Below are 72,089 nucleotides of genomic sequence, written 5' to 3'. Positions count from 1 at the left end.
GTATTTATGTGTGTAAATGTAAGTGGTATGTTCTATTGATGTTTTAGAAAATCACGAGGAAACACGCATATCCCCGAAGTTCATACGTTTTTGTTGACTTGCAGATTGAATTCCAGCACAAAAATCCCACCAGCCCTCATCCCCTCAAAGTAAAGAATGTGGGAGGTGAATAAGGTAACTGTTCTTCGTTGTTCCTCTCCTCTAGGACGCCTTGAGGATGATCACAGGGTAATGTTTACATGCATAAAAATACCAGATTTGTCAAGCTGAATCCTTGCAGTTTCAAATGCTTTATCTTATTTGATATTTAATAATCTTGTGAAGTGGGTCCTATTTTGCCACTCAAGAAGACACCCAAAAAGGTTATTAAGTTTGTGGCAAAACAAAACTGAGGTTCTAGACTTGATCTCCCGTCCAAAGCTCCTCATATATTACCTTACGCCCCCCGGTAGAGAGGAAAGAGGCCAAGAAGCCTGATAAGTTCTTTTTAGGTTCCTATTCTGAACCCAGTGGCGGGAGTTTCCTTTATTTTAGGGCTTAGGACAACTCCGCACCTAAGGAAAATGTGCTTTGTTTAACCCTTAGTTAGAGATGGTTTCCAGCAAAAGTTACACTGTTGTAATCATAGGGAATTTCACTTCTTCCCGCTTCGAATTTTTCCCCAATGCTGCTTCCTTCCCCAAGGAGGCAGGAAAATGGCAGCTTTCCACAGTTACAGACTTTTTAGGGAAACATTGAGATATTTCTCAGTTTTAAATGTGAGCCGATCCTCTGGGTGTTGAAATCACAGCTGTGTTATCTAACAGAATGTGTGCTGGCTGAGAGCCCGCTCCTTCCTTCTAGACCTTGGGCAGTCCACATGAGGGTGTTACTTGTCCTGGATGCCATCTGCCTGTTGTTTTAATGGTCATCTTCTTGGACGTGGGCCAGCAGAGGGTCATGAGGGTGCCCTGTGTCAGCCCACAATGCTTTGTCTCCCCTACGCTATTTATGGTCAGCCCATAGCTTATGCCTTCACAGCAGGCTGGTGGTCACTTTCCTCCAAATCATAGCCATGTGGGGAAGGAAAGAAGTGCTACTGCTGATTTGTAAACAGGTGACTATTTTCCTTTGAAAACAGCCACGACTTGGAGCAGGTAAGTGAGCTACATCTTGGCTCTGCCCAGTTAGGTTCTTTCAGAGGTTTGGGTATTCAGCTTATGAGACAAGTTGAAATACCAGACGTTCATGGACTTGCATATAACAGATTTTAATGGCAGAGCTAATGAATGGAAGATACCCATCATTCCTAGAAGTTAAAACAAGTTCTCACTGAGAAGATTTACTGCACATTCCACTTACCAATCTGCTGTTATAAAAACCAGAAGCCCAAATTAGCATCCTAAATCTCATTCCAACATGTATAACAAAATTAGAATTTTTAGAATTTTTTCCTCCATGAGGTTGTCATAAACTCATTGAAGAAGAGAATATATTGGTTTGCAAAGAGTCTCACACTGATCTTCCAAATGTGGCATGCGTTGTAGTCAATGAAGAATTATTTTTTAAACCAAATTCAGCCAGTTAAAAATAAAATTATCCCCAGACAGAAAAGATGGTTGATTGCCTACTCAACTGTCACTGCCACTTTCTTTCCTGCCAACAGAACTCGCTTTTGTTCAGATGCTGGGCAGCATTTGCTCAGGAAATGTGGCCCCGCCCATAGGGAAGGAACGAAATTAGCATAAGCCAATTCTGGTCATTCCATTCCCTTTTGTCAGTGATTGGTTATGATGACCACTCTGCAGTACCCAATTCTGAGACCAGAAATAAAACATTTCCAAAACACAGATGCCAGGTCTGAAAGGTGGGTCATTGATAACTACGTTAAGCCTCTGAACCAACCTTGGGTTTCTTGTCAAAAATAAGCTATTATTTTTTAAAGCAACTTCCAGTAGGAAATTCTGTTACTTCACCTACAAGCTTCCTGATATAATTGCAAAGCCCGTTTTCTGATTTTTTTGTTAGTCCATCTCTACGCTCTTTATCCTTTCTTTGAGTCTGGCCTGCTACCTGAGCAAGAGAGCTCTTTGAAACCCATATGCTTAACAATCTTACTTTCTCCAGGTCTGTCATGAAAAGCAATTCTGCTTGGATTGGCACAGGGCACCTGTCTGAAACCTAAATTACACAGGGGAGGATGTGAAGAAAGTACATAATTTCCTAATGCCTATTAATGCCCACCTTGAAAGTCATTCATTATTCTGCCTATTGTGATTTTTCTTAACATCAGGTAATTAAAATAGCTGCAAGTCCAAAAATAAAATGACTTTTGGGGCATCCATAACTTCTATTATAATAATATGGTTTAATTATCTAGGTTTTCTTTATCATTTTGAAGATGAAGAAATTGAGATCCTGAATAAGAAATAGTTTTCTTTGCATCCCACACTTTGTCCTAAAATCTACATTCCAGCTACTCAGAATGGTGCTTTTAAAAAATAGAGCATGTGGCCAATGTGAATAATATTTTCACTTTTTTTTTTTTTTTTTTCTAGAAATGATCATTCACAGCACTGGAAGGAATAGCAAGTTTGAACCACATCAAGAAAATCGGATCTTGAGTTCTACGAGGGTCAAATATCCCTTCATTCAGTCCCAGCCTTAAAGACCAGGGGATTTCACTAGGAAAACCCAGTAGGGAAGCCATGATTAGGGTGCCAGCTGCAGAGAGATATACGTGTGTACGTGTTAATGGAATAGTTATGAGGACAGACGCACAGAGCATGAACACTCAGTGTTTCTGGTGACAGGCTCACAGAAGCGCTCTACTTTCCTCACCAGGCTTTTCCCCCAAGCCAACACCCACACTCGAGCTGCTTCTGTGTGCTCTAGAACTTCTCTCTTAGTAGCTCTCAAACACGGCTGTGGGTACCTTTTACACAATTAGGGCTTTACATTTTAAAAAAAATCCTCAGATAGAACCTGTCAGAATTTTAAGACCTTCTCCTTCTCCCATACTCCTTCTCTTCATATGTACAAACTACAACCTTGTTTGATTCAATTTATGAAAACCAGGACAAAATCAGAGTATGAGTATCATACTTTCCAAATAATTCCCAGGCATTCCCTTTAAATGACAGTGGATGGGAGCCCTACCATATTGCTTTGGGGACAATTAACCTCTTGACAGAAAGACTGAGTTTTAGAGAGAAATTTAATAGTGAGGTTTGTTAGAGGGTCACACCCACCGAAGATCAAGTAGGAGGAATACAGATGAAGAATCTGCAGTGGTCACTGCAAAAGCAAAACATCTTTTAAGTCAATGTAATAGTAAAAGAGAATTTCAAGAATAGAAGGAAATACCGTCTATAAACTCACCCTAACCCAAAAATTATTTTTATCAGAAATAACAGAGATTTTGAGAAGACATTTTTTTCTCATGTAACTTTTCATGACACATCAACAGAGAAGGGTTATTAACCACACTCATCCTAGTTAGATAGCTATCCATTAGGGTTTCCTCTCAAGTCTGTGTTTATTGTTATATATTTTTTAAGTTCAAAAAGATAAACACTTAAAAAGAAGTCTCTTGTTTTCTGGTTTCATACATTAAGTGTTCACTTTAACTGGTTTCTAGTCTCCAAAATAATTTTTTAAATGATTGAGGTAAATGAGCCCTGGGGCTTAAGACTGGTTGGCTTAGATACCATAATCATCTCACAGTAATTGATAATACATTATTGATGGTGACGATCAGGAAATGCTGAGAGATGGACAGTGAGGGAAGAGAAAAAAGATGGGAAGGAGGAACATTGAGCAGCTGGGAAGAGATATGGGTGGGAAAGGAATGAAGGTTGGGGATCAGAACAACCCAGAGAACATTAGATGTTTTACAGTCACAATTCAAGCATTGGAAGTTCGATTGTCTTGTGAGGACTGCTAATTCCAGGTCTGGGCAGACCTTGGAACTCCATCTCACAGCTATTGCCTGCCAATGTCCTTATTTTACAACCACGAACTCATGGAAGCCACTCCAATGCTCTATCTGCTGTTTAAACACCTCCCCCCCCCCCCCCACTATTTTCCAGGCATAGTCAAAAAGCCTCTGCTTATTTAAAGAAGCTTATTTATAGAACTAAAATCAGGTTATTTCAACTCCAACTCTGATTTAACTAATAGTTTTAGCTTCTGCCACCACATTCCTGACAAGCGATGCTATCCTACACTGACTTGGACTGGTTTGTGTTCCTCTACCCTAGTCCTACTTAATCTTTTAAAAGAAGTACCTCTATTACCCTCTATTGCCACCTGCTGGGAGTGAGGTCATGACCTCATTTGGTTAGCAGTTCCATCACAATGCTACATATGCTATATTTTTAACGTATATTCCTATTTCCTCATCTGAATTCCAGGACTCTTTGGGGACAGTAGAATGTCCTATATACATTTTTATACTCCCAGTTCAAGCACAGGGTCCAGCCTGTAAATACTTATTGATGATAAGTAAGTTGCCTTCTCTTGCTTGGATGACAGTTGCCTTCTCTTTTTGCTTGCATGACAGTTGCTTGGATGACAGTTGCCTTCTCTTTTTTATCAGGACATAGAAGGGTGAGAAACTGACAGAAATGTACTGATTTCTCAGCCTTAACCCTGGCTGGTACTGAAAGCCATCTTCTCGCACTTGTTTTTGATAAAACTAGACCAAATCCTTCTTAATAAGTAATCAAATCTTTGCTGACATCTGTTTCAACTGATGGATCGGGTGAGCATCTTACTGAAAGTTCTGATGTGGTTAATCTCTGTCCCAGAATCCACAGAACTATTCCCATTATCTAGGAGAATGGTACACGACACTTTCTTCCCACTAGTTTGTTAACTATTTACCTCCAGTAGAGCTAATTTCAATCTTTTCTTTGAGAGAAATCAAGATGGTATATAGTTCAAGGATCTAATCACAGAAAGGTCAAGAAATTGAAGCCCGGAAGGTTTGTACCTGCTTTATCTTTTTTCTTTTAACGAGATGACCTTATATCACTTTGCAGGTATAGTAGAACCTAATGTATCCATTCCTTATCAATTTGGAATTTGTGAAAATGTCTTATATGCTCTAGATTGCTATTTGTCTGCATTATCTGGGGAGAACAGGCTTTCCAAATGGGTTCAATTTACAATGCTCCCAACACTCATCAGCCTCATTGCCCGCCCTTAGAGAACCAGCACCTGCAAGGCCCTTCCTCCAGGTATTTTTATTTTAATAATTTTCACCTCTTCCCTTTGTTCCTTTGGTCTTAGGAATGGTTACTGCTGATTGCACTTGCAACCTCTGTAAATCCTTTGCATTCTTTGGTTTGCTTTTTCAGTTCTGCAATATCTAGTTAACAATTCTTTGTTAAATTCACTCTGTTTAAATAGCTGGTATCACTTCTACATCTTGGTTGGACCGTGACTGATATAGAGCACACATATTCTCTTGTGTATTTGGAGGTAACAGAAATATTTAAAATTCTTTAATTTTTTTACCTTTTAAAATTTCCACCAAATGTGTCCGAATTAGTAACATGTTCTAGAAATCATATTTTTCCTTCAACAATAATCTGTTTACCAGGCTTGATGCTAATACTTTAAGACAAAAAAAAAAAAAAAATCCACAGATCTCCATTTCCAGCAAGTGAGAGTTGATATTGTTCTGTTTCCCTGTCCCCCCGCACCCCAGAAAGAGGGGATGACTTGGAACAGGAGTATCCAAGTCAGCCCCACTCTTGTGACACCTTCCAAATCACAGGAGGGGGCAACACAGGAGACTATAGTCATCATCTCCCCCAGGAAGCAGTGATCCTGGGTCTTTCTTGCTCTTGGCAGGGGAGGAGAAGCCCCAGTGGGAGCAGCAGAACTGATTTAAATATTCCTTTCAACATTGCTCAGCATGAGCACAAATGGGTTTTAGGGACAGAGAGACTTTGGCTTGAAGTTGGCTATTCTGAGGTCAGAGGAAAGTTTCTCCCTTGAGAACTTCTGTGCTCAGAGCAGTGATCATGTGCCATTACTCATTTGATAGTTACTTTTGCTTCTCTATCAGGTTTTTTTTTTTAGTCATTACGGAATGGTATCTTTTGCAGGGCAGAAGTTTTTAACTTCAGCGAAGTCTCATTTAACAATTTTTTCTTTCATGGGTGTTTTGGTGTTGTGTCTAAAAACTTATCAAATCCAAAGGCACATAGATTTTCTCCTATGCTTTCTTCTAGAAATTTTATAGTGTTATGTTTTACCTTTAAGTCTATGATCATTTTGAGTTAATTTTTGTGAAAGGTAACAGGCGTCTAGCTTTTGGGTTTTTTCCCCATATGAACATCCATTGTTCCAGCACCATTTGTTGAAAAGACTATCTCTTCTATATTGAATTACCTTTGCTCCTTTTTCAAGGATCAGTTGACTGTATTCATGTGGGTCTAATTCTGAGCTTGCTATTCTGATCCAGGTTCATTCAAGTTTCAGATAATGTTTATTAAGCAATTAACAAATAAAATTAAGAGAATTCTGCTTAGGTACAAAGGGAAAAGACAAAGCCACTGCTTCCAGCAGCTCTCAGTCCTGATAAAGTAATCATTCACAGTAGAGTTTAGTAAAGAATACAGTGGAAGTACTAAGAGTTCCCAGAACACAAACATATAAGGCATCCAACCATTTCTTCCCACCTCTGTCATGACTGTTTCCATTTGGGCCCAAGGCACTACTATTTTTCACCTGGATTTTTTAAGTTGCCTTCTAACTAGATTTTCTGATACTGGTCTTGCCTTTCCTTTAAAAGAAAGTGGAATTATGTCATTGCTCTGCTCACAGTCTCCAGTGGACTCCCTTCTACCTTAGAGTAAAAGTCAACGTCCTCTCCATGGCCTTCATGAGCGGGATCCCATCATGTTCCTGCCCTCATCTCCTATTCTCACCCTCCTGTTCTGGCCTCTCTGGCCTCCTTGCTATTCTGTTAAAGTGCCAGGTGCTCTTGTTTTAGGACTGGCATTTGCTATGCTCTCTGCCAGGGAAAATCTTGCCAGATATCCATACGTGCCCCTCCCCCAATTCTTTTAGATCTTGATACAATCTATGCTATCAGTATCTATTACCTGCTCAGTATCTTAGCTCTTCTTTTTCAAAAAAGTTATCCGTCTCTCCCCAGTAAGTTCCATGAGGTTATGGAATTTTATCTCTCCTTCTCTCCCTTCCTTCTCCTCTTCCTCTTTTTTCCCCTGTGGTGCCTAGAATAATGCCTGGAATATAGTATGAACTCATAAAATATTTAATGGAATGGAGGAATAAAAGCGTGAAAAAAAATAGGGACACTGGGGGTAATCCCAGTAAACTATCAGCTTCTCAAGGAAAGAGGAGCTTATAAAAGCCATCATTGATTCTCAGGGCCTAAGCATGAAACAAATGCTGAATAAATGAATGAATGAAGAACAATATACTCAAGTAACCACTTACAGTTGGGAACACTGAGGCACAAAACTTTAGATTTCTTACCCCTGTAGTGGCAGACATGGCCTGTGAGACTACAGGGATATTTTTTCTTTTCATTGCAACATTTTAAGACTATAATCTCTAAATAAGATGAACTAATTGAGTCAAGGGAATTAATTAGATGCCAGGAGAAGGCTTCATGGGTTAGAATGTTTCTCAGTAGGACTTTGAAGGAAGGGAGCCTCAATTAAAAGGTAAGAAAAAAAGAGTTCTTCTCCCTTCCAAATTCCATATCTTGGCTGAGAAGCTTGCCAGTGTAGTAGTGTGCACCAGAAGGTCCTGACAGCAGTCTTGACAAGTGGCCATTGTGACCTTTGCTTGCCAATTAACAGAGGCTAAGAGGGTAGGGGCTGAATGGATTTAACATCCCAGCAAGCCCTTCTTCTATTTGCATAAAAAAGCAAATACTGGTAGATTAGGAACCTGAGGTACCTAAGACGTGGAAGCAATTTTCTCAGACGTGGGCACTTCTCAGGGAGCACCAGAGATTACCTGGAGAAAGTTACCCTTCTCAGGGTCCTTTTCAGAGGATCTCTCTTGGCCCAAGCTGGAGATGCCCAGCCCAGCCCAGCTCTTCCAGGAAAAAGTGGAAAAAGGGTGAGATGTAGCTGACTCTGCTCTCAGAGCTCTCCAGTGTGTACGGTGGGTGGGAAATGTCGGCCTCGGTACCTCACTCAGTTCAATTCAAAAGCAAGTGGCTGTGGAACTGCTATAATAATATCACTGAAGCTCTCACTGGTGCTTGTGCAGGTAAACGGGCATGGCTGTGTCTGGTCTCTCCGTCAAATGGCATTTATAACTTTTCTTTGTATTAACTTTTTAGCTGAAAACATATGCCATCAGAGAACAAATAATACTGACTTTCAAGATTTATATAACGAATTCCATATGCCTTTGACAATTCTATCACATTTTTAGGCAGTTACAAAAGACACTGTTTTCTTATAGGATGTCAGGATAGTAACTTGGATAGTTGATGGGTGTCTTGTGAAGTATATAAAAGATTAGAAAGCCAAAAACTAACTTCAAATGTTTTTACCAAAACTGGTCAAGGAAAAAATGAGGAGAGATATTCTTTATCATGATACCTCAGAGTAAAAAATGCTGCTCTGTGGTTAACAAAAACCTTTTTAAAAGTTTATTGTCTATTAGTAAACCATTACTGTCTTAAACATGTTCTGAATTTTCTCTTTAAATTTGCCATGCTTATCATTATTCAGTATACTTGATTAAAAGTACATCTTTGGAATTTCAGAAGCTTGATGAAATGGATTCATCACTCAATAAAGTACAACTAAGAAAGAATGGAACATTTTTTAAATTGAATTTTTGTTTTGTAATTTTATACTTTTATACATGTTACAAGAGAAAAAAAGTTTTCTCTTTAGGAGAAGCGTCATGACACCAAATCTCCTCATCCAATATTTCCACTCAAAGGACCACTGAGTAAGTCAACTTCTCTTTAAGACCTAAAGGGATGGAAAGAGTGACTTGATTTTTCACTGTGCGCGGTCTGACTGACAACACTGAATTTTTCTTTGCATATGGATACATTTTCTTGTACTTACAAAGAGGGGGGAAAAAAAAGCTTGGAACTCTTTCTATTCCCTCTGAGGGTTCTTCTCTTTCTTCTCCTCCTCCATTTGGCTGAAGGAGCAAAGATGAATGTGAATGGTTATTAAATAATCACTTGTTACAAGTAACTGATTAGAATTTGGACTATGTCAACAGTGGTTGCTTGCCAGCCTCTTGGCAAAGCGCTAATCACGTTAGGTTTTGGGTAATCAATTTATTCTAATACAAACCATATTGGATGATTGAGATTTTATGCCTTTTTATTTCCTTTAAGCCGCTTTCTGAACCAAATGCTTATTATTTTGAAATGCAGCCAAATTCTGGCCACCACAGGAGTCCAGTGTTAAGATGGAGCTCCTAGTACTTTAGATATTTTCTTGGCTTATGCAGAAACACTTAGAAAATTGGACCGAAAAGTTATGTTTCTGATTTTCTCTCTTAGCTGCTGATTTTTCGAGTTTCATTAGGATAGTGACAGTAACTTTTTAATCTATGGAATATTTTTCTGTAATAAAAGCTTCCTCTTCTTGTTTTATTTTGTCTAAATTTTAGGTAAACAAAGAGTACCCAAACATTTAGTATTCGAATCCAGTAATAAGCAGCAACCATGGGGTGGGTGGAGCCCCAGAGAAAGGAATAAAGGCAGAGTTTTCTGGGAAGATATCATGGAAATTGACAACGAGCAATGCAGAGGATTAGAAGAGTGATCAGGCTGAGAGGCTGAGCATAGAAGTTATTTAGGGCTTTCCATGGGAATGAGGCTATTAAAAAAGTCATGTTCTAAAGGTTACATAAGGATGTCAACAAGCCGAATATATTAAGATATATTTGGCAGCAGAAGAAAGACAGGAACTTCAAATGAGCACCTGTTGATGAGATGGAGAGGTGACTAAGGTTTGAGAGAGGTGGCAAATGAATGTCTGCAGGGGGTAGGCAGGTGACCTACATGTAGGGATGCTATTAATAGCGTTTCCCTGATACGGTACCAACATTTACCAATCAGAACAGACGCTGGCCACAGAGGTGGAGCAGGGTGCAGTAGGTTCCTTGTGACAGCTGGCTTTTCTCCTTTATTTCCTGGGTCTTGGGGAGATCTGAAGGATCCTCAGGGAGTGGGGATGGGACAGCTGCAGAGGCAGGGATATGTTTAGAAGGCACAGGATAGTGCTGATTTACCAGTATATTTAATAGTCTAACAACTCATTGGGCTAAACTGTGCTGGTGGATTATCAGCCCTTCCCACATGGGTAAAGTGGACTCTATGAAGCTACAATAGAGAGTGGTACAGACTGTGCTAAGCCTGAGCAGCGACGCCACTGTTAGCTGCAGTCCAATGGATTCTGTGTTCATTGGAAATCTCCTTTTTAAAAACTATTCTTTAACTCTGTGTGGGTGAAATAAAACACACCTGCAGTGTGATCATATGTCATCCTTTGTCATCATATGAAACTTCATACTCAGGTGTCTATCTTAATAGCTGATGCATTGTAACACCAATGTCTCAGGTAAGAAACCTCAGTTGTTTCTGACCTATTCATTCATTTCTCCATTTTCTTCATTTATTTATTCAATACTACTAGAGATTATCTTTGTTCTTCATGTTTTATCACTTACTTCCTAATATCTTTCTTAAGCTATCCATCTCCATCTCTCAACTAACTTCTCAGAATAGTATCTGAGCCTGTCTTTCCGACACTTTGACATCATACAGTAATTCCAAAATTCATTTGCTTTTTTGTTTATTTAATATTTATTGGACAACTTCCATGTACCAGGGACTCTACTAGGTGTTGATATAAGACTCATAAGATAGTCTCTTCTTACTGCCCTCAAGGAGCTTACTGTCTAACTCAACTCAACTATCCACTGATGAAGTATTATCAAATTCTGGTTGACATCATCTTACTCAGTCCTTGGAGATGCTGATTGAATGGTCTTCTCTCTTTTTTGTTTTTCACCTCCCTCTCCTCATGCTAACATAGTGATTTCCTCAGCATCTCACCTCAGGTCCTTGTTCTTGTTCTGTGTTTCAAAGTCCTTATTGAGCTACCTTGGCAAACCTCATCTCTCCAGTACCTTCATATCTATCTCCCTTCCCTTTGTGGTTTTTGGACTTGCTTGCTCAATGCAAATCCTCCTCCTCCTCCTCCTCAGCCCTCCCAGCATGCACAGGTCTCCAGCTTCACCAGGAACATTTTCCCCAGCCCAGTTCATGAAGGCCTGTGGCTTTCTCTGAGCTGCTGCCTGGATCAAATTTCATCTGGGGGAGATTTGTGCCCTTTGCCCTTGGCTGTACCTAACAAGTTTCCTAAAGGATCAGGTATAAGATGAAACACCACATCCAGTAGTGGAAGGATGCTGCTTAAAAAAAAGAGCAGTAGACACATCAGACTGACTTAGCAGAGGCAATTGAGGAGAAAGGCAAAAGGAGAGAAGGGCAAGTACACTTTATTTTTTAAAGGAAAGGCTTTCCTTATGTAAACTTCCTGGAAGCTGTGAATAGTGGTGAGTTCTGAGAGCAGCACTGTGCAGCCCAGACCACAGAGCTGGTCTGGTTCGAAGGCTGGGGAAATGATGCCTTGGGTTCCATTCAAAGTCACTTTCTCCTCAGTCTACTGCCAAACTTGCACACAGCCAAACAGAGAAGACACCAGGGAAGGTTAAACATGAGCAGATGAGGCTTCTCAATATCTCCTGCTCAGAGTCATGTGGTCAATACTGTTTATGTGGAAATGGGAGGCTGCCAGGACCTCTGACCTGTTCCTGTTGTCCTTTAAGGATTAGAATGAAAGAGGGGGCTTGTTAGCATTCAGGGATCCGCTTACTTCCATACAAGGAAATTATTGCTTTACTGAATGTTTTGTGTTCAACTGTGTCCCCCTGGAAAAGATATGTTGAAGTCCTAACCCCAGAGGCTCAGAATGTGACCATACTTAGAAATAGGGTCTTTACAGAGGTTATCAAGTTAGAATGAGGTCACTAGGGTGGGCTCTATCCCTATGACTAGTATCCTTATAAAAAGGAGAAATTAGGACATAGAGACAGACACAGAAGGAAAACGATGTGAAGATACACAAGGCTAAGTATGCATATACAAGCCAAGGAATATCAAGGATTGCTGGCAAACAACAGAAGCCAGAAGAGGCTAGAAAGGATTATCCCCTAGAGCTGTAAGAGACAGCATGGCCCTGCCAACATCTTGATATTGGACTTCTTGCCTCCAAAACTGTGAGACGATACATTCCCTTTGTGTCAAGCCATCCAGTTTTTGGTGCAATACTCCTTCTTACTTTGTCAGCAGTCCCACATCAGGTCTGCCTATGGCTTACCACAGGCCATATAATAAAAGATAGGTTTCTTCTGCTTAGAGTATGGAAAGAACCACTGTGTTTTGCAGACACATTTGCACACAGAGGCAGTATTTGTCTATAAGCTAGTAATATATAACACCTCCTCTGTTATTCTATAGCAGCACTGTCCAATAATATAGTTACCACTAGTTATATGTGATTCTTTAAAACTCAAATTTAATTTAAAGTAATTAAAATTATTAAATTAAAAATTTAGTTCAAAGAAAGAAAGAAATGAAAAAGGAAAAAGAAGTTAATACAGTTAACTTAACCCTGAAAAGGTACTTTGATAAATCTGAAGGGATGCTATCACCTTGAAATATTTTAGAGGTGGGAGTATGAATTTCAACATTCACTGTACTGACAGTGGACCAGGATGCTGGCAAATTGAGAGCTGGGTTGATTGAACTCTAAATAAATCAGCCTCTGCTGTCTAAACTATAGCCCCAATACAAAATCTAACCAAGTCTGGGGAATAATTTAGGAACATTTAAAGTCATTAGGATCATTAGATCAGACTCGAGCAAAGCAAAATAAACAACTCTCCAAGCCTGATTTGGAACTAGTTCTTCTACTGCCTTCTAAGTCAAAGTGAAATCCTCTGAGTTTAAGTATATTACAAATGTTTTTCTTTGTTGGGCTATGTTTATTCTCACTTCTCTGTTTTTTTCAGTGTTTGTTCCATTGTTTTCTGTACCCTAATTACTCACTGTGTTAGAGCCATAGGACTGTTAAGTACTGAATCGTCTGGTTCCGGCCTGCAGTCCGGAACTCAACTGATCAGACTATCTATACTTCTGTGTTCTAGGTCCATCCTTCATGGGAACATAATCATCCCAGGACTATACCTAGCAGTTTGACATTGCACCATGATTTCTCTTGCCCCCTCATTTTTCATAATAGCATTTTTACATTCTTTCCAAACCTTTGGGTCATGGTGCCATTTAGTCTGCTCCTGTGATCTCTAGTTTGAATTTTCTTTGTCTGGGCTACGGGGAGGGAGACTAAATTTCCCTTTTTATTGTGGTTAGAGGGTTCACCAAGGAACAATGGCAGGAATGTATTCAATAGCTCTGAGTTCTAAAATCATAGATAACTAAATAATACTTTACAGACAGAGGGGACTCCAAAAATATTCTCAACTGACTGGTTGGCTTAAAGAAATTAACACTCTTCTATAAAAAATAATTTTGTCTGTATTTAAGAGATACGTGGTACTCTAAATTTGAAATAAATTGCTGGAGAAGGACTTCACCCCAACTCTTAAGGGAGAAAAGTCACTATATTTGGCTTTATTGATAACAGTGATTTTGACATTTATTTCTTTTCTTCCACCAGAAAAATGTCATGCCAGTTATTTTGCCAAGAGCTACAGAGCGAACTGGGCTCTGATGAAGGCTTATCAGGATGGTATGATCAAGAGGCTCTCCTGGTCAAGCAGGCTGAGTTTCAGCTGGTGCCCTGTGTGCTCCTTGGGAAGAGAATTGGGCCAGTGAGCTGCTTACCTTTCCAGGGCCAGCCATATGATTATGTGATTGACAGATTACTATGTCAACTAAGAGGAAAGATGAATAGATGAAACAAGAGAGGGAAGTTTAACAGGAGAGCATTTTCTATGTTGAGAGTAGAGAGGTTCTATCACATTTTCAAGCCACCCCTGACCCTAGGCAGTGTGCCCGTCTCCTAAGTATGGAAGATACATGGTGTTTCTCATTTTAAGAAATTCAACAAACAAAAATCTAGACAAAGAGACCCAGAACATCTTTAGAAAAATAGCAATTATTGAAAAAGACTTTCCAAATTACCAAATAATATCTATGCAGGATTTCTTTGAATAATGAGATTTGGCAGAAATCTCTGTTCTGGCTTTATGCAAATTCATTATTTTTTTTTCTTTTCTTTTCTACTTGGGTTCTGGACACTTCACTCATGCTGGTTTACAATGGGCTGCCTTTTCTCTTATACTGTGACCCTTATTACAAGTTATAGACAATTCTTGGTCTCTACTCCCAAATTTGGAGCTCCAGCCCACACCTCTTTCTGGGACTTCAGATCTATGTACCCAGTCATCTAGGCAGCTTTTCACTTGATGGTCCCATGGACAGCTCAGACTTAACAGTGCCCAAGACTGTCTTTTAACCCCAAATCTATTCTACCAGTAGTCTTCCCTGTGTCAGGTTTGGGTAATTCCAAAATTCCATCTGCTAAGGCCAAAAACCTTGGAATCAACCAAAACTTTCCTTCTTTCCCACTCCCTCCTTCCCCACATTTCACATCTACCAGTCAGGATTTCTCTCTGGAAATATCTCCAGAATCTGATCACTTCTCACCTCTCCCACTGCTGCTGTTAGCCACCATGATCTCCCACTTTGATTACTGCAGTGGCCTCCTAGCAGCTCTCTCTTCCCATTTATAGTTTCTTGACCCAGTGGCCAAAGTGTAGGAGCCATTGCAGGGTTTTGACCAGAGGAGTGACAAGATCTGACTTTTGCTTTAAGTCTCCTTTCTCAAGTATTGCTCACTCAATAAGACTTAACAATAAACACTCAGTTTAAAATTACAAGCTACCCTTCCCTCAGCATTCTGAATGCCCTTAGCTCAATCAAATTATACATAGCATTAACCACTTCTAACATAATATATAATTTACCTATTTATCACATTTACTGTTGCCTCTCATCATACCTCCCCTCTCCCACCCCAATAGAATGTAGATATTTGCTCTGTTCACTGATATTTCCAAGTACGGAGTCATACATGGCACATTGAAAACATTCCTCATACTTGCTGAATGATTAAAAACAATTTTCTTTGTAATCCAGCCAGAGGTCTTCAACCCTGTGTAGTGAAGTCTACATGTTTTGCCCTCCTCCTAGATAAAGTCTTCACCAGGTCTATAGCTTTTCTAGTTAGAGTTGGATAATGAAAATGCTGTGGGATACTTCCTGTCACAGGGACAGTTTTATTTCAATGCTTTAAATGACCCAGTTCCATGAGACGCTAAGATTCAGACTTTTAGTCATGTTTAAAGTGTTTCCCATCCCCAGTTTCTGAATCCTGCACTGGGGAGGGGAGCATGGATGCTTCTGTTCCGTATCCTCACCTTTTCTGAACGCTGCTCACTAGTCCAGGCTTCTGACTCCTTCTGAATTGGGAAGAAGGCATTAAGAAAACACACAGTATCCAGAGATTGATATTTTTACGATCTGTCCTTGGTGTTCATGAGGCTTGGCAAATGTAAACCTAGATCTTTCCCTGGGGATACATCTTGTGGGTTTCTAGGAAACTCCTCCGGTGGGAATCTTCGATAATGACCAGTCCTGTGATGTGGGATGTGGTTGGCCACTTAACAGCACAAACTCTCAGACCTGGAGCATTGGGCCTTCCAACCCACAGGACTCTCTGTGGTAAACCTCTTGAGAGTAAGGTCTTTTGGAAGATGGCTCCAGTCTGGCTCCCACGAGACCCATATATGTTTGAAGAGAATCTCTCCTACATCTTTGCCTGTGTGAAGTGCAGTTTGTTTCCAGTGCTGTCACTTCCTCTGAATGTTTCTCGTTAGCATGACTTTAGGTATTTCAGCTGAGTCAGAGAGCAGTGCAGTTTGTTTCCAGTGCTGTCACTTCCTCTGAATGTTTCTCGTTAGCATGACTTTAGGTATTTCAGCTGAGTCAGACAGCAGTGCGTTGAGTAGTCTCCTGGTATATCCCCACTAGATCTCAAAGCATGGGGGTAAAAGATCCCTCTTCTTCCCTTTTGTGGAAGAGAGAGGGCAAGGGAGTGGATGCAGAGCAAAATGACAGCTTCTCCAGAGAAATTCTTGCTCTCAACCTTTTCAACTCCAACCCTGTTGGAGCCTCAAGATGGGTGATAGATTAGGGATTGACAAAGGGATGGCTGGGTACCCTCTTTGCAATTCCTGTGGGGATGTCTGGGGTCTATTATTTTGCTGTCAGCCTATGGAGAGAACAAACAGATAGAACAAGCCATAGTTTAGCATGTTCTTACAGTTTTAAAATAATAAATAAATGAGTTGGTGGTGTCCCTCCTTCAGTTTTGCCCCCGCAGGCTGCCTTCTGGGCTTGGAGCATTCATGCGCCTGGCTCCTCTTCCATTTCAGGTCTCGGCTTAGATGTAGCTTCCCACAGAGGCCTGCTTGGCCTGCCCAGCGTAAGACGGGCCCCTGTTATGCTCTCTTAGCTCCTGCTTCATTTCCTTCATATATTTATTACAGTTTGTAATCATACATGTATTGACAGGATTCATTTCCGTCTTTCCACACCAGACTAATTAGGAGGTCAGTCTGCTTGGTTCATAGTAGCCTCCTTGGAGCCCAGGACAGAACTGAGCATACAGCTCCTGCTCAGAAATGTTAGGGGACCCTCAGTGCTGCCTGGTGTGAATGTGGCTCTGCCGCTTACTAGTCGTGTGCTCTCAGGAAAGTTCTTTTCCTTAGCTGTAAAGTTGGGACAACAGTAGTACCAATTATTAGGTGACATTTAAATATTTATAGTGTTTAGAAAAGGGACTGGCAGATACTTTGAAAGTGTTTGCTGTGATTATTAACTCCATAAAGGTGATGCATTATCTAAGTGGTTAAGTTAAATGTTTTTAGGGAACATTCAGTTAAGAAAGGGGAATCGTTCCACTGCAATCCAGAGAGAACCCACCAGTGTAACGTGGTTCAGGGAATGCGAAGGCCCTAATGCCCTGGTGCTGAGAGGTGCTCCCTAGTCCCTGCATCACATAGATCTGGGGAGAGAACATTCAAAATAGTGGTCTAGCTTAGCGGTTCAAGCACAGGCTGTGGAAGCAGACAGATCAGTATCAGATCTTGCTTCTTCCACTTATAAACTCTGTGATATTGAGGAGTTATGCAATTTCTCCAAGGCTTGATTTCTCTTTATTTAAAATGGGTATCATAATACCAACCTCACAGGGCCGTTGTGAGGATTACATGATTTTAGATATGTGATATTATTTGGCTATCATAAATGCCCAAAAAGGCAGCCATTATTAATGTTGTTGCTAGTAACAGTAACTATAGCCATAGAAAAACAGTGGGCAAGGACTCTGCACTTTAGAAGTAAACTTTTAGAAATTGCACATAAGACAGTATTTTTTGCAATCAGTGTTGTGACTAGCACGTAACTGTTGGATGTAATCCCATTATGAGGAAATAAATACCTCCCCCCCAAAAAAATTTCAGTATTAGATTAATAAAAAATATTTCTATTCCCTGCTTATTTCAAGTAGCACTCACTGCAAGTAGTTCCTAGTAGATAACACAAATCAGATTGCAAATGTGAGGAGTGGTTTGAATCTCAATAATCTCTGGATTTACTTGCACGTGAAGCATCTCCCTGTGAAGGGCACTTTGAACTCTTAGTTCTGACAGCACCATCAAAATCAAAGGTGCTGGTGTAATTTCAGCCAAACTCAACTTCTGGAATACTCTCTCCTTACACAAATAAATCTCTCAGTTTTAAATCTGCAAAACATTAACATAAGATTCTCAGCGTTTGGTTTACTGGAAATGATATTTGGATTACTTTAGAAATGCAGATTTCCTGTTAGAAATATCTTGTTCTATGATAACTGGATGAAAAAGCTAGATTTTTATTTAGAATTTCTTCCATTGACACATTTCTTTGTTTAAATTGTGTACCCATTCATTTTAGCAGGGGGCAAATGAAGTTGAATAAAGACATTCTACCTACAAGATTAACTCTCTATTCAGAATAGTCTGGGGACTCTGTGCCCTGGGGAGAGTAGCACTCAGCAACTCCCCATTATAATCAGTCTTCATGATTAAACATTTTGAGGACATTCTCTGGGTCCATTTTTTAAAGACAGTTATTCTCTTTGACTATGTATACTTGATGTGATGTCATTTTTTGTTTTCTCAGGGAAGTTAAATAATTAAGCTAGAATTTAGATTTTTTTGTTAGTGCTTATGGAAATTGAAGTACATAATATATTTAGCAGGACTCCAAATCTGCGGTCACTAGTTTGCTCATGACAATCACATGTTTCTGCTGCTCAGCAGAAGCCTAGGGTTATTGTGCTTTCTTTGATCTCCCCAGGATGCACTTCTGAACTGTGGGCTGTAGAGTGTCAGAGAAACTATCCCAACTGTCAGGGAGTCCCGTGGCTTCAGGCAGGGCAAGCCCTTGGGTTGCCTCTTCATCCTGGGTCCATTTCCTGTGTGACCCTTTCTCTCTTTCCACATTTGTTCACTGGGAGTAGATTCAGGGAGCCAGAACTCGGGAAATGGAGGAATGTGGTAGAGAAAAGGGGCCTTTCTTTCCATATCTCAGTACAGTGAAATGCCTGGTCAAGGTGTTTGAGAAGAAAGCTCAGCTGCTCAGTTACTCTCCTCTCCTGATGAGCCTTTCCTAGTAAACCTTCCCCCCTTCACCAAAAATTTTCTTCTGTTGCAGAGCCGCGGTCTGTAGCACCTGGATGTTGTAAACTGGCAGAAAGCGAATGGACCCAAGGGTGACCAGGCTGAATTATCAATATATATTGCCCTGTGCTATACAGTAGGTCCTCGTTTATCTATTTTATATATAGTAGTGTGTATCTGTTAATCCCAAATTCCCAATTATCTCTCCCCGCTTTCCCCTTTGGTAATCATATGTTTGTTTTCTATGTCTGTGAGTCTATTTCTGTGTTATAAAAAGTTCATTTGTATAATTTTTTAAGGTTCCACATATAAGTGATACCATATGCTATTCATCTTTCTCTGTCTGACTTCACTTAATATGATAATCTCTAGGTCCATCCATGTTGCTGCAAATGACATTATTTCATTCTTTTTTAAGGCTGAGTAATATTCCATTGTACATATATATCTTTATCCATATATCTTTATCTTTATACATGTATATCTTTATCCATTCATCTGTCAATGGACATTTAGGTTGCTTCCATCGGTTGGTTATTGTAAATAGTACTGCAATGATCATTGGGGTGCATGTATCTTTTTTAATTAGATTTTTCATCTCTTCTGGATATATGCCCAGGAGTGGGATTGCTGGATCATATGGTAGTTCTATTTTTAGCTTTTTAAGGAACCTCTATAATGTTCTCCATAGTGGCTGCACCACTTTACATTCCAACAGTGTAGGACGGTTCCTTTTTCTCCACACCCTCTCCAGCATTTATTATTTGTAGACTTTTTGATGATGGCCATTCCGACTGGTGTAAGGTGATACCCCATTGTAGTTTTGATTTGCATTTCTCTAATAATTAGTGATGTGGAGCATCTTTTCATGTGCTTGTTGGCCATTTGTATGTTTTCTTTGGAGAAATGTCTATTTAGGTCTTCTGCCCAGTTTTTGATAGGATTGTTTGTCTTTTTGATATTGAGCTGTATGAGCTGTTTGTATATTTTAGAGATTAATCCCCTGTCGATCATGTCATTTGCAAATATTTTCTCCCATTCTGTAGGTTGTCTTTTCATTTTGTTTATGGTTTCCTTTGCTGTGTCCCTGTAAATTTTAGAATAACTTCTATGTCTACAAAAATATTGTTGGGATTTTGGTAGAAATTGCTTTAAACCTGTAGATCAATTTGAAGGGGAATTGACATCTTTGAGTCTTCTAATCCATGAACACAGTGTGTCTTTCATTTACTTAGTTCTTTGATTTCATTCGTCAGCGTTTTGTAGTTTTCAAAGCCTGTTTTCTTAGATTTACACCTATGTATTTAATTTTATTGGAGTGACAGTAAATGGTATTACATTTTAATTTTAGTGTCTCTGGATTCATTACTGGTGTATAGAAACATAATCAATTTTTGTATGTTTATCTTGTATCCTGTGACCTGGTTAAATTAACTTATTTCTAGTTTTGTTTTGTTTGTTTGTTTGTTTTGTAGATCCCCTGGGGTTTACTATGTAGAAAGCCGTGTCATTTGCAAAAAGGGAGAGTTTTACCTCTTACTTTCTGTTATACACACTTTTAATTTCCTTTTCTTGTCTTATTGTGCTGGCTAGAACTCCCAAGTGCTATGTTGAAAAGAATGGTGACAGCAGACATTCTTGCCTTGTTCCCAATCTTAGGGGAAATATTCAATCTTTTACTGTTAAGTATAATGTTAACAATAGGTTTCTTTAGAGATGCACTTGTCAAGTTAGGGAAGTTTCCCTCTAGTCCTATTTTTGATAATTTTTATCATAAATGAGTGTTGCATTTTGTCAAATGCTTTTTCTGTATCAAATGATATAATTATTGATTTTTCTTCTTAGCCTATTAATATGGTGGATTGCATTGATTGATTTTTGAATATTGAATCTGCCTTGTATCCCTAGAATTAATTTCATTTGGCCATGTTTTATAATTCTTTTTATATATTGCTGAATTTTATTTGATAATGTTTTGTTAAAGATTTTTGTATCTGTATTCATGAGGGATATTGGTCTGTAGTTTTCCTTTCTTTGCACTGTCCTCTGGTTTTGTTATTGGGGTAATACTAGCTTCATAAAATGAATTGAGAAGCATTCTTTCCTCTTCTATCGTCTAGAAGACCTTAGGGAGAATTGGTGTTAACTTTTACTTTATACACTTGATAGGATTCTCCAGTGAAACAATGTGGGCCTAGAGATTTCTTTTTGTGGAGTTTTTAAGTTACAAATTCAATTTCCTTAATAATTACAGGGCTATTAAAATAGTCTGTTTCATACTGAGTGAGTTGTGCTAGCTAGTGAGTTTTGAGGAATTATTTCATTTCATATAAATTGTCAGATTTAGGTGTGGAGAATTGTCCATAGTATTCCCCTATTATCTTTTTGATGTCTGCACAGTCTGCAGTGATATCTCCTGCTTTATTTATGATTAGTAATTTGTGTTTTCTTTCTTTTTCTCTTTGTCTATTTTATTAGAGGACTGTCAATTTTATTGATCTTCTCAAAGAATCAGCTCTTTGGTTAACTGATTTTCTCTATTGTTTTTGTAATTTCAATTTTATTGATTTCTCCTCTTATCTTTATTATGTTCTTTTTTCTCCTTGCTTTGAATTTATTTTGCTCTTTTCCTAGGTTGTTGAGGTCAAGGCTTAGATGATTGATTTGAGGCTTTTCCTTTTTTCTAATTGATGATTTAGTGCTATAAATTTCTCTCTCAGTGCTGCTTTAGCTGTGACCCACCAATTTTATACATTGTATTTTTCTTTTAATTCAGTTCAATGTACTTTTTGATTTCCCTTAGGATTTCCTTTTTGACCTATGGATTATTTATAAGTGTTTAATTTCCAAGTGTTTAGAGATTTTACTCTTATTTTTTATTGATTTCTAGTTTGATTCCACTGTGGTCAGAGAACACACCCTGTATGATTTTAATTCTTTAAGGGTTGAGTCTATCTTGGTTTCATGGGAGGTTGAAAAGAATGTATATTCTATTGTTGGGTGGAGTAAAAATGTCATTAGATCCTGTTCATTGATGGTATTATTGAGTTCTTCTGTATCCTTTCTGATTTTCTGTCTAGTTGTTCTATCAATTGTTGAGAGAGGGGTGTTGAAATCTCCAACAATAATTGTTGGTTTGTCTATTTTCCTTTCAGTTCTATCAGTTTTTGCTTCACATATTTTGCAGTCTTGTAGTTTGTCACATACACATTTAAGACTGCTATGTCTTCTTGGTAACTTGACCCTTTTATCAATATATAACGTCTCTCAGTGTCCCTGGTAATTTTCTTCATTCTAAAGTATATTTTATATGATATTAATATAGCCATTCTTGCCCTTATTTGATTTATGTTTTTCTGTCCTTTTACTTTCAACCAGTCAATATACCTTATATTTGAGGTTTCTTTTAGATGACATTGAGTTGGGTCTTTTTTTTTCTCATCAAAGATTTAGTTTATTGTTACAAAATTTAAAGTTTTGACAGCTTCAATTAAACTTTCCTATAGACCATAATATTTTATTTACTTATTTATTAAAAAATTTTAATTTTATATTGGAGTATCATTGATTAACAATGTTGTGTTAGTTTCGAGTGTACAGCAAAGCAATTTAGTTATACATATATAAGTATCTATTCTTTTTCAAATTCTTTTCCCACTTAGGTTATTACAGAATATTGAGCAGATTTCCCTGTGCTATACAGTAGGTACTTGCTGGTTATCTATTTTAAATATAGCAGTGTGTACCTGTCAAGCCCAAACTCCCAATCTATCCCTCCCTCCACCCATCCTTCCTGGTAACAATAAGTTCGTTCTCTAAGTCTGTGAGTCTGTTAATCTGTTCAGCCAGTCTATTTAAGTATGTTTAGACCATTTATGTTTAATATAATTATTGATATTTTAGGGTTTAAGTCTGCCATTTTTTTCCTGTTTGTTCTTTACATTTTTCATTTCTGTGTTTTCTTTTTCCTGACTTCCTGTGGTTTACTTGAACATTTTCTAGAATTCCATTTTGACTTATCTGTAGCATTTTTGAGTGTATCTTTTCATAGACCTTTTTTAGTGGTTGCTCTAGGTATTGCATTGTATATACATAACTTACTTCATTAACTGGTGTCATCATTTTACTAGTTTGAGTGAAATATGAGAACTTGTTCCCTTTTATGTCCTTTTATCCTCCTCATTTGTCATATAATTGCCTTAAATATTTCTTCTATTACAGTAGGGGTCCCCAATTCCCAGGCCACGGCCTGTTAGGAACCGGGCTGCACAGCAGGAGGTGAGCTGCTGGTGAGCAAGTGAAGCTTCATCTGCCGCTCCCCATCACTCCCCATCGCTCGTGTTACTGCCTGAACCATTCCCCCCCACTCACATTACCACCTGAACCAACCCGTGCCCCTTGGGTCCATGGAAAAACTGTCTTCCATGAAACCAGTCCCTGGTGCCAAAAAGGCTGGGGACTGCCGTATTACAGGTAGTACCACATAAGACAATGTTACAATTTTTGCTTCAATTGTTAACCAAATTTTAAAAATTGAAGAAGAGAAGGAAAGCCTACTGTATTTACTCATATTTTTACTTATTGTGCTCTTTCCTCCTGTATGACCTACCAAGGTTTCTTCTTGTATTGTTTCCTTTTTGCTTAAGGATTTCCTTTAGCCATTCTTTTAGGGTACTTCTGCTGATGACAAATTATCTTAGTGTCCCTTTGTCTGAGAATGTCTTGGTTTTCCCTTCATTCTTGAAGAATATTTCATTGAGTATGGGATTCTTGGTGATAGGGTTTTTTTCAGCACCTGAAAAATATTGTGCAACTTCCTTCTGTTCTTCATAGTTTCTGATAAGAAATCAGATCTCATTCTAATTGTTTTTCTTCTATAGATAGGTATTGTTTTCTTTGGCTGCTCTTGAGATATTTTCTCTGTCTTTTGTTTTAAGAATTTTAATAATGATGTGTTTTGGTGTGAATTTTGGGGGGGATTTATCTTGTTTGAGTTTCATTCAGATTCTTGATTCTGTCAGTTTATGTCTCTTGCCAAATAAGAAGTTTTCAGCTATTATTTTTTTTGCATGCTTTTCAGCCTCATCCTCTTTTTACTCTCCATCTAGGACTACAAGGACATGGATATTGGATATTTTGTTATAGTCTTACAAATCCCTCAAGCACTGTTCATTGTTTAGCCTATTTTCTCTTTTTTTTTTCAGATTGAGTAATTTATATTGTTCTATCTTCCAATTCACTGTATCCTTTCTGTCTTCTCCATTCTGCTGTTGATTTTATTTATTGAATTAAAAAATTTAATGAAGTATAGTTGATTTACAATGTTGTGTTAATTTCTGCTGTACAGCAAAGTGATTCAGTTATACATATATATACATTCTTTTTCATATTCTTTTCCATTATTGTTTAATCTCAGGATAGTGAATATAGTTCCCTGTGCTGTACAGTAGTACCTTGTTGTTTATCCAGCTGAACTTTTTATTTTGGTTATTTGTATTCTTCAGTTCTAAAATTTCCACAGAGTTCTTCTTTATATCATCTTTATATTCCATTGATGAGATGTTCTATTTATTTGCTGAGTTTTTCTTTTTTCATTTGTTTCAAACGTGTTTATAATTGCTTATTGTAGCATTTTTATCATGGCTGTTTTAAATTTTTTTTCAGATACTTTTAACCTCTCTGTCATCTTGGTGATGACATCTGTTGATTTTCTTTTTCTTATTCAGTTTGAGATATTCCTCAAGTGATTTTCAATTGAAACTTAGACATTTTTGTATTATGTTATGAGACTCTGGATCTTATTTAAATGTTCTGTTTTCACTGGTTTTGCCTGATGCCATTCTGGTAGGGAAAGGAGAAGTTTGCCTTGTTACTGCCAGTTGCAAGTGAAAGTCCAGTTTTCCCACTCAGCCTCCATTGACATGTGAGAGAGCTGCCTCCTCATTACTGTTGGGTGAGAATGAAAATTCCTGCTCTCCACATGGTCTCCATTGACACCATGGTGTGGTGGTCTTATTAACACTGGGTGATAGTGAAAGTCCTGGGTCTCTACTGGACCTCCTTTGATGCCACCCCAGTGGAGAAATGTTTGGGTGCCTTGTTACAGCCTTGCTAAGGTGGAATTCTGGGCTCCCCCTTTGCCCTTTGCTGGCATGGGTAGGAGTGGGGTTATAGTGTTTCTGTGTTGTTTGGTAGAGTAGAATGGTTATTATCTAAAATGTTTTTCTATTGCTAGGCTTTCCCCTCTCCTGATTCTTTGACTAGAGAGAGCAGACTTTTGTTGAGACTTCTTTGGTCTGTGCCTATTGTCATTTCTGAGTTGGTAGCTTCTTCAGCTCAAAGTCTGGTATATCTGAGGCAAAAAGAAAACCCACAGAACTCATCAATGGGTTACTCCTTGGGTTCCAAGGTCCTTAGCCAATCTGCCATACTCTCTCCATCTTTCAGAGTTTTCTTATGTTTGTTTTATATATAATATATGTTTAAATATGTTCATATTTATATAGCTTATATAAATATATATTCATATTTATATATGTTTGTTTTATATGTAATGTCCAGGGTTTTTAGTTTTTCTTGGCGAGAGAAATAAGGAAAAGTACATCCATTCCATCTGTCCAGATGTGGAAGCATTCCTCATTGATTTTTAGGATTTCATCTAATATCCAAATATTTACACTTTTTCTCTTACTTGTATTGCAAGTATTTTCTCTCAGATGTAACTTTTCTTTTAATTTTGCTTTTGAAGTCTTTGACCATTTCGTTCATAGGAATTTTTAAGGAGACTCTTTTTTGTTTTTTTTAAATGGGTGAGAGAAAAGTAGACAATTAAAATAGAAAGAAATATGACTGGCTAACAACTGGTATGTGAAATTTGATATCAATGAGTTCAATCTGAAGAAAAATGATGGAATTATAGGGATGCTACAAATGTTAAGGTTCAAAATGTAAAAGCCCCGATGAAAAAAATTTAGTGAAGTATCAGTCAATCCATGGTTTCCTGTGCTAATAAGGAACTTTAAAAATATATGCAATTCTGGAAATTTTTTCATCCTACTGTGACGTCTCTAATTGTTAAAAAAAAATTTATAAATCAAATTTTACAAGGAATATCATGGAGATGTTAGAGATTCTTTTAAAACTAGAGATGTACAAAATCTGTTTTATTATATTTTTGCTATTTTTGTGCAATTCACAAAAGAGACACAAAATTAAAACACCGAAAGTACTTAGATAAGAATTCCTTTTTTAGGTGTAGAATTCTTAGTACTCTAAGTAAGATAAGTAGTCTCTGTGAGAGCTAAATGGTCTTTTTAGGGTATAATAGAACCATACTGTAATTTACTAAATGCATCAAATTACTAGGCCCCATTAAAGAAAGAAATATTATCTAAATATAAGTTTCCTTTTAAGATAATGGCTTACTTTTCCTGTTTCCCAAGATGCCTTCAGCTGCTTATGTGCTTTTAATATGTAGTATTTATTTTGCAACACAATGCTCTTGAGAATTCGTAGCATATCTAGTTTCCCCAGAAAAGTATTTTAGAGGATTACGTTGCTTGGTTTTGTGTTACTGGCCTCACATAATCACATATACTGTATTATTTGACTGGATGAAAATAACCGTGGAAGGTTTGGGAAATTTTATGGATGGTAATGCAGATATCTATTTCACCATTGTATCTGCAGTTGGCATTCAATTTCTCCAAGGAAAGGGGACATAGGCACTGGATTAATCTCTAAACCTAATTTCAGCATTGTTCATAATAAAATGTTACCCAAACTATAAACTATCAGGAAGATTACCTTGATTCATGTTTGCATCTACCTGTCTATTTTCTGAGACAGTTGTTAGTGCAACATGAAAGATGGGTAGGACTAATAAAGACAAGCAGATGACTGGATTAGCCACAGTTGGCTGGAAAGTTTTCATCTCAAGTTATAGAATCTGAAATACCAATCAAATATCTTTATGTCATGATGTAGGTATAAAGTAAAAGGAATGATAATTACTGAATTGTGGAAAAGTGGTGATATAACTGAAAAGGAACATTTCTTAAACAAACAGTATGTCTCACTGTACTGGAATATGGTATTTGAATAGAGAATTTTAGTTTGGAATCATATGGCCATTTTTATTGGTAAAATATTAACAATTTCATATGGCTCAATCAACACAAATTGCCTAATGTGACCATATATATTAGGCAAAACATTTTAGAATAGCAAAATCCTAGATTGTGACGGGTGAGTAGGGGTGAGGTTGGGGAAAGTAGGTGTAGTGTGTTGGATCACATGATACAGGAAACAAAAATTCAACTCTTCTGAACCACAGGAGAGCAAGTTTTAAAATGCTGAACTTTACTTCTAGGCCAACTATCAAACCTTCACCTCCACTCCACCCTCACCAGCAACTCTGTGCAGATGTGTTCAGAGGTGTGAGAGTCAATCAACCCAGAGGAAGAAGAACCAGTCATTCCTAGCATGATAGGGATCTACAAATGGTGCTGAAACAGCATGAAAACATAGCATGGAAAACAGAAAAAGTAATCATGGAAAGATACAGAACTACAATAAAAGGAGTAGTGCATCATATCTATTCCTATTCTGGTGTATGACTGTTTATATTTATTTGGCACTTTAATAATTCCCAGAAAGCTCTGATTTTTTTTTTCATAGACAGATCTGTGTGCTGTACTTACTGTATCACTTGAGAACTGGTTTGGATTTATGAACTAACATAGATCAGTGAGGGACAAAACCACAGTTCTCTATTTGAAATGTAGCTGGGTTTCTAGAATTAGCTGTTCTAGTTGCTGGCACAAGCAGCCCATGTAAGTTTTAAAAATTATACAACCTTCTGTATCTAAATTTCTGTTAGTTGTTTTTTGCCAAATATGATATCTTTGGTGTATTATTAAGAAGAAGTGCATCACGGACTACAAAGTGCTCCTGAATATGGAGCACTGACTATACACAATAGAGAGATAAAAGGAAAAGTAGCACAAAACACAGTCATTTGTTTCTTTTACTGTGTGCAGTTAATTGTCTCTGTGCATGTTCACTCTAGTTAAAGAGGGAATGCATGAAAGACATGAAACCAGATAGAATTTTGGAGTTATCCTCAAGGAGCTTCCCTTGTTCACTAGGGAACATACATGGAGAGCAACTACTGCACATGGTAAATAAAATAAAACTTTAACGTACAGTTATAAATCCCAAAGAAATGTGTCACAATGTCCAGTAGAAAGGGGTTGAATTTATACCTTTGGCTGTCTCTGAGTGACTCTAAAATAATGCCTGGAGCTGACTTTTAAGAGAACACCCAGATAGCAACAACTAGTTGAAAATCAACACTCATATGGAAGAGAAGGTATTAAAAAGGAAAACAATTCTGAAGTGAGTCTGGGGTGGGGGGGAAGCATGGATCATTACAGGCACTCATTTCTTTCTACAAAGTTCCTTTCTGTCAAAAAGATTAACTGATTTAAAAGATTTCAACTTATTTTTCCTTAAGAGACTATTCACTGCCTACCGTATGTCACTCAAATTAAAATTTAAACAACCACTGAAAAGATCAATTCTATACTAATTGAGACCTCGCGAAGAATCCAAGATTATTTTTTGCATTTAGTGCACTTTCAAAGTATGTCGATTGTGATTCCATTTTCATACACTGCACACATTTCACTACCACAAACCTATCATGTAAAATAATGCAAAACCAAACATCAGGATGCCGACATTGTCTATGTATAAAAAGATAATACTAGAAAAAAAGTTATGGCAAATCTTCAAAAAAGTAGTCAGCCTGATTCCACCACAATTTGAATAACTTTAAAACCACATCACATGCATTTCAGAGAGGTCCTCTGCTACTGATTTGGTTATTGGAAAATGGTTAAATGCACATGAATATTATTAGGAAATCTTGAGGAAGCTACCACTACTAAGATTCAAATACATTATTATAATTATTTTAGATAAAATCAAATCGGTTGCAAATACATTTCTTTGAGAGCAGATTTCTGATTTATTTCTTAGAGGTTTCAACCATGTTGTCAAAATAAGTGCAAACATTCATCATCCTACTGAACATATTTTCCTAATCATTCCTCTCCATAGGCAAATGCAAACTCAGTAAAACAAAGAAAGACAGCTTCTTCCCCACTGCCTGACATGGGCATCCAACTCTACTGGCCAGATAGCAGTTATGCAGATTGCAGTACATATGATGCAGATTGAATGAATGAAGTGGTTGTTTGCAAAATCAGCTTGGCAAACTGCAGTGTACTAACCATGGTGTGGGATTTCAGCCTCTCAATATTTTCCCATATATAATATTCATTTTCAAATATCAAGACAGGGCTGATGAAATATTCTCAGTAGCCAGTAAGATTTCAAAAATATTTTCTGCTTTTTTAATGTTTTTAACTAATCTCTGCCCATCTCTTTCTTGACAAATAACCTTGGTTTCAATTTTATAGATAAAATTGAGCTCTGTATCACTTACATGTCTTAGTTTTCCTCCTTGCCACCTCTAAAATCCCTATGTATAGATTCTACTAGACCTTTGTGCACTTCTTTTCTAGGTAAAAACTGTCCATTGTCCTTGCTAAGTCCAAACTGATATCTGAGCTAATGATTCCATTTTGTGTGTCCTCCCACTTGATTACACTGTGTGTAATCCCCAGTCTCTTTCAGGTCTTCACTTTTGCCTTCTCTGCTTGTTCCACCTCCTCTGCCTCTAAACATGTCAAGTTTTCTGTTACAACATATTTTTCCTTGATCCTGCCACCATCTCAAGTTGTAAGTATCTTATGATATTGAGCATCTTTTCATATGCCTGCTGACTATCTGTATGTCTTTGGAAAAATATCTACTCAGGTGTTCTGCCCATTTTTAATTGGGTTGTTTGTTTTTCTGATATTGAGTTGTATGGATATTATCCCCTTACTGATCATATAATTTGCAAATATTTTCTTCCGTTCAGTAGGTTGCTTTTTCATTTTGTCGATGGTTTCCTTTGCTGTACAGAAGCTTTTAAGTTTAGTTAAGCCCCACTTACTTATTTTTGCTTTTGTTTCCTTTGCCTTAGGAGACAGATCCACAATAATATTTTCATTATTTATGTCAAAACGTGTTCTGTCTATGTTTTCTTCTAGGAGTTTAATAGTTTCCGGTCTTACATTTAAGTCTTTAATCCATTTTGAGGTTTTCTTTTATTTTTTTTTGGCTGCGTTGGGTCTTCGTTGCTGCGTGTGGGCTTTCTCTAGTTGCAGGGAGCGGGGGCTACTTTTCGTTGCGGTGCATGGGCTTCGCATTGCGGTGGCTTCTCTTGTTGCGGGGCACAGGCTCTAGGCGTGTGGGCTTCAGTAGTTGCAGCACACGGGCTCAGAGTAGTTGCGGCATGCAGGCTCTAGAGCACAGGCTCAGTAGTTGTGGTGCATGGGCTTAGTTTCTCCGCGGCATGTGGGATCTTCCCGGACCAGGGAGTGAACCTGTGTCCCCTGCATTGGCAGGCGGATTCTCAACCACCACACCCCCAGGGAAGTCCCTGAGTTTATTTTTGTATATGTGTGAGAAAATGTTCTAATTTCATTCTTTTACATGTAGCTGTCCAGTTTTCCCAGCACCACTTATTAAAGAGACTGTCTTTTCTCCAATGTATATTCTTGCCGCCTTTGCTGTAGGTTAATTGACCTTAGGTGTGTGGGTTTATTTCTGCACTCTCTATTCTGTTCCATTGATCTATGTGTCTGTTTTTGTGCCAGTACCATGTTGTTTTCATGACTGTAGCTATGTAGTATAGTCTGAAGTCAGGGACTGTGATAACTCCAGCTTTGTTCTTTTTTTTAAAAATAAATTTATTTATTTATTTATTTTTGGCTGTGTTGGGTCTTCGTTGTTGCGCATGGACTTTCTCTAGTTGCAGTGAGTGGGGGCTACTCTTCGTTGCGGTGCGTGGGCTTCTTATTGCGGTGGCTTCTCTTGTTGCGGAGCATGGGCTCTAGGTGCGCGGGCTTCAGTGGTTGCAGTACACAAGCTCAGTAGTTTTGGCTCGCAGGCTCTAGAGCACAGGCTCAGTAGTTGTGGTGCATGGGCTTAGTTGTTCCACGGCATGTGGGATCTTCCCGGACCAGGGAGCGAACCTGTGTCCCCTGCATTGGCAGGCAGATTCTTAACCACTGTGCCACCAGGGAAGTCCCTCCAGCTTTGTTCTTTTTCTCTAAGGATTGTTTTGGCTATTCAGGGTCTTTTATGGTTCCATATAAATTTTAGGATTTTTTGCTCTAGTTCTGCAAAAAAATGTCATGGGTATTTTGATAGGGATTGCATTAAATCTGTAGATTTCTATGGTTTGTATGGACATTTTAACAATATTAATTCTTCCAATTCATGAACAAAGGATATCTTTCCATTTCTTTGTATCATCTTCAATTTCCTTCATCTATGTTTTATAGTTTTCAGAGTATAGGTCCTACATCTCCTTGGTTAAGTTTATTCCTAAGTATTTTATTCTTTTTGATGCAATTTTAAATGGGATTGTTTTCTGGCTTTTCTTTCTGATTGTTCAATATTAGTGTATAGAAAAGCCATAGATTTCTGTATATTAACCTTGTTTCTGCAACTTTACTGAATTTATTTATTAGTTCTAAGAGTTTTCTGATGGAGATGTTAAGGTCTTCTATATATAGTATCATGTCATCTGCAAACAGTGATAGTTTTACTTCTTCCCTTCCAATTTGGATGCTTTTTATTTCTTTTTCTTGTCTGATTGCTGTGGCTAGGACTCCCAATATTATATTAAATAGAAGTGGTGAGAGTGGGCATCCTTTTCTTGTTCCTGACTTTAGAGGAAAAGCTTTCAGCTTTTCAATATTGAGTATGAGGTTAGCTGTGGTTTTGTCATAAATGGCCTTTATTATGTAAAGGTATGTTCCCTCCATAAAAATTTGATGAGAGATTTTGTCATGAATGGATGTTGAATTTTATCAATTGCTTTTTTCTGCATCTATTGAGATGATCATGTAATTTTCCCCCTTCATTTTGTTAATGTGGTGTATCAGTTGATTGACTTGCTGATATTGAACCATTCTTACATGACTGGAATAAATGCCACTACATCATACTGTACAATCCTTTTTATATATTGTTGAATTCAGTTTGCTAATATTTTGTTAAGGATTTTTACATCTATATTCATCAGAGATGTTGATTTGTAATTTTTTTGTAATGCTTTTGGTTTCAACATCAGGGTAATTGTGGCCTCATAGAATAAATTTGGGAGTGTTCCCTCCTCTTCAGTATTTTGGAATAATTTAAGAAGGATAGGTATTAGCTCTTCTTTATATGTTTGGTAAAATTCCTCTATGAAGCTGTCTGGTTCTGACTTTTGTTTGCTGGGAGTGTTTTGATAAGTTATTAGTGATAAGTTCATTATTAGTGATAAGTCTGTTCAGATTGTCTATTTCTTCCTGATTTGGTCTTGAAAGATTGTATGTTTCTAGAAATTTATGCATTTCTTCTAGGTTGTGCAATTTGTTGGCATATAACTGTTTGTAATATTCTCTTATGATTGTTTGTGTCTCTGGGATACTGGTTGTAATTTCTCTTCCTTCATTTTTAAAAAATTTTATTTCTTTGGATCCTCTCTCTCTCTCTTTTTTTTCTTAACGAGCATGGCTAAATGCTTATCAATTTTGTTTATCTTTCAAAAAACCAGCTCTTGGTTTCACTGATCTTTTCTATTTTTCTTTTTTGTCTCTATTTAATTTATTTCCTCTCTGATTTTATTATTTCCTTCTTTCTGCTTTACACTTTGTTCTTCTTTTTCTAATTTCTTTAGATGGTAGATAGGTTGTTTATTTGATATTTTTCTTATTTCTTAAAGTAGACTTCGAACTGCTTTTGCTTTATCCCATAGATTTTGGAAAGTTGTATTTTTACTTTCATTTGTCTTGAGATTTTTCCTGATTTCCCCTTTGATTTCTTCATTAACCATTGGTTTTTAAGTAGCATGTTGTTTAGTCTCCATGTGTTTTTGTTTTTCCCACTTTTCATCCTGTGGTTGATTTCTAGTTTCATACTGTTGTGTTTAGAAAACATGCTTGATATAATTTTTTATATCAAGGGAATGAGGTGATATCTCATTGTAGTTTTGATTTGCATTTCTGTAAGAATTACTGATGCTGAGAATCTTTTCATGTGCCTTTAGGCCATTTTTATGTCTTCTTTGGAGAAATGTCTATTTAGATCTTCTGCCCATTTTTTTGAGGGGGTTGTTATTTTTTTTTTTTTTTGATATTGAGCTGTATGAGCTGTTTGTATATTTTGGAGATTAATCCCTTTTCATTGCATTGTTTGAAAATTTTATCCCATTCTGTAGGTTGTCTTTTTGTTTTGTTTATAGTTTCCTTTGCTGTGCAAAAGCTTTTAACTTTTATTAGAGCCCATTTGTTTATTTTTGTTTCCGTTTCTACTACTCTAGGAGACAGATCCAAAAAGATATTGCTGTGATTCATGTCAAAGTGTGTTCTATGTTTTCCTGTAGGATTTTTATAGTATCTGGTAGGTCTTTAATCCATTTTGAGTTTACATTTGTATATGGTGTTAGAGAATGTTCTTCATATGATCCAGCAATTCCACTCCTGGAGATAGTTATCTGGAGAAAACTATAATAATTCAAAAAGATACATGCACCCTAGTGTTCACTGCAGCACTATTTACAATAGTTAAGACATGGAAGCAACCTAAATGTCCATTGACAGATGAATGGGCAGAAGAATGGAATATTACTCAGCCATAAAAAAGAATGAAATAATTCCATCTGTAGCAACATGGATAGACCTGAGATCATCATACTAAGTAAGCCAGACAGAGAAAGAAAAATATCATATGATAATCGTTTATATGTGGAATGTAAAAAAATGATGTAAATGAACTTATTTACAAAACAGAAATAGACCCACAGACATAGAAAGCAAACTTATGGTTACCAGAGGGGAAAGGGGGGGAGGGATAAATTAGGAGTTTTGGACTAACATATACACACTATTATATATAAAATAGATAACCAACAAAGGCCTACTGTATAGCACAGGGAACTATAGTCAATATTTTGTAATAACCTATAATGGAAAAGAATCTGAAAAAGAATATATATGTGTGTATATATATAACTGAATCACTTTGTTGTACACTTAAAACTAATGCAACATTGTAAATCAACTATAATTTTAAAAAAAATGGTGGTCCTGTGACACTGTTCTACTAATGAAATGTAAGTTGGAGTCTGTTGTAGGGAGGGTTCCTGTGAAAGATTTTGCTTTCATGAAAAAAGAGGTGGATGCACAGCCTTTCCCCTTTCAGTCTGCCTTAAATGTGGGTACAATGCCTGAAGCCTCAGCAGCCCTCTTGCACCCATGAGGGAAAATACAAGAGTGTTGCAGAGACAGTCTCCCTGATATTATTGCATCCCTGAAACAAATACAAGCATCCATCTACCAACAGATTTGCGAGAAAAATCAACTCCTAATTGTTATAAGTGGGGTTTTTCTGGTATATGTAGCTGAACAAAAGCTAACTGATATGCAGCTTATTTTCCACTGTATTTCTTAATTTGATACTGCTGACATAGGAGAACACAATTTGTATAGATTGATATTGCTGAATTTTTATTAGTTCTATTAAACAATTAGTTGGTGTGTTACATTGATTTGCTTGAGATTTCTTTGTAAAAGATGAAACCATATGCAAATAATGCTAAACCGTGTCATTTCTCCCAGTCCTTATAAGAACTCTTTTTTTCTTGTTTTAGTGTGCTGGCCAAGATTCTGGAGTACCGATGGTCATTCATTCTACAAATATTTATTGAGCTTGTGTTTTATGCCAGATGCTGTACTAGCCACTGTGGCAATCAAAACTCCTCTACTATACTAAGGACGTTCTTGTCTAGTTTCTTATCTTAAAAATTCATCTAAAGTTTCTTTTTAACCATGATATTTACTGAGGTTTTTGGTAAATAGTCTTTATAAGGTCAAGGGAGTTCTATTCTATTACTAATTTCTGATGATTAGAAATTAATTTTTAAAATTGTATCAGAAACATTTCTGGATTGATTGTGATGATCATGTGAATTTTCTTCCATAATTTATTAATGCGGTGAATCACATTGATTTTTCTGAGATTTAACGATCTGTGTTCTTGCACTGAACTTCATTTGATTATGATGTATTACTGTATTTTAAAACAAACCATTGTATTCAGTTATTATTTTATTTAGTATGTATTTGCATCTACATTCTTAAGTGAAATAGCCCTATATTCTTAATTTCTTCTTGTTTTTATATTTCAATTTTGGAATCAAGATTATTTTAATCTCATAAGATAAAGTGGACTACTTTACTTATTGTTTTTTGAAACAGCTTTTTTCCCTGTAGTAGGTCATCTGTTACTTTAATGTTGGGTGGAATTCACTTGTACAATCTTCTGGATCTGTTCAAGTTTTCTATTTCTTCTAATTTGGGCATTTTATGTTTTTTCCAAAATTATGTCTATTTCTTCTAGATTATCAATGTATACTTTTTCATGTTATCTTTTTATTATTTTAAAGTATCTTTTGACATTTTGATATATAGTGTCATTTTCCCCTTTCATTATGTATCTTATTTAACTCCTTTTTTTCCCCATCTAGTTTTCAGAACTTTTCCCATCTTATTAAACCTTTCAAAGAATCTAATTTTTGTGTAGTTTATCATGTCTTAATTCTTTTGTTTTCTAATTCATTGATCCCTTATAGCTGTCAGTTTCTTCCTTCTTGTTCTTTTGGGCTTATTCCGTTGCTCTACCTTCTCAAGTTGGACATGTAGCTTATTTATTTAAAATTTTTCTTATTTAAACTATAAAATTTCTTTGAGTACTACTTTAGTGGTATCCCACAGATACTGACATGCAGTGTTTTCATTGTTACTCAGTTCTTAGCATTTAAAAATTTCCCTTATAATTTCTTCTTTAACCCAGTTATTATTTCTTAGAATATCTTTCTGTTTCCAGACAGGCCAGCTGTCTTACTTTTGTACTGTCACTTCTGGAGCAGTCTGTAAGCTCCTTGAGGGAGACACTGTGTGATTTTCCTCACTGTCTTTCCTTACAATATGCAACACAGATATTTTCTACTCCCATAAGTGTTTAATGCACTTCTATGAAAAAATTGGTAATCTACAGGAGAAAATTACTAATTTGATGTTTATATAGCATTTTGTCACTGCTGGTTATAATGATTGCTTTTCTTTTTGCCAGACTGTAAAGAATTGTCCTCTCAGGAGAGGCATACCCTAAAAATAGCCCAGCTGAAGAGATCTATTGAACAAACAAAAAGCTTAAGAACTGCAAATAGATGACTATATTCTTACTTTCGATGCAGCTATATGTTGACTTTAGTCATTGAGCAACTTTCCTCCTCCTTTCGTTATGGTAGATGCCGGCCATAAAGCTGCGAAGGGTGGAAAACTTAATGATACAGATCTGATTCTAGCTCTGTATTTATTTGTTTGCTTAACCCAATGAAGCTAAATGACTTAGAAGGAACTATAGATGCTACCATTTCTTATTTTTACATCCCATGGCTTCATATGTATGGCTACTTCACTGTCTGCTGAATATATTTGAAACTCCTCTCTCTCCACCTCAAATAGATTGTGGGGTTTATTACTTTGCTAGAAATGATGAACTAAGAGTCATTATTTCTGGATAACTGAAAGGCATAAATATGTATAAGTTCCCATTTTAAATTTTAGTTAATTAAAAAAAACCCAGAGACTAAGATATGAACAAACAAGTACATCTTAAGTCACTTACTGGCTTACTGGCACAGGGCATTCATAAATAGTTCAATATAAGAGTCTCTCCACTTCTGCTTTTATGCTGTTTATAATCCTGATCCTAACTCTTTTTTTTTTTAACATCTTTATTGAAGTATAATTGCTTTACAGTGGTGTGTTAGTTTCTGCTTTAAAACAAAGTGAATCAGTTACACATATACATATGTTCCCATATCTCTTCCCTCTTGCATCTCCCTCCCTCCCACCCTCCCTATCCCACCCCTCTAGGTGGTCACAAAGCACCGAGCTGATCTCCCTGTGCTATGCGGCTGCTTCCCACTAGCTATCTATTTTACATTTGGTAGTGTATATATGTCCATGACACTCTCTCACCCTGTCACATCTCACCCCTCCCCCTCCCCATATCCTCAAGTCCATTCTTTAGTAGGTCTGTGTCTTTATTCCCATCTTGCCACTAGGTTCTTCATGTCCTTTTTTTTTTTTTCCTTAGATTCCATATATATGTGTTAGCATACTGTATTTGTTTTTCTCTTTCTGACTTACTTCACTCTGTGTGACAGACTCTAACTCCATCCACCTCATTACAAATACCTCCATTTCATTTCTTTTTATGGCTGAGTAATATTCCATTGTATATATGTGCCACATCTTCTTTATCCATTCATCCGATGATGGACACTTTGGTTGCTTCCATGTCCTGGCTATTGTAAATAGAGCTGCAATGAACATTTTGGTACATGACTCTTTTTGAATTATGGTTTTCTCAGGGTATATGCCCAGTAGTGGGATTGCTGGGTCGTATGGTAGTTCTAGTTTTAGTTTTTTAAGGAACCTCCATACTGTTCTCCATAGTGGCTGTATCAATTTACATTCCCACCAACAGTGCAAGAGTGTTCCCTTTTCTCCACACCCTCTCCAGCATTTATTGTTTGTAGAGTTTTTGATGATGGCCATTCTGACCGGTGTGAGATGATACCTCATTGTAGTTTTGATTTGCATTTCTCTAATGATTAATGATGTTGAGCATTCTTTCATGTGTCTGTTGGCCATCTGTATATCTTCTTTGGAGAAATGTCTGTTTAGCTCTTCTGCCCATTTTTGGATTGGGTTGTTTGTTTTTTTTGTTATTGAGCTGCATGAGCTGCTTGTAAATCTTGGAGATTAATCCTTTGTCAGTTGCTTCATTTGCAAATATTTTCTCCCATTCTGAGGGTTGTCTTTTGGTCTTGTTTATGGTTTCCTTTGCTGTGCAAAAGCTTTTAAGTTTCATTAGGTCCCATTTGCTTATTTGTGTTTTTATTTCCATTTCTCTAGGAGCTGGGTCAAAAAGGATCTTGCTGCGATTTATGTCATAGAGTGTTCTGCCTATGTTTTCCCCTAAGAGTTTGATAGTGTCTGGCTTAACATTTAGGTCTTTAATCCATTTTGAGTTTATTTTTGTGTATGGTGTCAGGGAGTGTTCTAGTTTCATACTTTTACATGTACCTGTCCAATTTTCCCAGCACCACTTATTGAAGAGACTGTCTTTTCTCCACTGTATATGCTTGCCTCCTTTATCAAAGATAAGGTGACCATATGTGCGTGGGTTTATCTCTGGGCTTTCTATCCTGTTCCATTGATATATATTTCTGTTTTTGTGCCAGTACCAAACTGTCTTGATTACTGTAGCTTTGTAATATAGTCTGAAGTCAGGGAGCCTGATTCCTCCAGCTCCATTTTTCGTTCTCAAGATTGCTTTGGCTATTCGGGGTCTTTTGTGTCTCCATACAAATTGTGAAATTTTTTGTTCTAGTTCTGTGAAAAATGCCTGTGGTAGTTTGATAGGGATTGCATTGAATCTGTAGATTGCTTTGGGTAGTAGAGTCATTTTCAAAATGTTGATTCTTCCAATCCAAGACCATGGTATATCTCTCCAACTATTTGTATCATCTTTAATTTCTTTCATCAGTGTCCTATAATTTTCTGCATACAGGTCTTTTGTCTCCTTAGGTAGGTTTATTCCTAGATATTTTATTCTTTTTGTTGCAATGGTAAACGGGAGTGTTTTCTTAATTTCACTTTCAGATTTTTCATCATTAGTATATAGGAATGCAAGAGATTTCTGTGCATTAATTTTGTATCCTGCTACTTTACCAAATTCATTGATTAGCTCTAGGAGTTTTCTAGTGGCATCCTGATCCTAACTCTTATTTATGGATGACAGCCTAAAGACTGTGACCCAGAATGAACAGCTGTTCTTCTATCTCTATTGGTCACAGTAAAGAAGTCAATATGGAAACTGCCATCTCTTCTCCTCCACTCCCTCACCCTCTTATCATTACTGTTCAAAAGCTTCTGGATGCATTCATGCACATCGCATGGGCAATGATAACTGTAGAAAAGATGACCTTAATTTTGAAAGCAGATCAAAGTTCCTTGGAGGAAAGAAGAATGCCTTTGTTTCATGTAGGGAGATTGATCAGCAAAGAGACACATCCTTGGACACATATTTGAGAAAGCCTCACCTAGTCCAAGTCAGAGAACCCTCCCCCCCACAATACTTATATGTAGCTTTATATTTAGCCGTTTGTAAAAACATGTTTGTGCTTTATATTCATTTCTTTGGGTATGAAATATGTTTCCAGACATGAAAGCTCAGTTTGTATTATTGTACATATGTAGAACAACAGCCCAGTGTACAATATCTTGACTTGTAGCTGTTGTCCAAAGGACCAATGAGGTTGTAGTTTAGGGATCATGTGCATCGGAATATCTGTGTTTATTTCTTTTTTACAGGGGCATGCCTTATCATAAACAATTTGCTTTTTGTCCCATGAACATTTTCAGTTCATTCATTCATTCAACAGAGGATGCCCATGTTCTCCCTTGTATTTCTACCAGAGAAAAGTGCTACTCCTTTCCCACTGGGTGGGGGACTAGCAGAGTGAACGCTTCAGTTTTTTTCTTTTCACCTAATTAGATGGACTAACCAATTTTACTGGTTAGTGCTATTGCCTGACAATGGGGAATCTCTCTCGTGGGAAATGCCTGTGGCCTGTGTTCATGCAGGATGGTCCTACATGACTATTCTCCACAACATAGGACCCTTGTGAGGGGCTTTTTAAGGGATGAAGGACAGAGAAGGGAAAGTCTGACATTTTCCATTTTCTCCGGTTGCAAATGCTTTGCAGTCTCAACTGTTTTCAAGAACTCCCAGTGTGGCCTCAGGTTCCAATTACATTACCCAACCCAGCTTTTCAGTCTTTTTAAAAAGTTATTAGATCACTAACAAAACTGATTTTTAGATCTCTATACATCTCCCAGCATCCATTCTCTACTGGGAAAGACTTGGATGGGAGGAACGGTGTGTGTTTGACACTCCAAATCTCTAATATTATGAGATATAAAACATGTAAGTCTGCAGCCCTCAAGTAGCTTATAATGTAGTTGAGGAGGCCAGGAACGAGCATATAAAGTTCAATTAAAAATTTAAAGTATCAACTTACTGATGCAGACAGGGATTCATAAAAGACAGGAATCACTGAGTGTTGGGGTACTCAGAGTGAGATTTATATAGCAGGAGGTAGAACTCTGGAAGCAAGGTGGTTTCAAATAAATGGAGAAGCATACCAGAAGACAGAACTTGAGCCAACAGAGAAATTACAAAGGGAAGATTTGGGGACAAATATAAGGAAGCTCTTTCCAATATGGAAGACACATATTAATTTAAGATTATTGGTTCTAGGAAAGGACCAGTTAAAGTTTACCACTTTGAACAAAAAACATAGTAAACAGAAAAAAAAGTTTGAGATTTTAAATTGAAGCGAAAATTTTGAAAATAAATTGATTTCATCTTAGAGTTAACAAGATGCTTTAAAATGCTTTTAAATGCACATATGTATTTTAGAGTAAAAATAAATCAAATGATTTTTAATAAAATACTTCTGATTACATTATATGATTGTATGATTTGGTAATCTTCACAACAAATTTGACTTTTGCAACCTGATCAAAAAAATTTAATCCTTTTTTGATTATTTTCTTCTTTTCTTTTTCTTTTCCAAATTAGGATGGTCAGTGTACAGCACTGAGTTAATGATCATCCTTGTTTATTATATAGTTTAATCACTGGCCTTTGGATTCATTTATTTAATAATATAATTGGTACCCTTCAATCCATGATCCAATTCAAGAGCTATGGTGCAACTTTCATATTTATGCTCCTCTCTATTTCCTCCATCTACTTCTTCCCTTCCTGTTGTCACTATCTTGAATTTTGTGCTTATCATTCCTTTGCCTTATTTTTTTAGTTTTAATACCATATATGCTTCAATATTTTTAGTTTAATTTGCTTAAAGGTTTCATATTATATGTAGTCTTTTAGAACTTGCTTACTTCTCTAAATAAAATATTACAAAGATTTAGCCATATTACTGGATGCAGATTTAATTCATTAATTTTCATTGCTGTAAATTATTCCACTGTATGACTATACCATAATTTATCTATCTGCTCTTCAGTCAATGTATGTTTAATTGTTTCCAGTTTGGCTATTATTATCTCATGCTGCTGCAAAAATTCTTTTTGTTCACATGCACAAGATTGTCTATAGTTAAGAGTATATGTCTAAGAATGGAATTGCTAGTTTGAAGGGTATGCATATGTTCAATTTTATGAGATGATGCTGAAATTTTTTCCAAAGTGATTATACCAATTTATACTACCACCACTAATGTATAAGAGAACCTATTAATCCACATGGGCTACAAAACTTGGTGTTGTCAGGCCTCTTCATTTTTAGAAATCTATAGTTATAAAATGGTCTTGATTTGCATTTCCCTGATTTCTCATGAAGCTGAGCTTTTCATATGTTTTGGTCATATGTGATTCCTCTGAAATGACTATTTATGGTTTTCTATTCTCTGAGCCTCAGTATTTTTTTTCCCTTTCATCTGCAAATTCAGATAATAATACAAATCTAGTGGAATTTAACCATATACTCTATGCAAAGCATCTGGTCAGTGTCTGTCACATAGTAGATCTTTAATAGAAATAGGTTTTTTCCCTTCTTTTCTTCTGTTCTGAGATTATCTTCTAGTCTTCTCACACATTTCTGGATCCTTCCTTCTTTCCCTTCCACCTTTACTCCTTTCTTCCTTCCTTCCTTTTTTCATTCCAACCTCAGAGTCCTTCTCTTATATTCCAGCCCAGTGTCTGAGGCTCTGTAACCTACATGGGTCATCCAAGGAACCAAAAGGTGCTTACTGCCTTTTTGGACTTCCAAGAAACCTATCTGAATGGACCACTGCTTCCCCCACCCCTACCACCCCCACTTATTTGGAAGTATGGTCTTCAACCATACTTTGTTGAAGTTTATGCTCAGAGACTTCTGTTTCCTTTTGGATGCTGTGCCTATTCCTCAGGTCGACTCTTCTTTGTCATATCAGCTGTGCGATGCATTTCCCCAAGGCCTCTTATTTCAGTCCCATCCTGTGGGACTTTGGTGTTTTGTGAACACCAAAGTTACCTAAGTCTGGGCTTTGCCAACTTTATTGTGCATGTGAATCACCTGCAGTTTTCTTAAATGCAGGTTCTCATTCAATACATCTGGATGGGCTCTAAGAATCTGCACATCTTAACAAACTCTCAGGTGATGCTGATGCTGCTGGTCTGTGGACCACACTTTGAGGGGCAAAGGTTTAGTTAATTTCTGATTTTAATAATCTGTGAGTAGTAAACATTCACATTCTATTCCTGAGAACACTCTGCTATCTTTTCTCTGTATCCTCTCTGGTTTATTATTAATTCATTCATTTACTTAGTGAATGATTTTTGAGTACTCACAATGTGGCTGGCATTAACCTAGTGAAAGAGACACATCAGTGAACAAAACAGAAAACCCCCTGTCCTTAAGGGACTATCATAGTTTAAGTGTAACTTCTAAATAAAAGCAAATAACATGTATCTTTTATACTACATTTCTTCTGTTCCTCATTTCAGGAAGTGATACTTTAAACTGTTTTTACATGGCAAAGACAAATAGCATTATTCTTTGTTACCCTTGACTCTATATGGTGGTCTCTATTTAATGCTATTTTAAATTTTATTGGATTTAAAAATACTCAAATATTTACAATATTACTTTATTTAGAATGAACAATCTTTTAAAGTTACTAATAGAATAAACCATGAAGAAAAAGTGTGCTAAAACTTTTGCAAAATAAAGTTTTTTTTATAAAGAAAAATTCTATTTCTACATCTCTTCAAGTTTTTTTTCAGATTGATTTCCCCTCATTTATTATCTTGCTTTTTTCTCCACAGGAAGTAATTCTCAATAAACCTTAAAATTCAGGATGTCTTGGTGTGTATTTCTCTCCATAACACACTTCAAGGCAAAGCTTTTGAAGTGGAGCAAACTTCAAAGTTGGACCCGAAGCTTTTGAAGTGGAGCTACCCTCAGAACGGTTTTCAAAACAAGTTATATGCTCATCCTCCCTTGTGCTTCACACATGACAGAGAAGGAATCTGTAGTGACAAATAGCACCTCTACCAAGCCCGAAAGTATTGAAACCAATAAGCACAGTGTCCAAATGGTTTAACTTAAGATTTTGGAGGCAGAAGTAAAAAATAAGTTTAAAAGTATAAAAGGAAGCTTGGAGGGTCTCTTTACTATCTGCAAACACAGTGGATTAAAACAATTGTTTAATTTTCAAGCTTGGTTGGAAGATGTAAGAATGACTGTGAGGTGACTACAAAAATGCAAATTTCAGATCTTTAAATTAACCCATCTCATCAAGCCCAGGCTTATCTATTCTCTTTTTTCTTTATTTTGAAAGTTCAAACTCATAGGGAAGCTTTGGCACCTAAGGATTCAGCTTTCATTTTTTTTAATTAAAAAAAATTTTATTGAAATATAGTTGATTTACAATGTTGTGTTAAAGGTGTACAGCAAAGTGATTCAATTATATATATATATATATATATATATATATATGAACTCAGGTATATATATATATAAAAGAATATACATATTCTTTCTTCACATTCTCTTGCATTATAGGTTATTACAAGATATTGAGTATATGGTAGGTCCTGTTGGTTATCTATTTTATATGTAGTGTGTAAATTTTAATCCCAAACTCCTAATTAATCCCCCTCTCTTCCCCTTTGGTAACCATAAGTTTGTGTTCTATGCCTATGAGTCTATTTCTGTTTTGTAAATAAGCTTATTTGTATCATTTTTTTAGATTCCACATATACGTGATATGATATTTGTCTTTGTCTGACTTACTTCACTCAGTATGACAATCACTAGGTCCATCCATGTTGCTGCAAATGGCATTATTTTGTTCTTTTTTATGGCCGAGTAATATTCCATTGTATATATGTACCACATTTTCTTTATCCATTTATCCATTGATGGACATTTAGGTTACTTCCATGTCCTGGCTATTGTAAGTAGTGCTGCAATGAACATTGGTGTGCACATAACTTTTCAAATTATGGTTTTCTCTGGATATATGCCCAGGAGTAGGATTGCTGGATCATATGGTAGCTCTATTTTTAGTTTTTTAAGGAACCTCCATACTGTTCTCCATAGTGGCTGCACCAGTTTACATTCCCAACAACAGTGTAGAGGGTTCCCTTTTCTCCACACCTTCTCTAGCATTTATTGTTTGTAGACTTTTTGATGATGGCCATTCTGACCATTGTAGTTTTGATTTGCATTTCTCTAATAGTTAGTGATGTTGATCATCTTTTCATGTGCTTTTTGGCCATCTGTATGTCTTCTTTGCAGAAATGTCTATTTAGATCTTCTGTCCATTTTTTGACTGGGTTGTTTGTTTTTTTGATATTGAATTGCATGAGCAGTTTGTATATTTTGGAGATTAATCCCTTGCTGGTCACTTCATTGGCAAATATTTTCTCCCATTCTGTGGGTTGTCTTTTCATTTTATTTATGATTTCCTTTGCTGTGCAAAAGCTTTTAAGTTTAATTAGGTCCCATTTGTTTATTTTTGCTTTTATTTCCTTTAGTCCAGGAGGTGGATCAAAAAAGATCTTGCCGTGATTTATGTCAGAGAGTGTTCTGCCTATATTTTCCTCTAAGAGTTTTATAGTGTCTGGCCTTACATTTAGGTCTTTAATCCATTTTGAGTTTATTTTTGTGTATGGTGTTTGGGAGTGTTCTAATTTCATTCTTTTACATGTAGCTGTCCAGTTTTCACAACACCATTTATTGAAGAGACTGTCTTTTCTCCATTATATATTCTTGCCTCCTTTGTCATAGATTAGGTGACCATAGGGGCATGGGTTTATCTCTGGACTTTCTACCCTGTTCCATTGATTTATGTTTCTGTTTTTGTGCCAGTACCATACTGTCTTGATTACTGTAGCTTTGTAGTATAGTCTGAAGTCAGGGAGCCTGATTCCTTCAGCTCCATTTTTCTTTCTCCAGATTGCTTTGTCTATTTGTGGTCTTTTGTGTTTCCATACAAATTGTAAAATTTTTTGTTCTAGTTCTGTGAAAAATGCCATTGGTAATTTGATAGGGATTGCATTGAATCTGTAGATTGCCTTGGGTAGTATAGTCATATTCACAATATTGATTCTTCCTATCCAAGAACATGGTATATCTTTCCATCTGTTTGTGTCATCTTCGATTTCTTTTGTCATTGTCTTATAGTTTTTGGAGTACAGGTTTTTTGCCTCCTTAGGTAGGTTTATTCCTTGGTGTTTTATTCTTTGTGATGCAATGGTAAATGGGATTGTTTCCTTAATTTCTTCTTCTGATCTTTTGTTGTTAGTGTATACACATGCAGCAGATTTCTGTGCACTAATTTTCTATCCTGCTACTTTACCAAATTCATTGATGAGCTATAGTAGTTTTCTGGCAGCATCTTTAAATACATTTTCTATGCATAGTATCATGTCATCTGCAAAGAGTGACAGTTTTACTTCTTCTTTTCCAAGTTGGGTTCCTTTTATTTCTTTTTCTTCTCTGATTGCTGTGGCTAGCACTTCCAAAACAATGTTGAATAAAAGTGGTGCGAGCAGACATCCTTGTCTTGTTCCTGATCTTAGAGGAAATGCTTTCAGCTTTTCACATCTGAGTATGATGTTAGCTGTGGGTTTGTCATATATGACCTTTATTATGTTGAGGTAGGTTCCTGCTATGCCTACTTTCTGGAGAGTTTTTATCATAAATAGATGTTAAATTTTACCAAAAGCTTTTTCTGCACCTATTGAGATGATCATGTTTTTATTCTTCAATTTGTTAATGTGATGTATCACACTGATTGACTTGCGGACATTGAAAAATCCTTGCATCTCTGGGATAAATCCCACTTGATCATGGTGTATAATCCTTTTAACGTATTGTTGGATTTGGTTTGCTAGTATTTTGTTGAGGATTTTTGCGTTTATGTTCATTAATGATATCGGCCTGTAATTTTTTCTTTCTTTTTTTTCTTTTTGTGGTATCTTTATATTGTTTTGGTATCAGGGTGATGGCAGCCTCATGGAATGAGTTTGGAAGTTCTCCTTCTCCTGCAATTTTTTTGGTAATAGTTTGAGAAGGATGGGTGTTAACTCTTCTCTAAATGTTTGATATAATTCTCCTGTGAAGCCATCTGGTCCTGGACTTTTGTTTGTTGGGAGTTTTTAGAACACAGATCCAATTTCAGTACTCATAGTTGGTCTGTTCATATTTTCTATTTCTTCCTGGTTCAGTCTTGGGAGATTGTATCTTTCTAAGAATATTTCTATTTCTTCTAGGTTGTCCATTTTGTTGGCATATAGTTGCTTGTAGTAGTCTCTTATGGCCCTTTGTATTTCTGTGGTGTCAGTTGTAACTTCTCCTTTTTTATTTCTAATTTTATTGATTTGGGTCCTTCCCCTTTTTTTTTTCCTTGATGAGTCTGGCTAAAGGTTTATCAATTTTGATTATTTTCTCAAAGAACCAGCTTTTAGTTTCATTGATCTTTTCTATTGTTTTCTTCATCTCTAATTCATTTATTTCTGCTCTGATCTTTATGATTTCTTTCCTTCTATTACCTTTGGGTTTTGTTTGTTCTTCATTCTCTAGTTCCTTTAGGTGTAAGGTTAGGTTGTTTATTTGAGATTTTCTTATTTCCTGAGGTAAGATTGCATTGCTATAAACTTCCCTTTTAGAACTGCTTTTGCTGTGTCCCATAGGCTTTGGATCTTCATATTTTTGTTTTCATTTGTTTCTAGTTTTTTTTTTTTCATTTTTTTGATTTCTTCAGTGATCCATTGGTTGTTTAGTTAGCATATTGTTTAGCTTCCATGTGTTTGTGTTTTTTGCAGTTTTCCCTTGTAGTTGATTTCTAATCTCATAATGTTGTAGTTGGAAATGATGCTTGATATGATTTCCATTTTTTAAAATTTATCAAGGCTTGCTTTGTGGTTCAACATTTGATTTATTCTGGAGAATGGTCCATGTACACTTGAGAAGGAATGTGTATTCTGCTGCTTTCAGGTGGAATGCTCTCTAAATGTCAATTAAGTCCTTCTGGTCTAATGTGTCATTTAAGGACTGTGTTTACTTATTGATTTTCTGTTTGGATGATCTGTCCATTGATGTAAGTGGGGTGTTAAAGTCCCCTACTATTACTGTGTTAGTGTTGATTTCTTCTTTTATGTCAGTTAACATTTGCCTTATATATTGAGGTGCTCCTATGTTGGGTGCGTATATATTTAAATTGTTATATCTTCTTCTTGGATGGATCCCTTGGTCATTATGTAGTTCCCTTCTTTGTCTCCTGTAACAGTCTTTGTTTTAAAGTCTATCTGTCTGATATGAGTATTGCTACTCCAACTTTCTTTTGATTTCCGTTTGCATGGAATACCTTTTTCCATCCACTCACTCTCAGTCTTATGTGTCTCTAGATCTGAAGTGGGTCACTTGTAGACAGCATATATATGGTTCTTGTTTTTGTACCCATTCAGCCAGTGTATGTCCTTTGGTTGGAGCATTTAATCCATTTCTACTTAAGGTAATTATTGATATGTATGTTCTTATTGCCATCTTGTTAATTGTTTTGGATTTGTTTTTGTAGGTTTTCCTTTCTTCTTTTGTTCTCTTCTCTTGTGATTTGTGATTTGATGACTTTCTTTAGTGTTGTGTTTGGATTCCTTTTTCTTTTTTGTGTATATATCTATTACAGGTTTTTGGTTTGCAGTTACCATGAGATTTGGATATAGCAGTGTGTGTGTGTACATATATATATGTATACACGCTGTATATATATGTGTGTGTGTGTATATATATATACACACACACACGATTGTTTTAAGTTGCTGATCTCTTAATTTCAAATGCATTTCAAATATCCTGCATTTGTACTCTCCTCCTCTCATGATTACTGGTTTAGATATCATATTTGTGTGTGGATTATTTCTTACCTTTACTGTATGTTTGCTTTACCAGTGAGCTTTCCCATGTTGTAATTCTTTTTTCTAGTTGTGGCTTTTTCTTTCTGCCTAGAGCAGTTCCTTTAGCATTTGTTGTAAAGCCTATTTAGTGATGCTGAATTCTTTTACCTTTTGCTTGTATCTAAAGCTTTTGATTTCTCTGTTGAATCTGAATAAGAGCCTTGCTGGGTAGAGTATTCTTGGTTGTAGGTTTTTCCCTTTCATCACTTGAAATATATCATGCCACTCCCTTCTGGCCTGCAGAGTTTCTGCTGAAAAATCAGCTGATAACCTTATGGGGATTCCCTGGTATGTTATTTGTTACTTTTCCCTCATTGTTTTTAATATTTTTTCTTTATCTTTAATTTTTGTCGGTTTGAGTAGTATGTGCCTCAGCATGTTCCTCCTTGGGTTAATCCTGTATGGGACTCTGAGCTTCCTGGACTTGGGTAACTGTTTTCTTTCCCATGTTATGGAAGTTTTCAGATATTATGTCTTCAAATATTTTCTCAGGCTCTTTCCTTCTCTCTTCTCTTTCTGGGACCCCTATAATGTGAATATTGGTGTGTTTGACTTTGTCCCAGTGGTCTCTAAAACTGTCCTTGTTTCTTTTCATTCCTTTTTCTTTCTTCCGTTCTGCGGCAGTGATTTCCACCACTCTGTCTTCTAGCTCACTTACCTGTTCTTCTGCCTCATTTATTCTGCAGTTGATTCCTTCTAGTGTATTTTTTCATTTCATTTATTGTATTCTTCAACTCTGCTTGGATGTTCTTTATATTTTCTAACTCTTTGTTAAAAACTTCTTGTAACTTCTCACCCCGTGCATCCATTCTTTTCACGAGTTCTTGGGTTATCTTTACGATCATTACTCTGAACTCTTTCTCAGGTCGATTGCCTATCTCCACATCACTTAGTTCTTCTTCTGGGGTTTTATATTGTTCCTTTGTCTGGAACATGTTCCCCTGATGTCTCATTTTGTCTAAATTTCTATTTGTACTTTTATGTATGTGGAAAGTTAATTATGTTTCTTGACATTGGAGAAGTGGCCCTCTGTAGGCGGTGTCCTATGTGTTCCAGCAGTACACTCCTCTTCTGTCACCCAAGGGCCAGGGACCAGCTGGTCACAGAGTAGGTTCTGACCTGTGTTTGTGGACTCGGTTACACAGGCTGTGGGATTTTAGTGTTCTTGCTCTTGGTGTCTGTCCCCTGGTGGGTGAGGCTGGCTTAGAGGCTTATGCAAGCTTCCTAGTGGGAGGGGCTGGTGCCTGCCCATTGGTGGGTGGAGCTGGATCTTGGCCCTCTTGTGGGCAGGGCTGTGTCTAGGGGTATGTCTGGAGGTACTGTGGGCTCAGGAAGTCTTTAGGCAGCCTGTCTGATGATGGGAGGGACTGTGTTCCATCTTGTTTGTTGTTTAGCCTGCTGTGTCCCGGCACTGGGGCCTACAGGCTCTTGGGTGGGCCATGTCTTGGTGCTAATGACCCAGACTTATCTATTCTTAATATGTCTCTGAAATGCAGTCAAATGCCCTTTGAAGTATAATAGAATAATGAAAAGAGATTATCAGAAAAATAAAATAAAAACACCATATCTAGTTCCCTTAAGAAAAAAAGCAAAAATATTGACAGGATAATTGATTGCAATAGTAATAAAAGGTACAAATTGTAACTGTGCACAGTTTCCCTTGTTTTCTAGATAAAGTTGTAACTTTTTAGAGCTTTCTAAACTCTAAATATTTACACTAATCAATGACATGTCAGGCTGTAAAAAGCCTAAAACTCAATGTCTTTTAATTTCTGATTTATTGTCTCCAACTAGGGCTAAAAAATTCAATACAAAGGAAATAGAAAAGCATAAATAATTTAATATTAAATTGTGATAAGAAGATACATTTATGAGACATGAGCATGTATGTTATTTTCATCTGAGCATTACCTGGGAGCAGAATTTTTATATTTTCTCTTATGGTCACATTTTTGGTTTCAATCCTCTCATCTTTCATTTCTAAAAACTACAGTGAAGAAAATATATTTTATTAAAATAATTTGAATTCCTCTAGCTTGTTCATGTTGGTTTCTTAAACAAAAACCTACATATTTATTCATCACCACAATGTGATGTATCAGAAATTTTCACTTTTAGAAGGAAATTATTTCAGACTTTATTTTCCATGGTCAAGTCTTTGTCACAAGTCTCTGTGTTTTATAACTATTGAGTTTTTAATTTCAGGGCTTGTAATTAAAAATTTTCAGTTATCTTGCTAAAGGTGATTGTAGGGCAAATTATTTAATAACCCAAATAATCATAGATAGAGCTTATGCTTAGTTTTAGACTGCATTTGTATTATTCACCTTATTTAAGGCAACATTTTCTTAACTGTTCCACTCGATTTCTTCCTGCAAGTTGGTGGAAGGAAGGAATCTAATGTTAATTAGGTTAACATTAATGTTAATCTAATTCTAATGTTAATATAAGAAGCATACCCTTATGAAATTGACCAACAGGCTGAATCCTGCACATTTTTTCCATTATTCCTTGGAAGTTTATTGAGCTACATGAAGCCAGGGTTGGAGGCTTTACTACTATATAAGCTGTTTAATTTCTCCATCTTCTCCATCCAGAATCTGCATCTTGAACTCTGCCCAGTTGTCTCATAAATGTTTGTGACTGATCACAATCAAAACTAAGTGAAAGAGTGTAAGTAGATCAGCTCATACCAATGTCACACAATGGGAAAAAAAGTGAGTATTTGTGAACTGTCGATGGATCAATGACACCAAATTTCTAAGAGAAGATTATTTTTTTGTATTGCAGTTATCACTGAGTAACAAACAATGCCAAAATTTATTAGCTTAAACAACAATTTTATTTTGTTCAAAATTTTGTAAGTTAGGATTTTGGGAAAGGCTTCACTGGGCAGTTCCTCTCTTCCCTGTGGCATCAACTGGGGTGGCTGTGGCTTGAAGACCTGTTCCCAACATGGCTTTTTCACTCACATAATTGGCTTCTCAGTGCTCCTGGATACCTCTCATTCTCCATATAGCTTCTCACACTCCAGGGCCTCTCCAAGTTACTTGGGCTTATTACATTAGTGGTGCCACAGGAGTGAAACTTCTCAAGTGGTAGCTGGCTTCCCCCAGAGCATTTTAAGAGAGAGCAAAAGCATACCAAGCGGTAAGGCTTCCAATTACTTAGCTTCAAAAGTCCCAGAGCATCATTCCTCTGCATTCTATTGGTCAATCAAGTCTCTTAATCCAGCACAGTTTCAAGGGGAGGAAGGGAATAGATTCTACTTTTCCATGGGGGAATGACATAAAAAATAGATTCCACCGTATGATGGGGGAATGGTATCAGGAGGGAAAAAATTAATGGCAGCTATCTGGAAATAAACTATCACAAAGACTATTCTTTGTATGGTACATGAATTAACTGTTGCAAGACTTTGGGGGCCATAGTCTCTCACTATATATTAAACAGTTTACATGGCTTCAGAATGGGTGAGCTCCTTGGGGGAGGGTTTCTCTGGGGGCTCAATTCCCCTTTATTTTGAAAAACACAAAAATTCCCTTTGCAAGGATGTAAATGGAAGCAAAAATATTTCAAATAAACTTAAATCACCATAGTAACTTCAGCATAATTGGTTTTTGTTCATTACACTTTCATTAATAAAATATGTTCTTGAAATTATATTATCGGGTGGTAATCATTTCATTAACAAAACATAACTACTTCTGAAGTTGACTCCTTAAACTACTTATTAAGACTATTAATGTTTGAACACAAAATTTCATCATTAACACCTGCTAAATGTCTTTGATGTTAAATACTAGGAGTTTCCCAATATTATTCTGCCTGATATCTATGTCACGAATAGTGAAAGTTGTCCTATTTTTAAGAAATCAGCGGAGGGGAAAAAAAGGGAAAAAAATTAAATACAAACAAGTATTTTCCCCTACTTTTTAAACTGTAGCATCAAGAGTTCCTGAAACATAATTACAACTTAATCTACATCTAAAAGTTCTTGACAAATTTAAACAATTTTAATTCCCCAGGAAAAGAGTATTTAATGGCTGGAAAAGATCGGAGGGCGCAGCACTGGAAGAAGTGCTGGAGCCCGGAAACAGGAAGAACTCTGAAGAGGCCAGACTTTTGGTTCAATACTTCCTGTCTTGGGCTACATGTACCATGATGAGCCTGAAGGACAGTCTCCAAATAAGCTTCTGTTGTGAAGCAGAAGGGGAAACAGGGCTCTCCCTTTACTGTTAGAAGCCAGGCCTCTGCAACGCATGTTACACATATTATCACATTTTAAAGCTGCAGTTTCCTAAGTTCGTATTATCCGCATTTCACTGGTAAGAAAACAGGCTTATTGAATTTGAGTCACTTGCCCAAGCTGGCGTGGCTAAATGTGGTCTGAGGTCTGTTGCTCTCCATTTACTCTGCTGTTTACAACATACATGAACAATCACGATTATCTCAACTCACCACCCCCATCTGTGAAGACAAACGGTTACAATGTAATTTTATAAATAGATGGGGAAACTAAGGCTCAGCCAGATTTTTACTTTTCATGCAGGAAAAAAAAAAAAAAATGTCAGAGTGACCTGCACAAAACAAAACCAGAAAACAGAGATGGCAGGACTCAAACATGTTTCTATTGCCACCTCTTTCCGCAACACTGAGGCTCACAAGAGTCGACTCCTGTTCCCTGGTTTCCGAACTCTACATTATTAAATGCTAAAATTTATTCATTCATTTGCTCATATCAACAAATATTTATTTAGTGCATAATATTTACGAGGTTAAAATATTTAAGGGAGTTGAAATATTTAAGATGCCTCTCCCTAATTCTTGTATCCAGAGAATTAAAAAGAAACTGTGCATTTCATACTTTCTTTTTTGAAATAAACAAAACCCCAAATGCTCAAGGTAGCACCTGAATTGGTTTTCATTTTATTTTTAAATTTTTATGTCAGGTCTGGGGTAAGGTGGACCAAATTTGAGGGAAAACCATTGACCTGCAGTCAGCTGAGACATGACTTAGTTAATTTTGTGGGCAAATTGCCTTTCTGACTAAGGAAAAGTCAAGGCCTGAGCATGTCTGTGGCCAGAATGATCTCTTTGTCTCCTGGAGGACATGGCCTTGCCTTTCCTAAAGCAAGCAATAAATTCAAGTCGAAAAAGAACTTTAAGGGAAAAGCTTTCTTTACACTTGTATGGAAGTTGATGTGGAAATGAGAGGTGTAATATAATATGAAGAGAAAAAAAATACTTGGGAAAAAGGCTGTCTTATTTCTCAATCTTTTCCAAGTTTTTAGATATTTCAGATATACCTTGAATTTTTACTTGTAAAACTAAGACACATATGACAATACTTAAATCTTAAGGCCCAGGTTACCATTCTTTTACAGCTCTGCTACGATTCTGAGGGGAAGTGTTTGGGGTCGGGGTGCACGTTGGGGCAGAAGGTTTAACATTAATGTTTTATTAATGTTAAATAGAACTAAGATACATCTACACAATAGAAATGGTATTTTTGGAAAAAATGACATGGAAAGTGCTCATGACATAATGAAAACTAAAACATCAGAAGACAATATTACATTACAGACTGAGACCACAGACTAGAAAAAAAAGACTGGAAAGAAAAAAAAATACTACCTGTGTTATCTCAGGGTGGGGATGTTTACTGTGATTTTAATTTTTTCCTAGTACTTCCCTGTGTTTCTAAACTTTCTGTGGGGATCATGTATTAATAGTGACTTTAATAGTCAGAAAAAAGATGCATTAGGAAAAGTAAAGTTGTCAAGTCAAGTCTTTGGGCTTGAAACACTAAATTTCCATTATGTTCAGATCTAGTTAAAATTTGACCTCACAAATCTTCTTTGTCTCACTGGTTTGTTATTCCTTTATCCCATTAATGAATTCTGTGTATTCATAGAGTATTACCCAAGAGGAGATGGAAACTGATGAGACATTTTAAGTAACAACCCCAAAGAGAGGAAAGCAAAGAAAAGGAAGAACAAATAGTAAAATCAGAGGAATAACCAGGGCAAAGATTCAGGATTCTTGCTTTCCATTTCAGCATAAATCACCAACTAGATTTTCTTGAAATTTTAATTTATTCTTTCCTCACTTTCCTCTTCCTTTTCCTAATCTTCTCTTCTCCTTCCTTTCTTATATACTTCCCTTTTCTTCTCTTTCAAACCTCTGCTTTTTTGGATAATGGTAATAATTATAGCTACCTATTATGTGTACTGCAAGGTAAGTTTTTAAGGGCAGGACCTGGGTTCAAATCTAGGTCCTCCTGACTCCCTAACTCCATATCATGTTGTCTCCTATTGAGATCCAAAGGAAGAAACTAATGTTTGATTTTTTCCTGTTAAAGTGCAAATTGCAAAAATGCTTGTGATGTTTCCATGTCGTTTTGATTTGCTTTCAAACAAAAGAAAACCAAACCCAAAGTAATCATATCTTCCAGGTTTTCCAATGTCAAATGGCATTGCAATATGTGAAACAAAGATTCAGAAATAATCTTCACAATCAGAACAAATACAAGCTAGAGAAGCCAAATGCAAAAGCTGTTGAAAACAAAGGACTGACCATAAGCCACAGAACATTTACCTTCATGTTTCTAAATAGCTCTCATTCATTATACACTTAGATATAATTCTCATCTTCAGCTGAATTTAAAATAGGATAAATTTCCCACTTGTTAGGCTAGCAGTGTTGAATCAAAAAGCAATTTATATTTTGTTTAAAAGATAAAGGTGCTTTAAGGCTTCCCTGTACAAATGTGGCAGAGATTCAGCATCAACAATTCCTCCCCACCATCTTGACAATGTTTGTTTCTTCAGTAAATTGCAAACAAATTAGCAACTTTTCTTGTTATGTTAGTATTTTGGCAATGATGACTGTCATTCACTGTGGATCTAATCTTTTGAAAGTCTTTCCATCAAGATTTCTGGAGAAAATAAATTGTGTTAGTTATTACAAAGCTTAATTAGAACTATTTTTGTCTAATAAGTGCTCTTTAAAAATAACTTACGAACGTGAAATTCACATAACATAAAAAGAATCATTTTAAAGTGCACAATTTGGTGGCATTTAGCACAATCACAATGTTGTGAAACCACCACCTCTAACTAGTTCCAAAACATTCCCACCACTCCAGAGTAAAACCCCTATCCATTAAACAGTTTCTCCCCATTCCTTCCTCTCCCCAGCCTCTGTCAGCCACCATTGTGTTCTATCTCTGGATTTAACTCTTCTGGATATTTCATATAAATGGAATCATACAATATGTGACCCTTTGTGTCTGATTTCTTTCACTCAGTGTTACGTATTCAAGGTTCATCCACACTATAGCATGTATCATATTTCATTCCTTTTTGTTTTCAGCTTTACTGAGGTATAATGGACAAATAAAACTGTAATATATTTAAAGGGTACAACGTGTTGATTTCATATCCATATACATCGTGAAAGAATTCCCACAATCAAGTTAACATGTCCATCACCTCCATCACGTTATATATTTATCTTTTTTGTGTGTGCTTGTGAGAACACTTAAGATCTACTCTCTTAGCAAATTTCAAAATATACAGTACAGTCTAATCAACTATAGTCACCATGCTATACATTAGACCCACAGAACTTATTCACTTTATAACAAAGTTTGTACTCTTTACCGGTCTCTTCTCATTTCCCTCACCCCCCCCAACACCTGGCAACCACCATTCTACTCTGCTTCTTTTGATTTTTTTTTTGAATAAAAATGCTTTACTGTACAAATCCCACACAGATCCCAGGCCCGGGGCCAAGTCCACATCCCCAGCTTGGCTTTGGCTTCGAGCCTGCTCTGTGGTCCCCAGATTCTCCTGTGGAGCGCGCAGGCGTCCTACAGCATGCTGTGTGTGGGGTGGGCCTCTCTGGGCTGTGGGCACTCAGGCACTGTGGCAGCCCCAATCTGAAGACAGGTGGGGTGGAGCAAAGTCCCCACCTGCCCAGGTTTAGAAGGCACATTGGGCCACATGGTTCTTCCTGCTGGGGAACGCGTGGTAGATGGTGAGAGGGAATATGACAACAGCGCTGAAAAGGGAGCCCACCTGGATGGCCAGGCCTGCGGCCAGCAGTGACAACTCCCCCCTTCCCCATCCCCCCCGTGCAGCAGGGAGCTGGCAGCCGCCTTCACGTATGAGAACATATCCAGACACAGAATCTACAACACCACCACGAGGACCACCCCTGCAGAGGTGCCCACCAGGGGTGGGCAGGGGCTCAGGGTTGCCAGCACCATCAGGCAGGCCCCGAAGAGCATGCCCAGCAGAGAGAGACTGCCCAGCCTTGCCAGGGACCTGCACAGAACGCCCATGGTCAGGAAGCAGGTGAGGCGGCACTGCCCAGCGCCACGGCCAAGTGGTAGGCCAGGTGTCCGTAGGGCGAGCAGAACCAGCTCTGCACAACAGGCAACCCATCGTTGGTCAGAGCGTTGGTGGTGGCCAGCAGGCCCAGCAGACAGGCACCACCGATGGGCTGCAGGGTCTGGGCTGGGGGTGATGCCTGCCACCTGGCTGGGTGGCTCCTTCAGGGCCAGGCCTCTTCCTCCACTCTTGGGGCTCCCATTTGCAGGCCAGGCCCTGGGCCCCTTGTGGGTACAGCTGGCAGTGATAGCAACAGCAGCAGGAGACCCTAGAAGGCGGCAGCAGGATGGGGGCCCGCTCGCCCTTGCCTGGGGCCGGCTGCTGCCACAGAGTCACCACCAGCAGCCGACCCAGGGTGTCCAGCGCCACAAGCACAGAGAGGTAGGAGGGGAGACTCCAACCCTCGGGGAGGTCTTTTACCACCCACAGGCAGCTCCCCCCGGATCCTGTGACGGCAGTCCATGAGCCGTGCCAAAGAGGGCTGCCAGCAGGTGGGCCAGCATCGGGAGGCCCAGCGGGGATGCCGCCATTCAGCCCAAGGCTGGGACATCCAGGACAGGGCCAAGGTCACAGCCAGCTCCTCTGTCCTCACCTAGGGCCAAAGAAGATGCTTCAGGCTCTTCTGGGGACAGAAGACCCCGTCAAGCATCACCACATGGCGAGGCCGTCAGGCAGGGGAGCAGGAAGGCGCCACAGCCCCAGGGGAGGACGATGAAAGAGGCAGGTGGCCTTCGGGTCCGAGCTCCCGACACCACCACCACACTCACCCTCACATCACGGAACAAAGACTCCGGGACAGGATCCGCTCTCAAGCGCCACGCAGAGCTCCGTGGCTTTTGTGAGACCTGGGACCGCCGGGCCGAGTGGGGCCTGGGGGCGTCGCCGCGGCGGGCCCCGCCCCTCGCTGCGTAAGGCGCCGGCGCAGAGCGGTCCAGGGTAGCCGCCCGCCCACCCGCCTGCCCGGGTTCCTGCTCCCTGTCAGGCGCCCGCGCTCCCTGACCCGGCGGCAGGCCTGCCCGCCGAGCTTCGAGGGCGCTGCCTCTCGCCCAGGGTCGCGGCTCCGTCCCAGAACCGGTGGGGCCAGAAAGCGCAGCCAAGCCGGTGTGAGGACTCCCAACTAGCCGTCCTGGACTCAGGGAAGCCCTGGGCCGGCGCGCCCCTGGCATTGCCCAGCGCCCATGTGAGTTTGAGATATATATATATTTTTTGTTTGTTTTTTGTTTTTCTTAAAAGATTCCACTTTTGAGTGATATCATGCCTTGTCAAAAATTAATTGAGCAGGTATCTGTGGGTTTATTTTTGGGGTCTCGTATTCTACTGTTCTGTTCCATCTATGTATCTGGTTTTATGCTAATAGCATACTGTTCTGATTGCTAGAACTTTCTAACATGGTTTGAAATCAGGCCCTGTGATGCCTCCAGCATTGTTCTTTTTCAAGATGGTTTTGTCCATTTGGGGTATTTTGTGGTTCCATACCAATTTTAGAATTGTTTTATCTATTTCTGTGAAAAAAGCTATTGGAATTTTGCTAAGGATTGAGTTGAATCTGTAGATCACTTTGAGTAGTATGGACATTTTAACAGCATTAATTCTTCCTATCCATGAGCACTAAATATCTCTCCATTTATTTGTGTCTTCTTCAATTTCTTTCATCAGCGTTTTATAGTTTTCAGTGTACAGATCTTTCGCTTCCTTGGTTAAATTTATTCCCAAGTATTTTATTTTATTTTTGATGCTATTGTAAATGAGATTGTTTTCTGAATTTCCTTCCCATAGTTTGTTGTTAATATATAAAAAATGCGACTGATTTTTGTATATTGATTTTCTATCCTACCACTTCACTGAATTTATTAGTTTCAAACAGTTTGTTTGTTGTTTTTTTTTTTTTTGGTGGAGACTTTACGGTTTTCCATATATGATATCATTCCATCTGCAAACAGGAACAATTTTACTTCTTCCTGTTTGATTTGGATGCCTTTTAATTCTTTTTCTTGCCTAATTGCTCTTTTGGGCTCCTTGGACCATCCCAGGCAGCACCTAGATGCTAGCTAACCAGGTGCCAGAACTTCAGACAGCAGCTAGTGACATATGCAGTCAAATTTCTCCCAGAAAAAACTGGGAGATGGGCGTTTTTGTCTGCTTCCTCTGTGCTGAGCCTGGGGGGATAGCCATGGGGAGTGCCAGCACACCCATTTAAGAACTGCTCTGTGTGCTATAGATCTTGGGACTATAGCAAGCTCCATTGGCTCTCAGAGGTAACTGATTTGCGGGCCCTTGGGTGGCAGCCTTAAAAGTTGGAGTGCTATATGAGTAGTCCAAATGCTTCAATTCTTAGGAAGAGGCTGGAATCACTCCTGATTGTAAGGGGCTGTGCTGGAGGTGGGGTTTATGGTGAAAGTGTGTTTTAGCCTGTCCCACCTGCTTCGATGTGGATACTTTTTCAGTCACCTGAAGTGTAGGGGTTACTCAACTAGTTTCTGGATTTCTCTCAGAGGGAACTGCTCTGTGTGTAGCTACACATTTGGTCCGTGGAAGGAGGGAAATTCAGGATTGTCCTATGTCTCCATCTTGGTGATACCATTCCAAAATTATCCCTTCATTCCTTTTTGTGGCTAAATAATATTATATTGCATGGTTCTACCAAGTTTTGTTTATTTATTCATTCATTGATGGACATTTGGGCTGATTCCACCTTTTGGCTATTGTGAATAGTGCTGCTCTAATAGGTGTTTTTAAAAATTGTTCTTATCAAAACTGTGTAGGCACATAGTTTTCAGAGTCAAATGGTTTCACAAGGCCTCTTATGAAAAGTAGCAGTTCCCTGAACAATCTTCCTTTGCTGCTGAGTTTCTTTGCTCCCTAAAGGTTGGTGGGAATAGGAACTACTCAGAGCCACGTGTGATCTTTGGAAATTGTTCTGCTCCTTTTTTTTTTTTTAATTAATTTTTTATTTATTTATGGTTGTGTTGGGTCTTCGTCTCTGTGCTAGGGCTTTCTCTAGTTGTGGCAAGCGGGGGCCACTCCTCATCGCGGTGCGCGGGCCTCTCACTATCGTGGCGTCTCTTGTTGCGGAGCACAGGCTCCAGACGCGCAGGCTCAGTAGTTGTGGCTCACGGGCCCAGTTGCTCCGCGGCATGTGGGATCTTCCCAGGCCAGGGCTCGAACCCGTGTCCCCTGCATTGGCAGGCAGATTCCCAACCACTGCACCACCAGGGAAGCCCTCTGCTCCTTTTTGTTAGTTCTTTCCTTGGCCTTTCACACATGTGCCAACCAGTGCTCTGCCTGCAAGGCCTCCAGGGCTCAGGTGCTCTCTCTCCATGTGGTGCCTCCTCACCTGTTCTTGGCCCTGCAAATTCTAACCATCTAAGCCTCCCCCAACTCAGTCTCTGTCTCCTCAACTTTGGGCTCTGTTTAGTGTCTCCTCGCCCCCCAGCCCCTTCTTTGCAGCCTGGAAATTGCCTGAGTCTGGTCCATCTGTATGGCTTGTAGATACTGTGGGAGGTGATGAAGGTAAATGCTCTTAAGTATTAAAACCTTTCTGTATCTTCTGACATGTCAAATTATCATTTGGGAATAAAACATAGAATTTATGTCCTCCTAAGAGTATATTAAATGTCAATCTTAAGTGGAAGAGTTAAGGAAGCACCTGTTAGCATTATAAAGCCTTTTAAATCATCTTACCCTCTCCCTGTGTATGTGCAAGAATTATTACAAGATAAAATAGAAAGGTACATCACAAATGATTTTGCAAGAACTGGATATAGTTAACACTTTAGCCAATGCTTTTCCTAATGAAATCTGTTATATTCTAACTATCCAACTATCGCATTAATCCATTGCTAATTGAGTTACCCTGAGACTGTTTTGCTTGAAGGTGCGTTATGAACTGCTAGGGAGACACAATTTTGCATATCAATTTGTAGCAACTCAGCGGTTATTGACCTTTGACTAGTTCTGGTCCCTGAATTAAACATAAAGATAACTTGTGACTCATCTGGATTTTAAATTTTGGATGCTTCTAGCAGCAAATTTTAAAATAAACATTGCATTTTAATATGCTTATTTTTCTGAAGTGGGTGAATCAAGCATTTCAGATTTTAGAACCCATAATTCATTTCTCTATGTTTTTCAAACAGAAAAATGAGCAGAAGAAAAAAACCCGTTTCTATTATTTTAGCTCTCTGTATTATCTGACATTATGTTCAGTGAGATCATTTTGAAAAGGTTAAGTGACTTGGAAATTTACAAGATGTTCTTAGTTTCATGTCCTATTCAGTTCTTCTCCCAGGAGAGGATGTGGCTGACACCGCCCATGTTAGCCATCAGTATTTCTGACCTGTGGAACCATTTAAGTAAAGCTGTACTGAAGAAAAGGGGAAAGAGTAATAAAGGTAAATAATATGTATCTAGAGTTATGGCAAACACAGAAAAAAATATGATGTGATTCCTGTATATATGGTGATTTTAGTAAGATATTGTAAATCAGAGCGACATAAACATTAGAGAACAATACAAAATAATATATAATTAAGAGCTCAAGCGTGTGGTGCAAATTGTAAACACTAGAAAGATTCAGGGAAAGGAGACATTGGTGTGGGTTTAGAGGAACTGAGACAGACAGCAGAACGTTCTGGGAGTTTATCATTGAAGAGAAGTTAGAATTCATTCAGAAACCAGGAAGAAGGAGGGCATGCTCTTTAGATGGAGCAGCACCCAGCAAAGATGAGGAGGTGACTAAGGGATTCTTGCCCAATGGGAACCTGCTGGATGAAAATCTGATAGGAGAAGATCCATAATATGGGAAGAAAGTTGAAGAAAATGCTTTCATGATGATGGAACCATTAACCCACCAAAATAGCTGTTTGTTTTGGCAACAATTTTTTTCTAACTGCAAAATTTTGTAAAATATATCTGAGGTGGGGGGTGAGAACAATTAATGCAACAGTGCTGGTGGGCTGCATCCTGGCTCAGACCCTCACTGGCTGTGTGATCTTGGGAAGGTTCCTTAATTTGTTGAGCTTCAGAAGTCCCCGTAGCCTGCCCTCTTTCTGCTTATCTTGCTTTACTTCTTCCTATTTTCAAACATACATGTATCAAGTTGATTTCTGCCTTGGCCCATAAACTTCTATCTTCATATCTTTTATCTAGGTTAAACTTTTTAATTAAAAAAAAATGTCCTCCCTGTTTATAACATCTTGATGAAGGCTGGAGGCCTTTGCAGGTTATATGGTCCTCTCTGAGCTCCCGCTTCTCTGGACTCTTATTTTGAATCTGTAGCACGCCCCATTAAATCCTTACTCATAAACTCCCTCATATTATGTGTATTTTTGGGTGTGTATTTGTGTGTCTCACACTTGGTTACACATTTTTTATAGCCATGACTTGGGTATAATATTGAACCCATAGGAGATGCTCATTGTGCATGTGTCAATTAATAGGTCGATATTCTGAATTTTTGGTTACTTACTTTGACATTCTTAAAGATTGTTTACTAAAGTGTGCTTTTTTTTAACATCTTTATTGGAGTATAATTGCTTTACAATGATGTGTTAGTTTCTGCTTTATAACAAAGTGAATCAGCTATACATGTACATATATCCCCATATCTCCTCCCTCTTGCGTCTCCCTCCCACCATCCCTATACCGCACCTCTAGGTGGTCACAAAGCACCGAGCTGACCTCCCTGTGCTATGCGGCTGCTTCCCACTAGCTATCGATTTCACATTTGGTAGTATATATAACTCCATGCCACTCTCTCACTTCGTCCCAGCTTACCCTTCCTCCTCCCCATGTCCTCAAGTCCATTCTCTACGTCTGCGTCTTTATTCCTGTCCTGCCCCTAGGTTCTTCAGAACCATTTTATTTTTTTTTAAGATTCCATATATATGTGTTAGCATATGGTATTTATTTTTCTCTTTCTGACTTACTTCACTCTGTATGACAGTCTCTAGGCCCATCCACCTCACTACAAATAACTCACTTTTGTTTCTTTTAATGGCTGAGTAATATTCCATTGTATATATGTGCCACATCGTCTTTATCCATTCATCTGTTGATGGACACATAGGTTGCTTCCATGTCCTGGCTACTGTAAATAGAGCTGCAATGAATATTGTGGTACATGACTCTTTTTGAATTATGGTTTTCTCAGGGTATATGCCCAGTAGTGGGATTGCTGGGTCGTATGGTAGTTCTATCTTTAGTGTTTTAAGGACCCTCCATACTGTTCTCCATAGTGGCTGTATCAATTTACATTCCCACCAACAGTGCAAGAGGGTTCCCTTTTCTCCACACCCTCACCAGCACTTATTGTTTATAGATTTTTTGATGATGGCCATTCTGACTGGTGTGAGATGATATCTCATTGTAGTATTGATTTGCATTTCTCTAATGATTAATGATGTTGAGCATTCTTTCATGTGTTTGTTGACAATCTGCATATCTTCTTTGGAGAAATGTCTGTTTAGGTCTTCTGTCCATTTTTGGATTGGGTTATTTGTTTTTTTTGAAATTGAGCTGCATGAGCTGCTTGTAAATTTTGGAGATTAATCCTTTGTCAGTTGCTTCATTTGCAAATATTTTCTCCCATTCTGAGGGTTGTCTTTTTGTCTTGTTTATGGTTTCCTTTGCTGTGCAAAGGCTTTTAAGTTTCATTAGGTCCCATTTGTTTATTTTTGTTTTTATTTCCATTCCTCTAGGAGGTGGGTCAAAAAGGATCTTGCTGTGATTTATGTCATAGAGTGTTCTGCCTATGTTTTCCTCTGAGAGTTTTATAGTGTCTGGCCTTACATTTAGGTCTTTAATCCATTTTGAGTTTATTTTTGTGTATGTTGTTAGGGAGTGTTCTAATTGCATTCTTTTACATGTAGCTGTCCAGTTTTCCCAGCACCACTTATTGAAGAGGCTGTCTTTTCTCCATTGTATATGCTTGCCTCCTTTATCAAAGATAAGGTGACCATATGTGCACGGGTTTCTCTCTGGGATTTCTATCCTGTTCCATTGATCTATATTTCTGTTTTTGTGCCAGTACCATACTGTCTTGATTACTCTATCTTTGTAGTATTGTCTGAAGTCTGGTAGCCTGATTCCTCCAGCTCCATTTTTCTTTCTCAAGATTGCTTTGGCTATTCGGGGTCTTTTGTGTTTCCATACAAATTGTGAAATTTTTTGTTCTAGTTCTGTGAAAAATGCCAGTGGTAGTTTGATAGGGACTACATTGAATCTGTAGATTGCTTTGGGTAGTAGAGTCATTTTCACAATGTTGATTCTTCCAATCCAAGAACATGGTGTATCTCTCCATCTATTTGTATCATCTTTAATTTCTTTCATCAGTGTCTTATAATTTTCTGCATACAGGTCTTTTGTCTCCTTAGATAGGTTTATTCCTAGGTATTTTATTCTTTTTGTTGCAATGGTATATGGCAGTGTTTTCTTAATTTCACTTTCAGATTTTTCCATCATTAGTGTATAGGAATGCAAGAGATTTCTGTGCATTAAATTTGTATCCTGCTACTTTACCAAATTCATCGATTAGCTTTAGTAGTTTCCTGGTAGCATCTTTAGAATTCTCTATGTATAATATCATGTCATCTGCAAACAGTGACAGCTTTACTTCTTCTTTTCTGATTTGAATTCCTTTTATTTCTTTTTTTCTTCTCTGATTGCTGTGGCTAAAACTTCCAAAACTATGTTGAATAATAGTGGTGAGAGTGGGCCACCTTGTCTTGTTCCTGATCTTAGTGGAAATGGTTTCAGTTTTTCACCATTGAGGATGATGTAGGCTGTGGGTTTGTCATATATGGCCTTTAATATGTTGAGGTAAGTTCCCTCTATGCCTACTTTCCGGAGGGTTTTTATCATAAATGGGTGTTGAATTTTGTTGAAAGCTTTCTCTGCATCTACTGAGATGATCATATGGTTTTTCTCCTTCAATTTGTTAATATGGTGTATCACATTGATTGACTTGCATATACTGAAGAATCCTTGCATTCCTGGGATAAACCCCACTTGATCATAGTGTATGATCCTTTTAATGTGCTGGTGGATTCTGTTTGCTAGTATTTTGTTGAGGACTTTTGCATCTATGTTCATCAGTGATATTGGCCTGTAGTTTTCTTTCTTTGTGATATCTTTGTCTGGTTTTGATATCAGGGTGATGGCGGCCTCGTAGAATGAGTTTGGAAGTGTTCCTCCCTCTGGTATATTTTGGAAGAGTTTGAGAAGGATAGGTGTTACCTCTTCTCTAAATATTTAATAGAATTCGCCTGTGAAGCCATCTGGTCCTGGGCTTTTGTTTGTTGGAGGATTTTTCATCACAGTTTCAATTTCAGTGCTTGTGATTGGTCTGTTCATATTTTCTATTTCTTCTTGGTTCAGTCTTGGAAGGTTGTGCATTCCTAAGAATTTGTCCATTTCTTCCAGGTTGTCCATTTTATTGGCATAGTGTTTCTTGTAGTAATCTCTCAGGAACCTTTGTATTTCTGCAGTGTCAGTTGTTACTTCTCCTTTTTCATTTCTAATTCTATTGATTTGAGTCTTCTCCCTTTTTTTCTTGATGAGTCTGGCTAATGGTTTATCAATTTTGTTTATCTTCTCAAAGAACCAGCTTTTAGTTTTATTGATCTTTGCTATCATTTTCTTTATTTCTGTTTCATTTATTTCTGATCTGATTTTTATGATTTCTTTCCTTCTGCTAACTTTGGGGTTTTTTTGTTCTTCTTTCTCTAATTGCTTTAGGTGTAAGTTTAGGTTTATTTGAGATGTTTCTTGTTTCTTAAGGTAAGGTTTTATTGCTGTAAACTTCCCTCTTAGAACTGCTTTTGCTGCATCCCATAGGTTTTGGATCATTGTGTTTTCATTGTAATTTGTTTCTAGGTATTTTTTGATTTTCTCTTTGATTTCTTCAGTCATCGCTTGGTTATTTAGTAGTGTATTGTTTAGTCTCCATGTGTTTGTAGTTTTTATAGTTTTTTCCTGTAATTGATATCTAGTCTCATAGCGTTGTGGCCAGAAAAGATACTTGATACTATTTCAGTTTTCTTAAACTTACCAAGGCTTGATTTGTGACCCAAGATATGAGCTATCCTGGAGAATGTTCCATGAGCACTTGAGAAGCAAGTGTATTCTGCTGTTTTTGGATGAAATATCCTATAAATATCAATTAAGTCATCTTGTTTAATGTGTCATTTGAAGCTTGTGTTTCCTTATTTATTTTCATTTTGGATGATCTGTCCATTGGTGAAAGTGGGGTGTTAAAGTCCTCTACTATGGTTGTGTTACTGTTGATTTCCCTTTTTATGGCTGTTAGCATTGGCCTTATGTATAGAGGTGCTCCTATGTTGGGTGCATAAATATTTTCAATTGTTATATCTTCTTCTTGGATTGATCCCTTGATCATTATGTAGTATCCTTCTTTGTCACTTGTAATAGTCTTTGTTTTAAAGTCTGTTTTGTTTGATCTGAGAATTGCTACTCCAGCTTTCTTTTGATTTCCATTTGCATGGGATATCTTTTTCCACCCCCTCAGTTTCAATCTGTATGTGTCCCTAGGACTGAAGTGGGTCTCTTTTAGACAGCATATATATGGGTCTTGTTTCTGTATTCATTCAGCCAGTCTATGTCTTTTGGTTGGAGCATTTAATCCATTTACATTTAAGGTAATTATCGATATATATGTTCCTATTACCATTTTCTTAATTGTTTTGGGTTTACTATTGTAGGTCTTTTCCTCCTCTTGTGTTTCCTGCCTAAAGAACTTCCTTTAGCATTTGTTGTAAAGCTGGTTTGGCGGTGCTGAATTCTCTTAGCTTTTGCTTGTCTGTAAAAGTTTTAATTTCTCTGTCGAAACTGAATGAGATCCTTGCTGGGTAGAGTAATCTTGGTTGTAGGTTTTTGCCTTTCATCACTTTAAATATGTCCTGCCACTTGCTTCTGGCTTGCAGGGTTCCTGCTGAAAGATTAGCTGTTACCTTATGGGGATTCCCTTGTATGTTTTTTGTTGTTTTTCCCTTCTTTTAATATTTTTTCTTTGTGTTTAATTTTTGATAGTTTGATTAATATCTGTCTTGGCATGTTTCTCCTTGGATTTATCCTCTATGGGACTCTGCACTTCCTTGACTTGATTCACTATTTCCTTTCCCATATTAGGGAAGTTTTCAACTATAATCTCTTTAAATATTTTCTCAGTCCCTTTCTTTTTCTCTGCTTCTTCTGGGACCTCTATAATTCGAATGTTGGTGCGTTTAATGTTGTCCCAGAGGTCTCTGAGACTGTCCTCAATTCTTTTCATTCTTTTTTCTTTATTCTGCTCTGTTGTAGTTATTTCCACTATTTTATCTTCCAGGTCACTTATCCGTTCTTCTGCCTCAGTTATTCTGCTATTGATTCCTTGTAGGGAATTTTTAATTTCATTTATTGTGTTGTTCATGATTGTTTGTTTGCTCTTTAGTTCTTCTAGATCCTTGTTAAACCTTTCTTGTATTTTCTCCATTCTATTTCCAAGATTTTGGATCATCTTTACTATCATTAGTCTGAAATCTTTTTCAGGTAGATTGCCTATTTCCTCTTCATTTGTTTGGTCTGGTGGGTTTTTACTTTGCTCCTTCATCAAGAAGTATGTTTTGATTTGTGGTCCTACATTTGTGGTTTCTTTGTGTTATCTTTACTAATTTACTATTTCTATGCAAAGAGCCACATACTAAAACTGAAAATTCAGGTTTGCTGGAGATAGGCAGCTGCTGGGTTGGCTTTCATATTCATGATTTTACTTTATTTATGGCATCTGGAGGTTTGTTACTTCCTTATAAGCTCAGCAATGCATTTAAAACAAGTGTTTAAACTCTCTATCTAGCATTTCCAGGTGTTTTACGGCCTGTGGCTTTCAGTCTCCTATGTGCTATTAATGGAAATCCTATGTATTTTTAAAAGTTACCTACGTTTGTTTTTTAGGAAGTGCTTTTCTTTAGCTGCTCTCAGCCCTTTGTCTCATTATATTTCTCTCTTTCTTCTTCCTCTGTATTATTATTTACATTTTGTAAATGTTGGCTTTTGTTCTGCAAATACAATTTGTTTGCTGACTATGCTGGAATTGAAACATAATTAGAGAAGCACAGAAAGTACATTGCTTCATTGGCTGCATATTGTGAATGAATTGAAGTTGTGTTTTGAAGGAATTCAGAAGAAATTGTCTGTGAGAACACCAGATTCTTCGATGCCCTCAGCCAAGGAATGTGGATGCAGAATTTCAACTCATTGGAGTGAAACTCTTAACAACCAGAACTTTCACAAACGCTAAAAAATCTGTGGTCTCCCCCACGGCATTTTCCAGCAAGATCTTTGCATCCTTGGATGTGGTTTAGAGGGCCACAGGAATAGTGGGTGGGGAGTTGCAGTGGATGATCTTTCCAGTCCCTCGTAGTACTGACACAAACAAATGCTCCAACACACTACCCCTCAGTCTGTCACCCTAAATGTTCCTTGGATGGCAGTGTAATAAACACCTCTACTTGGTCTGCCTGCCATGCACTGGGTCTGAATATAATCAGGACTCATTTGTCATAAGACCTCTTGCACACTCTGTTGCTTATTTTGTGAGGCTCCTGGGAAACATTTCTGGAGTTAAGTAGGGATGAAGAGTAAAGCTAAAGCATTTCTTCTGTAGGATTTTAAATGCTGGGATCAGTTTTTATTTCCTCTGCTGTCTCTTTATTAAACAAGAAAGTACACACAAAAACTGGTGTGTAATAGTGCCTGTATGATTTCAAAAGTGATGCTTTTCATTTTCTCATAGGTCACTGTTGAATCTTGAGTCATTTTGAACCAAGCAGTGGGTTGGGGCAGTGTTATGGGAGGGGCAGGGCATGCTGAGAAATCACTGCGTATAGTGGGATTGATGAGAACTTGTGGTCCTTGTGAATGTGATGGAAGAGAAGATAGGCTTAGAACCTTCACTAAAGACTATCTGTGGCCCATGGCCTGGCATAACATGGTAGAAAGGGACTGTGATGTCTGAATTCTTGTAGAATATGGATTTTTAATATACTAATAGTCATTTATTGTGTGCCTACTCTACACAGGGCATTCTACATACATAAGCTTTTAGCCACATAATAGTTTGCAGAGGAGGAAAAATTTGACCACTTTTCCTCCTGCTGTTATAGATAAGAAAAAGGAGATTTAGAGGAGTTAGTAATTCCTCACTTTGTTACTTTTAGGGGTGATGTTAAAAATATTTAACAACTTGACATTCAATGAAAACTGGTACTTGACCAACAGCATGTATCAAGCCCCTCCACTGAATGAGGTACAATACTATCACCAGGCCCTATCAATATTAATTCTGCCCTGATACATTTCTAACCTCTAGTTTTGAAAATCGTGACCCCTGCCCTCACTCTTTTTCTTTTCATCTCACACCCAGCCTGCCGTTCTATCTGGCTGGGTAGAGCACATGGCTTCATCTTTCCACTCTCCAACCAATTCTAACTTCACTGCTGATTAATCTTCTCCAGTCACTCATTGATCATGTCCTGTGTGTCCTCACAAAACTCCCATGGCTCTTTGCTTCTTTTGACTGCTGATCACTGCTATTTATTGAGCATGTGCTATGCTTCAATCACTGTGGTAAGCTGTTCCCATACACTTTCCGGTTTAAAAAGCACAAAAGCTCCAATGAAGTAGATTTTCCTACTGTATCTATTCCACAGATGATGAAGATGAAGCTTAGAGAGTCCTTTGTCCCCCCTAATGCAACCTCTATACAGTGGAGCTAGGAATGAGAATTTGCCTGGCTGTCTAAACGTTTTGTCTTGGTTTCAAAAAGCCCTCTACAGTCTGTTCCAAATGCAACATAGTGCCTGACATGTAATAGTTACTCAGTAAATATTTGTTGGTGAATAAATAAATGTCTTTATATCTTTGTCTCCGTACTCTAGCAACAAAGATCAGTTCATTGTTCTCCAAATGCCTATTGTGTTCTCTCAGCTGAGTAACCTTGTCTTTGAGGCTTAGCTAAGTATGTCACAGCCCCCTATCTCATCTTCTTTGAAGAGTCCAGTGTTCTCCCCAGAGCTTTTATAAATATCTGGAGGCTCTTATTCATATAGTCAATTTTGATTCTGGTAGTCACATATCCCCTCTTGATACTAGTTGTATTTTAAATTTATATTATTATTTACTACTATGTACTATTATTCAACTTCTCATTTTTAAAAAATCACTCAACTAGATGGTAGAATTTTTGAGGGAATGCATAGTCTCTATAATTCCTTGAATCACTAACACAGTGCCTTGCTCATATTCATGATTATTTGACTAATGTCGGTCTCACCCTCTGGCCGCTATGCCCCATGATGGCAAGAATCTTGTCCAGCTTTGCTGAATATTGAATCCCTAGGGCTGAATGCAGGAGTGCTCCATAACAAGTGCTCAAAATATTAATATTCCTATTCATTTCACATTCTAAGGTATTAGAAAATGCACTGACTTTTGAAACAGACTATGCTTTTGCCCCTTAATAGCAACATGATCTTGTACAAATTAATTAACCTCTCTGAACCCAGTTTCCTCATTTGTAAAATGAAATAATAATCACTACCCACACAGAGTTGTTGTAAATGCTTTGCACTTAGGATGAGCATAACAAATGGCTTGGTTGAAATGGAAGTGGAATACAAATTAACTGTTACTGAGATTTATGTCGTGATCCAGAAAGTTCACTACAGAACAACATAAAAGTGTATTCCTTCGTGAAAAGTCCTAGAACACCATAAATCAAAGGATCATGGGTCATATCCTAGGAGGACTCTGAAATATCATCCATACAGCCTTCTGCCTTACTGCTCTCTAATCCAGCATTTCCCAATGGGCTGGCCAAAAACGATCAATGTCCAGGATGTTTCTAGATGTTCTGTGCAAAAAGGGTTTTGTACTAAAGACAAAATTTACAAGCACTAGATTAAAAAGTTAAGTGTTCTTTACACAGTAATTCTCATACCTTTTGATATGCCTTGAATATGGTGTAACTTGTAGCATTTTCCACTCTTATTTGACAACGAAATCCTTTTTTTTTTTGCTTGCATCCCATAGGATTGATTAGTATTTCTCAGACTATTCTAGAGAAAAATTTAGGATGGTTAGGTTCTAGTCTTGTGCCAAAGTGCTGTAAAAGTAACCTATTCCAATGAACAGAATGTTCTTTAGAATATGCAGAAGAGGTTAGAATACATTTATGAATAAGTGTGATAGATATTCCTAAAAATCAGTGCTTTGTGAGAATGATAGTAAAATAATAAGTGACTAACCAATGTGATGCTTAGATAATGAGGCAAATAAAGCCAAATTTTAAAATTTGCCTAACTTCCCTGTGACCTCAAGGCTCAAACCACCATCTCCCACTAAGTGTGGAAGTTTTAATTGGTATGCTGGAGAGAAACTGAAAACTTGTTTTCATTCTAAATGTATGCCTCTTAGAAGAGAAATTTAAGCATAACAGGAGTAGAATCCTTTAGGTGGAACTAGATATAAATAAATCAGAATGTGTCATCCTTCATTGCATAGCCAAGAGGTTTTATTTTTTACTCTTTATAAGGGTCAGAAAATGACAGAACTCCTATTCATTAGATATCATATGTTGCAAGTAGAGGGCTGATTGCCATTTTCAAAGTTTTGAGATTCTTTTCTGAATCTGAGAAATTGCTTCTATTTTTACATTGTGTCATGGCTGTGAATATCTATTGGAAGCATTAAATAAGGTTTTTTGTAGATATTGTCCTAAATAAACACCCTTTATTATTGAAGTTTACTTTTTAATGACTTCTAAAAGCTGATGTTGAAAAGTTGAGCTATCCCCAAAATGTTTTGCTTGGATTCTTCATGTGATAATCTGAGATAGTGGGAACAGTATTCAACTAATAATATCCTTTCTTTCCTTATATATTTTCTTTTTTTAAGCAAAAATTCCTCAACTTTGCAATGGACTTTTCCCTCCTTAGGCAGAAACCAGCCATTAAGTTTTCTCCTTTATGAACCACCCACTAAATTTTCTCTTTTATGGGAGGCAAGAGCTGAGGATTTTCTGACACTGTCCACACATTTTTCAATTAAGTATGTACTTTAGAAAGGCAATATTCTATCCCATAGGAAGATCTACAAGATATTTTTTCAGTTTTCACATTTACTTATAAAGTAGGCATTTCAAAGGAAAATTTTTTTTCTCAAGACCTTATTTTTCTATCCATAGAGAGCTTACTGTATATCAGACTATAAAATAGTGATCTAATCATCACAGCCATTTTATAGATGAAAAAACAGAAGAGCCAGGATGTCACCCAGGCAGCAGCTCTCACAGCCTGGCTCCTATTCACCTCTAATGACTGTGCCAGGTGTTCCAACAGAGAATTATTGGGGAATAGAAGCTATACCTCCCACTCCATCCCCCCACCTGCTCTTGCCTCAACCCTTTCCTTGACCCTTAACCCCTATCCGTAAAGTGAAAGTATACCTCTATTAGTATTGCAAATAAATACCTGAGTAGGGGTAAAATGCAGAATTGAGTAAAGGGCTGAGAAATGATGCCTGTCCACAT

At 37.6% G+C, this 72,089-nt stretch overlaps 1 pseudogene; it reads right to left on the bottom strand.

Moving 5' to 3' along the window:
• Nucleotides 1–25,136: 25,136 nt before the first annotated feature.
• LOC132371090 (uncharacterized) lies at nucleotides 25,137–56,969 on the bottom strand (annotated as a pseudogene).
• Nucleotides 56,970–72,089: the final 15,120 nt, after the last annotated feature.

The sequence above is a fragment of the Balaenoptera ricei genome, chromosome 1 (genome assembly GCF_028023285.1).
Source record: "Balaenoptera ricei isolate mBalRic1 chromosome 1, mBalRic1.hap2, whole genome shotgun sequence".
Taxonomy (NCBI): Eukaryota; Metazoa; Chordata; class Mammalia; order Artiodactyla; family Balaenopteridae; genus Balaenoptera; species Balaenoptera ricei.
The sequence above is the reverse complement of the archived record's forward strand: the minus strand, read 5'-3'. Positions and strand labels throughout refer to the sequence as shown.